The sequence below is a fragment of the Thunnus thynnus genome, chromosome 17, assembly GCF_963924715.1.
Source record: "Thunnus thynnus chromosome 17, fThuThy2.1, whole genome shotgun sequence".
NCBI classification, from domain to species: domain Eukaryota; kingdom Metazoa; phylum Chordata; class Actinopteri; order Scombriformes; family Scombridae; genus Thunnus; species Thunnus thynnus.
Genome location: NC_089533.1, coordinates 2936427 through 3008515, shown reverse-complemented (window position 1 = coordinate 3008515; position 72089 = coordinate 2936427). Strand labels below are relative to the sequence as shown.

General features: G+C 38.8%; 4 protein-coding genes and 1 long non-coding RNA gene across 6 annotated transcripts in view; 1 reads left to right on the top strand and 4 right to left on the bottom strand.

Annotated features, from left to right (window-relative positions):
• Positions 1 to 5205, bottom strand: part of LOC137201251 (serine protease 27-like) — a 9269-nt gene extending 4064 nt beyond the window's left edge. Inside the window, exon 1 of the mRNA XM_067616201.1 lies at positions 5073 to 5205. Coding sequence (XP_067472302.1) covers positions 5073 to 5127 — 55 coding nt within the window. The 5' untranslated portion in view covers positions 5128 to 5205. The remainder of the gene's footprint in view (positions 1 to 5072) is intronic.
• A 7010-nt stretch (positions 5206 to 12215) lies between these two features.
• Positions 12216 to 20247, bottom strand: LOC137201250 (serine protease 27-like). Its single transcript, XM_067616200.1, has 6 exons — positions 20140 to 20247; positions 15786 to 15806; positions 14645 to 14807; positions 13921 to 14189; positions 12670 to 12818; positions 12216 to 12577 (listed from the first exon to the last, which is right to left on the bottom strand). The coding sequence occupies exons 1-6, from the start codon at positions 20192 to 20194 to the stop codon at positions 12314 to 12316; spliced, it is 921 nt and encodes a 306-aa protein (XP_067472301.1). The 5' UTR covers positions 20195 to 20247; the 3' UTR covers positions 12216 to 12313.
• A 12332-nt stretch (positions 20248 to 32579) lies between these two features.
• LOC137201258 (uncharacterized) lies at positions 32580 to 44081 on the top strand. 2 transcript variants are annotated; one of them, XR_010932150.1, is made up of 4 exons: positions 32580 to 32818; positions 34110 to 34268; positions 35018 to 41472; positions 43543 to 44081. It is a non-coding gene; the product is annotated as an uncharacterized lncRNA (long non-coding RNA). The 2 variants fall into 2 exon arrangements; XR_010932151.1 differs by having other exon boundaries at positions 32587 to 32818; positions 41262 to 41472.
• LOC137201244 (transmembrane protease serine 9-like) lies at positions 42168 to 59596 on the bottom strand. The gene is made up of 13 exons (XM_067616193.1): positions 58798 to 59596; positions 57593 to 57752; positions 56272 to 56528; positions 53164 to 53306; positions 52870 to 53071; positions 51667 to 51829; positions 49927 to 50195; positions 48534 to 48679; positions 48210 to 48441; positions 47605 to 47773; positions 47247 to 47500; positions 47015 to 47112; positions 42168 to 45739 (listed from the first exon to the last, which is right to left on the bottom strand). Exons 1-13 carry the CDS (start codon positions 58988 to 58990, stop codon positions 45488 to 45490), a joined length of 2538 nt encoding a protein of 845 aa, XP_067472294.1. The 5' UTR covers positions 58991 to 59596; the 3' UTR covers positions 42168 to 45487.
• Positions 59597 to 63472: 3876 nt separating this feature from the next.
• Positions 63473 to 64820, bottom strand: LOC137201256 (brain-specific serine protease 4-like). Its single transcript, XM_067616209.1, has 2 exons — positions 64569 to 64820; positions 63473 to 63680 (listed from the first exon to the last, which is right to left on the bottom strand). Exons 1-2 carry the CDS (start codon positions 64750 to 64752, stop codon positions 63517 to 63519), a joined length of 348 nt encoding a protein of 115 aa, XP_067472310.1. The 5' UTR covers positions 64753 to 64820; the 3' UTR covers positions 63473 to 63516.
• Positions 64821 to 72089: the final 7269 nt, after the last annotated feature.

The window sequence follows — 72089 nt, the reverse complement described above, 5'->3', positions numbered from 1 at the left end:
TGAAGAACATGAGATACTTTGCCCTGTAAGATGCCCTTATGATGGGGTAAACTGGCCATTATAGTAGAAATGAGTGTATGCTGACCATCAGGAAAATAAAGAACCCTTAAAAACATGTTGTGGTTGTCATTCAGTTGGTTCTGGTACAGTTCTACTCACTAGTTTACATGGTTCTGTTGTCTTTGGGTCAGTGCAGTCGGAGCTGCCAGTGACGACTGCATCAGTTGGGCGATCATTCTCCAAACTAAAGGTGATCACGACCCAGCTTACAAACAGATGTGGAGAAGGAAGGCTCTCAGAACCTCTGCTGTTGTCCATTGAGAGGGAGGGAAGGTCCAAATGGACCATAACGAGGTCGTTAACATTTACAAACTCATGGCCAAAAGAATTCTCCTTTGATTTCACCAATTTTGCTTCTCGTTTCCCTGACAAGACGGCTCAAAACAGCTAATTCTCAAAATGTTAATAGTTCCTTGTTTTTGCCACAGATGTGTTTGAAAAATAAACATTTAAAACGTTAGCCATTCCCTGTGTTATATTTCAGAGTTTGCTAACTAAATGTTTTAAATACAGAGATGTTATTTTCCTTACTGTATATTCTGAGCCACTGTGTAAAATGTTCATCTTATTTGGAGATGTTTTACCAAACATGCATCATTGTTCTCTGCTGATGGGACCCATTGAATGTATCAGGTGTCTTTTATATTTTTCTCCCCTGCCCGTCAGTCAGCCACTGGGAAGGTTTATAAACTTTTATACCGTTTCCCAGAGCTATTTGTTGTTGGAAAAACATCTGGAATAAAGTTTGGTCTTTTGTCACTAATTAAATTAAATAAAGTAGTGCATCTTTCCAAGCAGTATGTAAATGTATGCAGTATGTATTCAGGCAGGACATTTAAGACCTTCATACTTATGATGTTTTTAACTAATTTTTGGGGGGGTTCGGCTGTGATCATACCAAGAACCAAAATAAATAAGAGGGAAGAGGGAGGACACCTTTTTGGTTAATGTCATCTTTGTTTTCAGCTCAATACTACAACCATGAAATTTCTGTTTTTTCTGTTTTCATGAATGACCTGCATCTCAGTCCAAGATCATACTGAACATTGTAAACTGTATTAAACTGTTAAAAATGTAATTAAGATGATAAAGCTATTAATATGAGGGAAGTCTTGGCACAATTTAGTCATTAATGGACACAGTTTGTTAGTTTAGGGGGAACAAATAAATGAAAAAAAAATAAAGAAAAGTCTTCTTTGAACAAAAAAGCTTTTAAAACTATCAGACTATTTTACAGATGTTTGTGTAATTGTGTTTCTTCTCTTTTCTCAAATTTCTCTGTTTATTTTTGCTCTGGTATTATTTATCTTTCTTAATTTTAATATTTATTTGTTTATTTTTTCATATCTTTAATATGTTTAATTATCTGTATATGTAGTTGTCTATCTTCCTCCTTGACATTATGTTCTACTGTTGTTACATAATAAAATTATAATTAAACTTCATTGGGAAAAAGAAAAATAATCAGAGAGAGAAAAGTGCCAGTGGAGCCACGTCCAAGGTTCAGTTGTTAGACTTACAGAACATATGAGGATTATTAATGAATATATAGGCTACAGGGGGTTTGAGGGTTTAATTGGAATTGAAAACGTGTTTCATTGAAGTAAGTATGCAGCTAAACAAACAAACAAAAATGGTTTAGGCCAAAATTCAGAGCAGAGTAACAGAACCTGCAGAGTCAGCACATTTTTGACAGTAAAAAATGAACAAAAAGTGTAATTACTGTCTTTAAAAAAAAGGAAAGAATAAATCCTACAGTGTAATTTGAGTAATGACAGCACTTAAGTTGCAGTTAGTTGTTTTAATTACTTAGGAACTTATACAGACAACCACTTTAATTTTATAGATAACACAGATTATGTTTTTAAAAAGCTATGCAGAGGTTATACCTACTCAGGAAACTTAATGACTTCAAGGTGAGCCAGAATATTCTTGACATGGTGTACAATAATCTGGTGGAAAGCATCTTGTCTTTTCACATGGTTGTGTGGTACGGACACTTGGATGTCAAATGTAAAGGGAAAAGTCTAATACCGCCAATAAAATCACAGGGAAACCACAGATGCAACTAAGCAGCAGGCATGTTCTGAATACCAAAAAGAAAGCCCTCGACATAACAAGAGATCCGTCCCATCCATTGTACCCACAATCTGAATCGCTTCCCTCAGGAAGGCGCTTTACGCTGCCACAAGCCACCAAAAATGTCAACAAGACATCAATTGTCCCGAGGGCTCAATCATACAGGGCCACTCCCTTACCTCAACCCTCACTGTACATTTACAATTTTGCACTTTGTACTTTTTGTAATAGGCCTATTGAACTGTATTTGAATTGCCCATAATTAAAGTCCAAGACATGTCGTCTGGTGTCCCATCAAACCTGTTTTAGTGCATCAGTAAACCAACATTGTCCAGAGCAGGTCGGAAAAAATGATGGAACATATTTCTGTTAAAGAGTGTAGTTTATTTAGTTTTTAACAACCATCATATGTCATGATATACACAAAGGGGAGACGGCTCCTCTGACTGGATGTTTGCTGAAAGACAAATCTACTCATGACTGATGAAACCAGTGGTTTCCAAAATTTTTGGCTTTTGACGTCTTACAAAAAGCAGTGTGTAGTCCGGGTCACATTTCAGATGTCTATGAGTTATTAACAGCTCCACCAAATAGTGATTTTTCTCACATGGTTTCCTCTTACTTTATTTTCTTTAGTTAAGGAACATTTACAGTATCTAAGAAAAGTTGGATGTTGACACCGGACTAGAGCTGCATCAATTAATTGATCAATTCATTGACAAACCAAATAATTTGACAGTATTTTGACGACTGAGTAATCGTTTTAGTCATTTGTAAGTATTTCAGTGCTTCTCATTCATTATAATAAATTGATTGTCTTTGGGTTTTGGACTGTTGGTCCAAGACAAAACAAGACATTTAAAAATTTCACTTTTGACTGTGGGAAATTATAACAGGCATTTTTCACTCTTGTTTGAAATTATGTAGACAAAACAATCAATCAGTGAATTGGCGGATTAATCAATAATGACAATAATTATTAGTTGTAGTCCTACACTGGAGACCAGGGTCTGTGTCCTGAGTCCTGTGTCTGTTTTAATTTTGACAAAAAAAGCAAATGTTAATGAAAAATGGTGGTTTTTTTGGTTAAATGATAATAAACACATTGTGTCTCGTGCTTCATGTCATTTCTGTTTTAAACCAAGACCATGATCTTTCTCTAACCTAAGTGCTGCCAGTGTCGAAACACAACCATAAAAAACTAATAAAACTATAGTCACTACAAGTTGATATTTTACTGCAAGGTCGGATATTTGGTGGCAGGGGAAAAAAAGAATCACTGAACATTTGACTTGTACTGTCAGTATCGACATTTTTGTGACTTGCCAAATGTGTTCATTAACAACATTTTCTCATTATATTGACAGAAATCATCATTCTGGCAGCATTGTTTCCTTCAAAGTGTATTTTCTGTTGCAGTTCAGTTGTCTATTAACAAAATTTCTAGGAGACAGACTTGTTTGATCCCTGGTGATGCCTGAACGTCAGAAAAACAGTTAAAGGAGCACTCCACTGTTTTTTACATAAGGTTGAGTTTACTCTTCATGATTGGTACTAATCAGCCTGTGAAAACAAATGCATTACATCTACTGTGGCTCTAGAGGGAGCCAGAGTTTGAAATAATATCTTGGCTTGAGCTCAACATATAATGTTTAAACTGAAAGCCTGTGTGTGGTGGATATTTAAGATGAATTCACAGAGAGCCAACAGAGAAACCAACCTTTTGCACACATTCCCGTAACAACACAAACTGTTGTCCCACCAGTGACCACAATAAATGCCCTTTATTGACCTTTTAATGTATCCAACCTCGCCTCATAGAGACAAAGGGACCTTTGTCTCTATGAGGCAAATAATTGACTTTTGAGCCACTAATGTGACTTAATTTGCAAGCTTACAGAAATAAAATAATTAATGTAAGGACAGACTGAGTAGAGAAGAAAGTTTGAGCTTACCTTTAGTGTATTAAGGATCAAATCCCACATAAAATATTAATTAAAAGTGACTTACTCCATGAAAACGTCACATTGATATAAATATAAAATGTTTAAAGGGGTTTAAGGCGTAAAATTAATGGATTCTGTTCCTTTCTGGATTGACTGAATGTTACTGATCACCTAATGTGAAAGTCCCTAAAATGAGTTATAAAATGAGAATACATGGATGTTACAATATTTTACTTTAAACAACTACTTACTTTCTAATGAAATAAAATAAAAACCTGCGCACAGTAGAAACTACCAAAGTACTGTACTTAAATACAATTTTGTGGTACCTGCACTATTTATTTTATGCTACTTTGTACTTTTTCTCCACTCCAATTCAGATGTAAAAATTGTACTTTTTACTGCACTACATTTAATTCACAGTTATAATTACTGGCTACTTTTCAGGTCAGTATTTTATACACTGTAATAAATTGCTGTAAAAATACAGCTGAATTCTAACAGTAAGTTACTGCTCTTTCTAAATACGGTAAAATACTGTAAATGTTGATGCTTTTTGGAGCCAAAACCGAGAACAGACATTAACAGTAGGTTACTGTAAGATTTGACGTTAAAATACAGTATTTTCATTTTCATTACCACAGTAATGGAGGGACAGAAGGCACATGCAACCATCAACATCATATAATCCACATTCATCCTCCTTTGTGGAATCAAACCAAAGGCCAGTAACATCTTGCTCAGAAAACAGAATCACATTTGTGCAACTGGTTACCCAATTAGTGACAACGTCTAATTTTTGCTAACATTTAATTGGTATAATCCTAGCAAGTGCCTGGCAGGCACAAGAGAGCATTTTCAGGTAGTGTCTTAAGCAGTTGGAAGTTTGAATTACATACAAACAGTCTACTAAATTAGAGGATTTTACTTCCTTCTCAGTATGAATGGCATTGGTTCAGGTGTGTGCAGATGAAGGCTGACACTTACCTTGTGTCAGTAGAGTCAGCAGAGTTACCACACAGATCACTTTGTCGAGAGCCATTACTGTACAATAAGTTCATATCATCTGATCTGCTCTGGCATAAATGACCTGCCCTCCCTCCCACAAACACAAACACACCTCTCTCTCTCTCAATTCAATTCAATTCAATGAGGCTTTATTGGCATGATCATATTGAAGAACAGTTTTGCCAAAGTACATTGTACAAAGTAGTACAAACAGGGAGAAGTACAGGTTTTAACATACAAACAGTAAAACAATGTGTTAACCTTATAGTTTGAAAACAACAACTATGAAGGAAGAAAGCTGAACTTAACTGATGTGTATCAGCAATTATGGAAATAATAACAATAATAATAATAGTTTTTATTTGCAAAAAAGTAAATATATATATATATATATATATATATATATATACACACATAGTGTACAACATCAACAGGACACTAAGAGCCTTCATCAAGAACTCAATGGGGCTGTGGAAAACAACTCTGGAGGCCAACTCAAAGCCAATTGCACAAGTTACCATCAAGTGCAGCATATACCAAGGTGATGCAGGATCTACAGCAATGACATCGGAATGTCATTCAGACTAGATAACTGTAGTCAGATGGTATTGAAGAGAGGGAAGATGATCAGAACTGAGGGGGTTGAACTACCAGAAGGCAGCATTGCAGATGTTCAGGACAGCTACAAATGCGTTGGGATCCTGCAGGCAAATAGGAACCTTGAGGAGGCCACAAGGAAGTCAGCCACAGCCAAATACCTACACAGAGTAAGGCAGGTCCTGAAAAGTGGACTGAATGGGAAGAACAAATACGAGCCATCAACACAAACGCCCTGCCAGTCATCAGATACCCCGCTGGTATAGTAAGCTGGCCAAAGAAGGAGACAGAGGCCACTGATATCAAGACAAGGAAGCTCCTCACAATGCATGGAGGGTTTCATCCCAAGCCCCAAAAGATGAACTGCTAAGTGAATACCTCAGGCAGCAGAAACCCGATGATGCAGAGGAGGAGGAGGTACCATCATGGAGGGACAAGCCCCTACAGGGCATGTACCACCGACAGATAGAAGAAGTGGCTGATAACAAGAAATCCTACCAGTGGCTGGAAAAGGCTGGACTGAAGGACAGCACAGAAGCACTGATCATGGCAGCACAAGAACAGGCACTCAGTACAAGATCAATAGAGGTGACTACCACACCAGGCAGGACCCCAGGTGCAGGCTGCGCAGTGTTCTAGTGGGATAAGAGGGTACTATGAGCTCTTCAAGATATGATGGTGCCTGACCATTAAGGGCTTTGAAGGTGAGGAGTCAGAGGAGCCGTTTCTCCATTGTGTATATCATGATATATGATGGTGGTTAAAAACTAAATAAAGTACACTCTTTAACAGAAATATGCTCTCTATGTGTTTTTTACCTGCTATGGACAATGTGGGTTTACTGATGCACTAATACAGGTTTGATGGGACACCAGACGGCATGTCCAGGTCTGTTAGAATAACATGACAGTGTGTGAGAGTTGGCTGTTAAAAGACATACAGTATGTGAAGTATCCACTCCCTGTGCTCATAAATAACAACATACCTATTGTCTGTTAAGGCTGAAAGGTTAGGTTAGGTAAGGTTATAAACTTTATTGTCTTTGATTTCACCACAATCAGCATGGATTACAAATAAGACAACAGTAAAAAAAAAACAGGGAGAGCTTGGAGATCAATCATAGGCAATTCAAATGCAGTTCAATAGGCCTATTACAAAAAGTACAAAGTGCCAAATTCTGTAAACATAAGACAAATGTAAATGTACAATGAAGGGTGAGTTAAGGTGGTAGATGGCATGTCCAGGTCTGTTAGAATAACATTACAGTGTGTTAGAGGCAGCTTTTAAAAGAGAGATACGGTATGTGGAGTATTTACTCCCTTCACTGATAATTAATAGCATGCCTATTGTCTGTTAAGGCTCAAAGGTTAGGTTAGGTAAGGTTATAAACTTTATTATCAACAATATGGAAAACTGTCTTTCGCTTCACCACAATCAGCATGGATTAAAGATAAGACAACAGTAAAAAACAGGGAGAGCTTGGAGACCAATCATAGGCAATTCAAATGTAGTTCCATAGGCCTTAGAGGTGTGTTCCAGGGAACACCATAGGCCTTCATGGAAGATCGCAGTTGGAGATACTGTAAAAAAGATGAAGCAGGTAAATTAAAGGTAGTACATAAGTCATTAAAAGAAAGTAACCCATTACTATCATAGATATCTCCAAGAACATGAATACCTTTATCCTTCCACAATAGGAAATGAAAATGGGACAGTTCTTGAGAGGAGGAAATTATTATGAAAAATTGGGCTGTTTAAGTGCCATTTCTGAGTTGTATTTGATTCTCTTTCTGCATTATGCCATACTGACAGGGGAAAAGTAATGCTATGTCCAAGACGAAGTTTGGCATGCTTTACTGGTAACGCAGAGTAAACTAAATCTACCAATCTGTAAGTGTGAGCTAAGTTTTCCTCTATAGGTTTCCAAGAAATAGCAGCATCTGGGTTAAACCAGGTTGAGAGAGGTCTTAATACAAATGACCGAAAATAATATTTAAAATTGAGGACAGAGAGACCACCTGATTTTTTGTCAGGTTTTAATAGCAGAAGGCAAGGGAAAAGCCATCGTGTTGTGGGTGGATGTGGAGCCATCGACTACTGTTTTGGGCTGTCTAACATCAGTGGGTTTCATTCCATTTCAAATTGCCGCCGTCTGCCACAATCCAAATCTAAACGCCACTATCTGTGTTAAGAAAAGTGGTTTTATAGCCAGTGATTCTAAAATGGGAAGTTGCTCATTTAATGTTATACTTCCAAGAATATGTGGCTGAAGATATTTAATATGCAATCATCTTTCTCACAATTCCTCAATAAATATTGAGTCACATCATCCAATAAAGCACTCCATCATGTGTTTGTGTATGCATTTTCCTATCTTTATTGAGACCGTTTCTGGTATAAACACTGACCTTATTGGGACCAATAGTCCTCATGGGGACCAAAGCCCGGTCCTAATGCAGCACAACAAACGTCATTTCTGAGGTTAACATTAGGGGTAAGATGTGAATTGAGGTTAGGTTAATGTTAGGGTTAGACTTGAATTGGTTATGGTGTGTGAATTGGGTGGTATGGGGGAACTCAATGAACCAACTTCACACAAAAATCTTAATCAGTTTGGAATAAATTCAGTATTTAAAAGTAAATAGCATTATAAATAGCTTTCCAGCATTCACAACAATAAAAAATTTTTGTGGTGTAAGGCAAAGTGGACTTTCTTCGTCTCCATGGTAACAGTCAATGATGCTCATGGATAATGACACTGCTTCCGCAATCTAAAACTGACATAAAAAAATAATTTATCAGAACTGAGGGAGAAATCATTAAAACTGATGACCTTAACATTAACCTATCATATTGTTGAGCTATCAAGGACAAGGTCAGCACACATCTAGTCAGAGGAGCCGCCTCTCCTTTGTGTATATCATGATATATGATGGTGGTTAAAAACTAAATAAAGTACACTCTTTGACAGAAACATGTGCTCTGTGTTTTTTTCATAACTGCTCTTGACAATGTGGGTTTACTGATGCACTAATACAGGTTTGATGGGACACCAGACGGCATGTCCAGGTCTGTTAGAATAACATGACAGTGTGTGAGAGTTTGCTGTGCTCATAAATAACAGCATGCCTATTTTCTGTTCAGGCTGAAAGATTAGGTTAGGTAAGGTTATAAACTTTATTGTCTTTGATTTCACCACAATCAGCATGGATTAAAAATAAGACAACAGTAAAAAACAGGGAGAGCTTGGAGATCAATCTTAGGCAATTCAAATGCAGTTTAATAGGCCTATTACAAAAAGTACAAAGTGCCAAATTCAGTAAACGTAAGACAAATGTAAATGTACAATGAGGAGTGAGTTAAGGGAGTGGCCCTGTACGATAACTATGTATTTAATAATATAACAGCACTTGGGACAAATTAGTAAAGTACAAATACCTCAAAATTGTACTGAAGTACAGCATTTGAGTCATTTCCACTACTGTGTTAATATACAGTAACTTGCCTAAAACTTGAAATTGATATTTCATTATGACATCAGAGCTCACCTGAGAGGCTGCAGCTCACGTATTTGCCTTTCTGTGCTGCTCAGGCTGCTGATGACAGGATTCTCCTGATAAAATGATGCCTGACATTAACAAACTGATCAGTCAGACAAGCTGTGGCTAATTATACCTTATAGATAAAGTCCATGTTATAAAGATCCATAATAATCCTGATCCATTCATGGAGAGGCGAGGGATGATGTAAAAAAAAAAAAATATATATATATATATGTATATATATATATATATATATATATATATATATATATATATATATATATATATACACACACAGTACTGTGTAAAAGTTTTAGGCACTAAAAGTAAAGTGAGAATGCTTACAAAAATATTGCTATAAGTTGTTTTAATTTATCAATTAACTTCTTACAAAGTTGAGTAAACAGCAGAAATGTAAATGAAATCAATATTTGCTGTGAGCAGCTTTGCCCTTAAAACAGCAGCAGTTCTCCTCGGTTCACTTTAACACAGTTTTTCATGGTAACTTGCAGGTAGGTTGTTGTAACCATCCTGGAGAAAGAATGTTCTTCTGTGGATTTATTATTTAAGCCATCAGGTGCTTCTTCATGAAATCCCAGATTGACTCCATGATGTTAAGATCAGGTCTCTGTGGGGGCCATACCATACCATCTGTTGCAGGACTCATCATTCTTCTTGTTGCTGAACATAGTTCTTTATGACTCTAGCTGTATGCTTGGGGTCATTGTCATGTCATGAATAAATTTGGGACCAATCAGACACCTCCCTGATGGTATTGCATAATGGATAAGAATCTAAACATCTAGGGTGCCTAAAACTTTTGCACAGTACTGTATATACATATATATAATTTGATATATTATGTATTGACTGGTATCTTGTTATATCATTTATTCTCTATTAAGTTTTTGCTGGGCAAGCACTTGTTCATGGTCTCTCTGTGGCCATCTAGTGGTTGTATTTACTCATGTACTCATCTTTCTAATGCTTTCTTCATAATGAAAGAACATCAGTGATGTGTTTCAATAGTTTTTGGACAACAACAAGATACAACAGAGGATTAGGGGAGATACATAGATTATACTGCAGAGACCATTGAATGCTGTGTGAAACTGACATGTAGAACAGTTGAGATTTCTTGATAAGAAAAATATAGAAAATCAACAGCCATATCCTTTAACTCACATTTTATGGCAAACTAGTTCAATTTAACCATGTGAGGTAGTGGGGAAACAAGAAGACAGTTATGTGTGAGTGGACAACATGATCAACCTTAGCAACAAAGGCTACAGACGGTCGTTGTCGCCCACTGCTTGAACTGAAAGATGAACACAAAACTACATAACCTACTTGTGTCACTGAATTTCCAGAGATGTACAATAACAAACTGGCCTTATATCGAGACTAAACAAAAAAGATGTTCTCTTTCACAAAATATCAGCCTGCAAATGCAGTTTGAGTCTGAATCATAGTGATCTACTGCTAGCAACATTAGCAGATAAATGGTGCGTTTTTTTTAATTTTTTTTTATTCCAAGACCTGTTATTCCAAAAAATGCTTTCTCTGTTACCCCGAGATAACAAACTGTTATCTGTACAAAATAAATAGTAGACACTAGTTGCCTGCTATTTATTTTGCCTACTAGATCCCATAGACACTCAACAATTGAGCTGTTTGACATAACTTCTTTTCTTTAACCAAATCACACACATTTAGGCTATTCTACATGATCTCCTTTTGATAACTAATGTAACATTTTTTCACCTCCATTCACTGAGTCTCCCCTGAAACTGTTTGGAGCCCACCTGGGGGGGGGGGCAACTCCCACTTTGAAAACCTCTGGTTTGGATTAACAGGGACACTGTTTCTGGAAAGGCAAGTTGCTTTTAAGCATTTCCAAATATGTTTTTAATGCTCCATGCAGCACAAATAAAATTATTTTCACTGCCATTGTATTTTGAAGGGCAGCAGATGTTTCAGAGGTGAATATCTCAAAATAAAAATACACACATCACACAGCACTTTCAGATTTAAGATGACCAATTTATTTTCCAGGTTTTGTTTGGTCATGTTTTGTCGCGTCCTTCTCGGGGGAAGTTTGTTTCACTACTCCAACGAAAACTTTGATGGTAGCGATAAACTCAGGATCGTTCAACAGACACCAGGATCGACTGATTGGTGGATCATTGATGTACCCTGCACGTAGGCCAACATGACTGCTGAAATACTGTTGTAATGTGGTCACAGGTGTATGTTTATGGAGTATTTTACAACAGCCTCAAACGCAGTTCAACCAATCATTATCAAGGACCGGAACTATCCATTTTATAATTTGAATTCTAGCAGAGATCCAAACATTGCCAAAGATACCAAACAGGTCAGGCTGACTTTTGGGAAAATTTGTACAAAGTGATGCACAAACATCTGGAATATTTCTTTTCTGTTGGAATAGTGCAGCTATAAAATGCATAGAGCCTTTGGTTTGAACATTTCCCTCAGTGTAAAGATCATTTATCCTAAATGAAGAGGTGGAACAAGCTGATACTAATTTACGGTTAAAAATCTGTCAGATCCGTTCACAAAGCCTGGACATGACAGTGTTGTGGAAGCTGAAAAATCAGTTCTTTTCTATTGCAGATGAGAGTTGGTTCAAACACCAAGTTGACACAATATTTCTTTTCCTCAGAAGATCTTTATTGCTTGCAAGCAGTCATTCATCAGCAGCACATAGATAATGACTGAAGGAGAGTCAGTTTCTCTTTCATGTCTTAAAGTATTTTAGACAATACATTTTTCAGCCTTCCTCACTTGGTCATGACATCTTCTTGGCTTAAGACACATCACAGCATCTCAACATCCGCCATGTGACACACATGAAACTCCTTAGACATTGTAAAGACATACATTAACCTATTCTCAGACTACATTTTGCACAGAAAGAGGTTTAATCCCCCCCCCCCCCCCCCCCCCCCCCCCCCCACCCGCCCCCCAGGCTAAACTTCTTCACAATAAGTTCCTTATATGGTTTACCAACACTTAAACATTGTAAATGTAAACATGGTGGATATAAGAATACATTAGTTAGTAAAACATGGTCATCATGACAGAAAAACACATGACTGTAGCTAACAGACATGAATTACCCTTAGAGAGGTCACTGGACATGGAGAAGACGAAGCCTGGCTGGTCACTGGTGACTTGGCTGTTGATCCAGGACTCATACGTGGACACTCTGGTGTAGACTCCTGGTAGATTAGGCAACAAACAACCAAAACCAAAGCTCATGACTCCAGCCTGGACCCAGACACTTCCTGTCTTTGTCACCATCGGACCACCTGAGTCCCCCTTTGAGGAGAGAAACATTCAGGAGTGGGTCAGGAGAAATGATCTTTGTAGGAGGGGAAATCTGAAGGAAGCACAGGTGGTAAAATGATCACCTGACAGAAGCCCTTCTCTCCTTCACGTAACCCAGCGCAGATCATGTTGTCTGTGATTGTGATATTGCTGCTATAGTTACTGTTACACTGTTTGTTCCCAACAACAGGCACCTCCACCTCCAGTAGTTTTTGTGGGAAAGGAAGGGGTACTGAAGAGACACAAAATCAGTTTAATAAATAACACTTATGGTGAAATAAGGACCAGCAGTTACGGAGCAACATTATCATTCATTTGGAGTCGTGTTTCTGTCCACCTGGTGAATATAAGTCCAATATTCACTCTCTTTTAGCTCTGTTTTTGCTCTCTACCAACTCCTGAGAGAAATATCTGGATCTTTAGCTGCTAAATGCTCCACGATGTTCACCAGCAAGTCTACAGCTAACTGTGTCTGTTTGCCGTTTGGTGTTGAGCAGGTAGTGTACAGTGACTTTTTACAGCTTTTTCTCTGAAAACAATTCTTTGCTGCAGCCCAAAACGATGCTATGAGAGCGCTGAGAGTGAACCAAAACAGTAAAGTTGCAGCCGGACAGATAATCAATGAGCTGAAACTCACTATAAAGCTCCATAAAGCCGAGGGGAACCAGTTGTAGTCCAGTATGCAACTTACAAAAGTGGTATGTGGAAACTTGATGCCTCCAGTGCACAAACAGTATGAATGTACCTTACAGTGAAGTAGGAGACATCTTGTGTCCAACAGGAAAACTTTTGAAAAGTGTTACAGTGAGGGAGAAGGAGGAGACGTCATTGTAAGAATTTCTAACAAGGTAAATTAACTTCTTCTTGGAAAAAACATGTTAGACACAAAGTATTCAAAGCTCATTATTTTTATCTTCTAAAACATGTCTGGAGGGGATCTTTCAGGTTACTAATATCAGTCAACCTGTCTGTCTCATCATAATGTTTCTGGTGACCTCTGACCTTTCTCTTGTGCCACGATCAGGGCAAAATTTTATTTCAAAATTTAGTAAAGTTTAGTCGGCAGTTTACAATGAAATTTACTGAGCACATTAATGCTTCTCTGATACATGAACCCTTAAGATTTGAATGATCTTTCATCTGACGTCATCATCAGAACTTTAATACTATAATACTTTTGTAATGTGGGGTGTGATAGTATTGTCATATGCAGATTGTGATAAAAATATTAATACAAACTGTAAGTTACAGGAAGGTTCATTGCTCACTGAGATGCATTTATGAATCTGAGAAAGCACAAGTAATAAATGTGCCCCACTTGCTGTATGACCTACCTCCAAATCCGATGTTGCCCCAGCCGGTGATCCAGGTGTCCACGCCGTCGTTGAAAGTGCTGTCTGAGGCTGCCAGGCACACTGGCAGAATGTAGTCATTGAAAGTAACCGGTAAGGAGAGCTTCAGGAGGGAGATGTCATTGTCACTAGTGCTAGCGTTGTAGCTGGGATGTTTGATGATCTGAGAGACTGTCCGATACGCCTCATTGGGGTTTGATCCCTTTTGACTCTGGCGTCCGAGGATCACAGCCAAACCAAATGTGTTGTTGCTGAAGATCAGAAGAGAAACAAAACAGTGCAAAGACATGAAGAGCAGGGCTGCAGTTGAGACCACTTCAGTCAAGCAGATACAAATCCATTTAAGACCATGTCACAACAAGGAGATATAATTCCCACAAGTTAGAAATTTATATCCTCAAATTAAAATCAATCTCAATTTACTGAATCCTACCCTCAGATTACATTAACTGGTCCCTAAAATGAATAATTTTTACATGTGGCCCATGTTCTTTGTACCAGTTGCCAGAAGACAAGCTGAATCTTTAGGAATTTTAGACTGGTGACCAAACTGAAGCATTGTCTGCCTGCAACCCTTAGTTCAACCAAAGATTTTTCTTCTAAACGTCTTGTATTGTTTTATTTGAATAACTGTTGGAGGTCTAAAGAAGTAAAACTTCCCAGAATTTCACAAGACAAAGCTAGACAACTTTTTCTAACTGCTTACCGTGGGAAGCAGTGAGCAGCCGTCAGCACCCATTCTTTGTTAATGAGGGATCCTCCACAGAAGTGAAGTCCAAATCTTTGCAGACTGACCTGCCAGGGCCAGCTGCCTTCAGGTGCCACCTCTCCTCCAACAATCCTGGTGTTGAGCGCAGGCCGACCGCACACTACAGAGAGACAGACGATAAAAACACAGAGTGAACAATGCTCGGCCCTCCCTGAATTACCACTGTGGTTTCTGTTTGCAGGATTATAACCTTCAACTGTGGGTTAAAGATTAAGATCCTGGGAGTCTGCTGGGAGGCTCTCAAGATAACAAGAGGTGAAACTATAATTTCATTTCAATATTAGTCTAAATGTTTCTTTACTTCTCTTACACAATGGGTTCACAATTTTTCAAGTGTGTCTTAAAACAACAGTCAGGAGCCCAAATGAACATTGAAACATGTTTTTCTTGCTGTAATCATTCCTCCTGTTCATACTGACCATTAGAAGATCCCTTCATAATGCACTTACAATGGAAGTGATGGAGGACAAAATCCACAGTCCTCCTTCTGTGCAAAAATGTGTTTAAAAGTTTATCTGAAGCTAATATGAAGCTTCAGCATCCAGATGAGTCAAATCAAGTAGATATCTTTCAACGTTACAGTCTTTTTAGTGCCAAAGTCCCTCTTTTTGTTACTATACTTCCACCTGCAGCTCAACAGGGAAACACTGTCCGAGGAAACACAAAGAGGGAATTTGATGCTAAAAAGACTGTAAATGTGTCAGATATCCACTTGATATGACTAACTCAGACTGATGAAGCCTCATATAAGCTTCACAGAGACTTTAAATGCATTTCTGCACTAAATGACTGTGTGGAGTCACTGTGGATTTTGGCCTCCATCACTTCCATTGAAAGCACATTTGAAGGATCTTTTAATATCCAGTATGAACAGGAGGAATGATTACAGCGAGGAAAACCTCTTTCACTGTTCATATGGACACTTGACTGTTTTTTTAAGATGCCCTTGAAGAATAGTGAACCAGTCCTTTAAGACTGGAATTCTGGCTTTGACAGCAAATACCAACAACAATCAAACTATCAACCTTTCTATCCGACAACATGTTTAAAATGTAAACAAGTGGAAACTTTGACTTACCATCTAGTTGTGAGTGAGACTCTGAAAAACAGAAAACAAACAGCTCTTGAAACAACAATTCAGCATTTATATTCACTGATACTTTGTGTGATATATTTACACATGATATTTCCACGGAAGGACATTTGTGATGATCACAATATTGACTACTAACCTCACTTAAACACATATTTTTAAAATATGAGTTAAACACGTTTTCCTGTCTCTTCTCTCAGATAACAGAGACAGAGAAATTTCACTTACAGTAAAGGAGTTGTTGTTTTTGACGGCATTGCTTGAGAAGTCATTATGATAATGAAATAACCAGAATTTATAATTTACTGGTTCCTTTTTACAACTTTTCACCCTCATCAAACAGGATACCCCCCATGCTGAGGGCAGGGGGGGGCAACCATCCCGCCTGATACCACAAAGGACAAAAAAATACTGTGAAAGTGTCCTCTAAGGTGCCCCCACAAAGAACAAAAACATGGTGAAGTGCCCTTCCAGTGAAGAACATGAGATACTTTGCCCTGTAAGATGCCCTTATGATGGTGTAAACTGGCCATTATAGTAGAAATGAGTGTATGCTGACCATCAGGAAAATAAAGAACCCTTAAAAACATGTTGTGGTTGTCATTCAGTTGTTTCTGGTACAGTCCTACTCACTAGTTTACATGGTTCTGTTGTCTTTGGGTCAGTGCAGTCGGAGCTGCCAGTGACGACTGCATCAGTTGAGGGATCATTCTCCAAACTGAAGCTGATCAAGACCCAGTTTACAAACAGATGTGGAGAAGGAAGGCTATCAGAACCTCTGCTGACGTCCATTGAGAGGGAGGGAAGGTCCAAATGGACCATAATGAGGTCGTTAACATTTACAAACTCATGGCCAAAAGAATTCTCCTTTTATTTCACCAATTTTGCTTCTCGTTTCCCTGACAAGACGGCTCAACAGCTAATTCTCAAAATGTTAATAGTTCCTTGTTTTTGCCACAGATGTGTTTGAAAAATAAACATTTAAAACGTTAGCCATTCCCTGTGTTATATTTCAGAGTTTGCTAACTAAATGTTTTAAATACAGAGATGTTGTTTTCCTTACTGTATATTCTGAGCCACTGTGTAAAATGTTCATCTTATTTGGAGATGTTTTACCAAACATGCATCATTGTTCTCTGCTGATGGGACCCACTGAATGTATCAGGTGTCCTTTATATTTTTCTCCCCTGCCCGTCAGTCAGTCACTGGGAAGGTTTATAAACTTTTATACCGTTTCCCAGAGCTATTTGTTGTTGGAAAAACATCTGGAACATCTTACAAAAAGCAGTGTGTAGTCGGGGTCACATTTCAGATGTCTATGAGTTGTTAACAGCTCCACCAAATAGTGATTTTTCTCACATGGTTTCATCTTACTAGAGCTGCAACAATTAATTGATCAATTCATTGACAAACCAAATAATCTGAAAGTATTTTGACGACTGAGTAATCGTTTTAGTCATTTGTAAGTATTTCAGTGCTTCTCATTCATTATAATAAATTGATTGTCTTTGGGTTTTGGACTGTTGGTCCAAGACAAAACAAGACATTTAAAAATTTCACTTTTGACTGTGGGAAATTATAACAGGCATTTTTCACTCTTGTTTGAAATTATGTAGACAAAACAATCAATCAGTGAATTGGCGGATTAATCAATAATGACAATAATTATTAGTTGTAGCCCTACACTGGAGACCAGGGTCTGTGTCCTGAGTCCTGTGTCTGTTTTAATTTTGACAAAAAAAGCAAATGTTAATGAAAAATGGTGGTTTTTTGGTTAAATGATAATAAACACATTGTGTCTCGCGCTTCATGTCATTTCTGTTTTAAACCAAGACCATGATCTTTCTCTAACCTAAGTGCTGCCAGTGTCGAAACACAACCATAAAAAACTAATAAAACTATAGTCACTACAAGTTGATATTTTACTGCAAGGTCGGATATTTGGTGGCAGGGGAAAAAAAGAATCACTGAACATTTGACTTGTACTGTCAGTATCAACATTTTTGTGACTTGCCAAATGTGTTCATTAACAACATTTTCTCATTATATTGACAGAAATCATCATTCTGGCAGCATTGTTTCCTTCAAAGTGTATTTTCTGTTGCAGTTCAGTTGTCTATTAACAAAATTTCTAGGAGACAGACTTGTTTAATCCCTGGTGATGCCTGAACGTCAGAAAAACAGTTAAAGGGGTACTCCACTGTTTTTTACATAAGGTTGAGTTTACTCTTCATGATTGGTACTAATCAGCCTGTGAAAACAAATGCATTACATCTACTGTGGCTCTAGAGGGAGCCAGAGTTTGAAATAATATCTTGGCTTGAGCTCAACATATAATGTTTAAACTGAAAGCCTGTGTGTGGTGGATATTTAAGATGAATTCACAGAGAGCAAGTTTTCTTTCAGAGATTTACCGCAATATCCAGAGTACACATTTACAAATACGGATCCCCCAGTTTGCTAGGCTGGAGGAGACTGTATGAAGTTAAAAATCATATTTGCACATGCAGTGTCGACACAGAACATCCCATATCTTTTTATTTAATGCACAATATTCCTTCTGTTCATTCATAACCTTATCTATGTTTCTTCCTTAGGGAGTTTTCCTCTCTGCCTGTTTACTGAGGAGTAGAAGTTGAGTGTCAAATTTCAAAGATCACTTTATTTAGCTGATCCATCAGTGAAACATATTCACATAAGAGGCAAAGGATACAACTATCTGTTCACTTAACTGCAAGACAGTACAACATAAAACAATATAACATAATCTAAAGACAATAAAGCATAAGAGTATAAGCTTCCATTTCACTGTGCTGCGAAGTGGACGTGCAGAGTTTGAAAGAAGTGGACATTTAGAAGCAGGAAGGGTCTAAAGGCAGTGGCTTGAGTTGCATTATGGGAAATGTAGTTTGACCCAAAGTAGGAACTAAAAGTCAGAATATTTCAGGTAAATATTCCTATTAATAGTAACAATAGCATGAATTTCCTGTTTCATCAATCTGTTTTCAGTTTGAGCTGGACATGATGTTGATAAAGATGTTTGTTAAAAGTTTGATCAGAGATTTGCTCCATTAGATCCAAAGTATTCAGTAAACAGATGTTCTCCTTTTTCTTCAGTAAACGTTTTGCAATTAGAATCGATTTTGCAATCTGGGACATAATGGGGTACGGCTGTGTCATTGGCTCCATTTCAACATGAAACCAACCCTCTGCGCACATTCCTGTAACAACACAAACTGTTGTCCCACCAGTGACCACAACAGCCCATAAATGCCGTTTATTGACCTTTTAATGTATCCAACCTCGCCTCACAGAGACAAAGGGACCTTTAAATAATTGACTTTTGAGCCACTAATGTGACTTTGCAAGCTTACAGAAATAAAATAATTAATGTAAGGACAGACTGAGTAGAGAAGAAAGTTTTCATTTATAAAATGAGAATACATGGATGTTACAATATTTTACTTTAAACAACTACTTACTTTCTAATGAAATAAAATAAAAACCTGTGCACAGTAGAAACTACCAAAATCTCAATACCAAAATTTCTAATTTTAAGGGATTATTAAGAGGTTGTTAAATGTTAATAAATTGAACACCTTTAACTTTTAACTTAATCTTACGTTAATTCATTTTAGTTTAATGGACTTTAATGGGTCTTTTTACATGAAGAAGAAGCTTGCCACTCATCAAACCAACTTAAAACTAATTAATGTTTAGTTCAACCTTTCCCAGATGTAAATATTGTACTTTTTACTGCACTACATTTAATTCACAGTTATAATTACTGGCTACTTTTCAGGTCATTTTATACACTGTAATACATTGCTGTAAAAATACAGCCAAATTCTCACAGTAAGTTACTGCTCTTTCTAAATACGGTAAAATTCTGTAAATGTTGATGCTTTTTGGAGCCAAAACCGAGAACAGACATTAACAGTAGGTTACTGTAAGATTTGACGTTAAAATACAGTATTTTCATTTTCATTACCACAGTAATGGAGGGACAGAAGGCACATGCAACCATCAACATCATATAATCCACATTCATCCTCCTTTGTGGAATCAAACCAAAGGTCAGTAACATCTTACTCAGAAAACAGAATCACATTTGTGCAACTGGTTACCCAATTAGTGACTATGTTTAATTTTTGCTAACATTTGATTGGTATAATCCTAGCAAGTGCCTGGCAGGCACAAGAGAGCATTTTCAGGTAGTGTCTTAAGCAGTTGGAAGTTTGAATTACATACAAACAGTCTACTAAATTAGAGGATTTTACTTCCTTCTCAGTATGAATGTCATTGGTTCAGGTGTGTGCAGATGAAGGCTGACACTTACCTTGTGTCAGTAGAGTCAGCAGAGTTACCACACAGATCACTTTGTCGAGAGCCATTACTGTACAATAAGTTCATATCATCTGATCTGCTCTGACATAAATTACCTGCCTTCCCTCCCACAAACACAAACACACCTCTCTCAATCTCAATTCAATTCAATTCAATCTTTATTGGCATGATCATATTGAAGAACAGTTTTGCCAAAGTACATTGTACAAAGTAGTACAAACAGGGAGAAGTACAGGTTTTAACATACAAACAGTAAAACAATGTGTTAACCTTATAGTTTGAAAACAACAACTATGAAGGAAGAAAGCTGAACGTGTATCAGCAATTATGGAAATAATAATAATAATAATAGTGTAATAAATCTGAGTTCAAACAGAAACCAGAACTTATGTGGGATAAATGACAGAGACCTCAGAATAACCGACACCAGACCATCAAAGTATCAGGCAAAAATAGAAATCTTTATTAAGTTAACACCAATAAAAAGAAGGGGCTTCGGAGTTTCACTAGGTAGGATAGTTATGCCACTTGAGGGGGAGTCAGGGCTGGCCACACTATAAAAATTCACACCACCATCCAGAGATGCAACACACAACAGGGATAAGAGCACATCACAACAACTTCAGGAAATGCCTGGGAGCACACCACACTGCACACAGTGGAGTCACACGTCTACTTTAAGAAAGAAGGTGGGGCCAATACAAAACCTCCCCCCGCCCGGGACCCAACTCAACCCCACCCAGCTTCTCTCCTGTCCCCACGACAATAAAATACAAAACAACAAATACGCAATACATACAAGTTAAAATATATACTAAACTTGCGTGGTTGACGAGACCCCCCCTGGGGTCTGAGCTTGTGGCCCCGTCCAACTCCCCGGGGAACCACGGCTCCGTTGGACAGGTGAACAGGCAGGGAACGGCGGCATGCCGGAGGCAGCAGCGAGGTTGAAGAGCAGCGGTGGCGGCTTGCGCTCCTAAAGCCCCAGCCCTAACTAACTAAAGGAGGCAGCAAACCTCCCCTCCTAACACAGGAACTCACTAACCCCCTATCGTACCTGTCTTCGTATATATACATATATATATATATATATATATATATATATATTGCTTGCTGACTGTGTTTCGGGGAAGCTTGTAGGGAAGCCATCACAGCACAACAACGGACCCACAAAACCTCCAGTTACTCAAGATAAAATTGAGCAGATCTGAGATCTTTGAGATCTAAATGGGTGTAGCAATGATATGTTTGGAAGGAACAATGGCAATGAGTTGTATGAAGTACTTTGGGATGCCATTACGGGAGAAATGCCAGACAAGTAGAGTACGTGGCGGAACCAGAAACGAGTAGCCACCTGTCCAGATTCAGAGATAAACTCTGAACAATGATAAACTCTGAAATTTCTGGCCTTACATGAAGTTTGCGATGATCCAAGAAGGATAAAGTGGAGACTGAACTTTGAAGCAAAAAGAAAGTGGGTATGGATGACCAGATTGATCATTTTAAGTTTGTTTTAAGTAGTTAAGTCAATTTTATTCATATAGCACCAAATCACAACTAAAGTTATCTCATGACACTTTTCATATAGGGCAGGTCTAGACCATACTCTTATATGGTCTAGACCTCTTAATATACAGAGACCTGACATTCCCCCATGAGCAAGCCCTTGGCAACAGCAGCAAGGAAAAACTCCCCTTTAACAGGCAGAAACCTCAAGCAGAACTAGACTCAAGGTGGTCGGCCATCTGCCTTGACTGTTTGAATTGAGAGAGAAAGAAGGAGAGGGAGAGGGGAGAGAGAGAGAGACAGAGAAGCATAATAACAACAATAATAATGACGATAATAATAATAGAAATATGAATAATAATAATAACACGTGTTACCTGTGAGACAAGAAACCACAGAAATTCCGGGGAAGAGGCCAAGTTAGTAATGTGCATTAATGATATGTGAATGCGCACAGATGGAGAAAGGGAGGTCCCCCAGCAGTCTAGGCCTATAGCAGTATAACTAAGGACTGGTCCAAGGTAAGCCTGGCTGGCCCTAACTTTAAGCCTACTCTTAAACATAGAGAGGGTGTCTGTTCCTGGACCCAAACTGGAGTATGGTTCTAAAGGAGAGGAGTATGAAAGCTGAAGGCTCTGCCTCCCATTCTATTTTTGGAGATTCTAGGAACCACAAGTAAGCCTGCATTCTGGGAGCGCATTGTTCTATTGGGATAAGAGGGTACTATGAGCTCTTCAAGATATGATGGTGCCTGACCATTAAGGGCTTTGAAGGTGAGGAGTCAGAGGAGCCGTTTCTCCACTGTGTATATCATGATATATGATGGTGGTTAAAAACTAAATAAAGTACACTCTTTAACAGAAATATGCTCTCTATGTGTTTTTTACCTGCTATGGACAATGTGGGTTTACTGATGCACTAATACAGGTTTGATGGGACACCAGACGGCATGTCCAGGTCTGTTAGAATAACATGACAGTGTGTGAGAGTTGGCTGTTAAAAGACATACAGTATGTGAAGTATCCACTTCCTGTGCTCATAAATAACAGCATACCTATTGTCTGTTAAGGCTGAAAGGTTAGGTTAGGTAAGGTTATCAACTTTATTGTCTTTGATTTCACCACAATCAGCATGGATTACAAATAAGACAACAGTAAAAAAAAACAGGGAGAGCTTGGAGATCAATCATAGGCAATTCAAATGCAGTTCAATAAGCCTATTACAAAAAGTACAAAGTGCCAAATTCTGTAAACATATGACAAATGTAAATGTACAATGAGGGATGAGTTAAGGTGGCAGATGGCATGTCCAGGTCTGTTAGAATAACATGACAGTGTGTTAGAGGCAGCTTTTAAAAGAGAGATACAGTATGTGGCATATTCACTCCCTTCACTGATAATTAATAGCATGCCTATTGTCTGTTAAGGCTCAAAGGTTAGGTTAGGTAAGGTTATAAACTTTATTATCAACAATATGGAAAACTGTCTTTCGCTTCACCACAATCAGCATGGATTAAAGATAAGACAACAGTAAAAAACAGGGAGAGCTTGGAGACCAATCATAGGCAATTCAATTGTAGTTCCATAGGCCTTAGAGGTGTGTTCCAGGGAACACCATAGGCCTTCATGGAAGATCACAGTTGGAGATACTGTAAAAAAGATGAAGCGGGTAAATTAAAGGTAGTACATAAGTCATTAAAAGAAAGTAACCCATTACTATCATAGATATCTCCAAGAACATGAATACCTTTATCCTTCCACAATAGGAAATGAAAATGAGACAGTTCTTGAGAGGAGGAAATTATTATGAAAAATTGGGCTGTTTAAGTGCCATTTCTGAGTTGTATTTGATTCTCTTTCTGCATTATGCCATACTGACAGGAGAAAAGTAATGGTATGCCCAAGACGAAGTTTGGCATGCTTTACTGGTAACGCAGAGTAAACTAAATCTACTAATCTGTAAGTGTGAGCTAAGTTTTCCTCTATAGGTTTCCAAGAAACAGCAGCATCCGGGTTAAACCAGGTTGAGAGAGGTCTTAATACAAATGACAGAAAATAATATTTAAAATTGAGGACAGAGAGACCACCTGATTTTTGTCAGGTTTTAATAGCAGAAGGCAAGGGAAAAGCCATCGTGTTGTGGGTGGATGTGGAGCCATCGACTACTGTTTTGGGCTGTCTAACATCAGTGGGTTTCATTCCATTTCAAATTGCCGCCGTCTGCCGCAATCCAAATCTAAACGCCACTATCTGTGTTAAGAAAAGTGGTTTTATAGCCGGTGATTCTAAAATGGGAAGTTGCTCATTTAATGTTATGCTTCCAAGAATATGTGGCTGAAGATATTTAATATGCAATCATTTTTCTCACAATTCCTCAATGAATATTGAGTCATGTCATCCAATAAAGTACTCCATTGTGTGTGTGTGTGAATGTGTTTTTCTATCCTTATTGAGACCGTTTCTGGTATAAACACTGACCTTATTGGGACCAATACTCCTCATGGGGACCAAAGCCCGGTCCTAATGCAGCAAAATGTAATTTTTGAGATCCTGGTTAAGGTTAGGGGTAAGATGTGAATTGAGGTTAGGTTAAGGTTAGGGTTAAGCATGAATTGGTCATGGTTATGGTTAGGGGTTAGGGTTAGGGTATTGTCCTAACAAGGAAAGCTGAGCAAACTTGTGTGTGTGTGTGTGAATTGGGTGGGGTAGGGGAACTCAATGAACCAACTTCACACAAAGATCTTAATCAGTGGAATAAATTCAGTATTTAAAAGTAAATAGCATTGTAAATAGCTTTTCAGCATTCACAGTATTTAGACAAGTGGACTTTCTTTGTCTCCATAGTAACAGTCAATGATGCTCATGGGTAATTCACTAACCGAGACCACACCAAGAATGATAGATTTCGATAGTTTAATTGAGATAATGAAAAAGAGCTGAGATGTTGATGGATGAGTTTGAGAATCTGATGAGGGGATTAGGGATGGAGGGATGAAGTGATGGGGGGAGGAAAGGGGTGAGGTGTGAGAGTTGAGGAACATAGAATGGAGGGATGAGGGTCGACGATGGATGTATGGTATCTGTCGATTAGACAACCACTGCTGATGGTGGGAAAGGGGGGGGGGGGTCGAGACTCTGAGTGGGGGAGCTGTCTCTCCAGTCCATCGGCTGGATAGAGCCCCCAAATTAACTTCATGTGTAGAGGTGTTCAAGGACTTTTCTCATGTTGTCCGGGTCATGGCGAGTGTAGATTAGGTAAGTGGGGAAAGACGGGCGATCTAGAATTTTCACTGGTGATCTGAGATTCCTTGTCTGGAAACGGTTGAAGCGGCTCCGCTGCGGAATGAGTGGCTGGAGTATGGTTCTAGAGAAGTCGCTGACTTGTGCAAAACTTTGCAGAGATTTGCATTCAGGAACATGTAGCAACTCTGCCTGATTTGGCGGTGAAGAGTGGGTCTTGTGGAGATGCGTGGTGGTCTAGCCTCTGGTTTATGTAGGTTTGAATGGTTCTGAAGGCTCAGATAAGAGTTTACGTGAAGAGAAATGTGGGGCAAGAGAAGCCAAGCTGGTTGGTTTGCTTTGCTTAAGGTTAAATATGAGGGTGTCTGGGAGTGGCGCCTTTGTCTCCAAAGAATGAATGGAAATATCAGACGTTGTTGCATGTCAAAATGGATTGGGATCGGGAGAAGAGGCAGTGAACTTTGGGCAGCGCAGAAGGCCGTAGAATGTCTGTGGATTTTATGTCTTTGTCAGTGTAGAGAGGCAGGTAGCCTGTACAGGAAATTCCGATGTAGTGATCCAGGATGATGATGATGATGAAGTCAGGGGCAAGCATTTTGGCTTTAAGACAGGGTTCAGCCTTACTGACCTTTAGATAACATGTCAAAGTGTGGAGCGAGGCTGGATATGGTGACCTTGAGCATTTCTTGTTTATAATGGTTGACAATGATGTAGTTGTGTGAACGAGGATGACTAAGACCTCTCATGCCCCCAAGGGGGAGGGGGGCGTTAACGAGGAAACATAATGACAGAAAGGTGAGTTAGTATTAACGATGAAAATTAAATGAGTACTTAAGAAATAAGCAGGGGAATTGGGATGGAGGGTTAATTCAGAAAATAAAGGTGTGTAATGGGGTGGCATTGTAGCCATGCTTGCAACCGGCAGCGTGGTGATGTCATCGGTGTGCGGTGTGCGTCGGGTTGGCATTAGACAGTGAACCCAGAAGAGCGGGATAATTTGAGCTGCTGGCCGGAGAGGTTCAGAAAGAGCTTCCGTAGAGTTGGAAAAGTTTGGTATCACTATTGTTTCACTGGAACAATATGTCCATCTCTCTGAGAGTACTCTGTAGGTCACGTCGGAATGGGCTATTGCGCGGGTGTGTATGGATCCCAGCTGATTAGCAGTGCGGCATCTGAGGGAGTAGCTTTGTTTCAAGGAGCAGCGATGCAAACGGCCTCGGCGTGGATGTGGTGGTGAAGGAGGAATCTCGTTGGTACTGCTGGATCGAGTCATGGACAGCATTGCTTGGGAAAGTGGTTCACGGAGCATGGGCGGGAGGTAAGCGTTTGCGATGCAAGTCTGTCGCGGGTCGCTTGCAACTGAGACAAGAGAGGAGAGGAACAGATAAGGTGTGCCTAAATACTCTGTTGTGCGGAAGTGGGATGTGTACAAGGCGTGGTCTCTGTTCCTGAACTTTGTTTATAAATCTATTAACTTCATTTAAGCCGCCTCCGCAATCGAAAACTGACAAAAAACTTAATTAAAACTGATGGCCTTAACATTAACCTATCATATTGTTGAGCTATCGAGGACACTTTGGGGGTTTTGTGTTGAGAAATGTTAAAGATATAATTAAAAGAAAACCTTGACATGTTGACAATGAGGAAAATACTTCCAGGCAGCAAGTCCTCCGGTCAGCCAGTCGCAAAGCTTCAAATTCTGCATTGCAAATTCAATTAATTTCTCCTCTCTAAACTCTAAGTTTTTTTTAATGAAACATAACATAATGAGTCACATAAAATAACACAAATAACAGCTCAGCTCAGATAACTACACAATGCAAAGACAATGATTCAAATAACATGCAACAACACAACCACCACAGCAACATTAGAAAACAACATTAGAGAAGCATTCTTACAATTTTCTGGCAAGACCTTAAACAACCTTTGTAATAACTTACAAACTAAACATCATATACATTCACTGAACAATGATTATGAAAATAAAATGCACATTTCTTGCTAGAAATGTCATCAAAGCAAATTTTTATGCAGAAGCTATCCTAAAATATTGCATTTTCCACTGAGAATAAAAGAAATGTCACCCATTTTGTTTGTTTTCACAGACAGAAACTTGACAGTCACATGATGTGGACGCAGGCCGATAGAAAAGAATAGGCCCCAAATAAACACCTCACAATTTTAGAGCCATTATTGTGAGACTAAAACATTTTGCACTGTGAACCAATGTAGCTATTATACATTTTGATGTGAGACCAGGTTGGTCAGCACACATCCAGTCAGAGGAGCCACCTCTCCTTTGTGTATATCATGATATATAATGGTGGTTAAAAACTAAATAAAGTACACTCTTAGACCGATATATGTTCTCTGTGTTTTTTCATAACGTTGTCACAATGTGGCTTTACCGATGCACTAAAACAGGTTTTATGGGACACCAGACGGCATGTCTGGGTGTGGTAGATAACAGTGTGTGAGGCTGTTAAAAGAGATACAGTATGTGTGTAAGTATCCAGTCCCTGCGCTCATAAATAACAGCATGCCTATTGTCTGTTAAGGCTGAAAGGTTAGGTTAGGTAAGGTTATCAACTTTATTCTCCACGGTGTGGAAAAATGTCTTTGACTTCACCACAATCAGCATGGATTACAGATAAAACAACAGTAAAAAACCCGGAGAGCTTGGATATCAATCATAGGCGATTCAATTGCAGTTCAATAGGCCTATTACAAAAAGTACAAAGTACCAAATTCTGTAAACGTAAGACAAATGTAAATGTACAATGAGGGGTGAGTTAAGGGAGTAGGCAGGTACGATAACTATGTGTTTAATAATTTAACAACGCTTGGGACAAATGATTTCTTGTAGACATTTTTGGCATCAAAGGGAAATACTCAAGTAAAGTACAAGTACATATTGTACTTAAGTACAGAATTTGAGTCATTTCCACTACTGTGCTAATATACAGTACTGTGCCTAAAACTTGAAATTGATATTTCATTATGACATCAGAGCTCACCTGAGAGGCTGCAGCTCACGTGTTTGTCTTTCTGTGCTGCTCAGGCTGCTGATGACAGGATTCTCCTGATAAAATGATGCCTGACATTAACAAACTGATCAGTCAGACAAGCTGTGGCTAATTTACCTTATAGATAAAGTCCATTTTATAAAGATCCATAATAATCCTGATCCATTCATGGAAAGGGAAGGGGGAGGGATGTTGTCAAATGTATTTCTCCTAATAATGTCAAAGATGATAAATGTTTGGGTTGATTACAGATCATTCCTTTCAGCAAAGCTGCTTACATTTGGTTCCTCTTTTATCTGACGTCTTAATTCACTTTTGGGGAACATTTTGACCTACAGTATAAAGTTGTTTGATTAAATGATGTCATGTCTGAATAATGATCACAAATTAGCATAACACCTTTCACCTGAAATTTAAATATAATATCAACTGACTGGTGTTAATTTGTCCAGTGAAGATGTTTTTAATTCTGTTATGTTTGAAAGGTTAAACTACAAATAACCACTTGAAATTGACCAGATTGTCTATTTTGTTTGTTTATTTGTTGGTGTGTTTGTTTGTTTATATATATATATATATATATATATATATATATATATATATATATATATATATATATATATATATATATATATATTATGTATTAACCAGTATCTTGTTATATTGTTTATTCTCTATTATATTTTTGCTGGGCAAGCATTTGTTCATGGTCTCTCTGTGGCCATCTAGTGGTTGTATTTACTCATGTACTCATCTTTGTAATGCTTTCTTCACAATGAAGGAACATCAATGATGTGTTTCAATAGTTTTTGGACAACAACGGAGGTCTACAGCACAGAGGAATAAGATATATCAGGCTTTGGATGAACACACAATACTTGTTAGTAGATCAGTTCATTGTTGGTTTTGATCCAAACATGATATTTGTTGACAATAAGAAAGTTACAGAAAATAACCAAACTCCTTTAACTTGATGGTTGGGGTTCCTGGAACATACAATAGTTGTATAGATAGTGAGATAGTGGGTAAACAAGAAGAAAGTTATGTGTGAGTGGACAACACAAAACAACATAACCTACTTGTGTCACTGAATTGTGTCAAACTGGCTTTATATGGAGACTAAACAAAAAAGATGTTCTCTTTTATATTATATTATATATTATATATTTTTTATACAAGACCTTTTATTCCAAAAAAATGCTATCTCTGTTACCTCGAGATATAGTTATCTGTACAAAATAAATAGTAGGCAACTAGTGCCTACTGTTTATTTTGTCTACTAGATCCCATAGACACTTAACAATTGAGCTGTTTGACATAACTTCAGGCTAAACCAAATACATACAAAACAAGTCTGTTCTAAGGCATTTATTAGTTTCTGACTGGGAAAGTGAAAAAATAAAAATATACACATCACACAGCAATTTAAGATTTGAGATGACCAATTTATTTTCCAGGTTTTGTTTGGTCATGTTTTGTCACGTCCTTCTCGTCGAAGTTTTTCACTTCTCCAATGAAAATGTTGTTGCTAGTGATGAACTCAGGATCCTTCAACAGACACCAGGATTGGCTGATTGGTGGATCATTGGTTAAGCCCTGCAAGCAGGCCAACATAACTGCTGAAACCATGGGCTTCACCTTTTCTGTTTTACACAGGGGCATAAAACTGATGGAGAGTCTGGTTTAGCTCCATTTTGGTGATTGATTTAAAATAAATAGCCAGATCTGAAAATGGAACAAACGGACCACATTGTCTGTTTAATGGTCCTGGCTTTATTTTTTGACTTTTCCATCTCTTCAGTGTCTTTCTCATTAATTTCAGCATGTCTCATTTCTTTTTTATCTTCCTCCTCCATCTCATTCCACCGCTCATCCATGCTTAGCCCACCCAGTATATCAAAATTAACAACACAATCTGACATATTAAAACAATTTGTTTGGTGCAGTAATACTGATGTAATGTCACAGGTGTGTGTTTATAGAGTATTTTATAACAGCTTCAAATGCGGCTCAACCAATCATAATCAAGGACTGGAACTATCTGTTTTAGATTTTTGTCTCACTATCTGAGAGTATTGTTGTGAGAAATGATTCAGTAAATAAATTCCATAAGTGTCTTGGTGGGGAGATAACCATGGAGAGAGTGAAGCCTCTGATCAGAAAAGTCATTCTTATACATTGTGCTAACTTCTAGTGAATAAAATATTTGTAAAATTGAACTACTCCTCATTTTTATGGGCACCCCCTGCAACTCCCTCAAGGACCGCTGGGGGTCCCTGGACCCCACTTTGAGAACCAATGTCTTAGACCAATCTAAATCACCCTTCAGGCCAGTCAGCTCATTTGTGTCTGTTTAATATTGAAGAGGGAAGTCCGACATTTAACTTGTGGGTCCAACAATTCCATCCTATAGGTGCAATCCACATCGATGAAGGAGGAGGCCATGTGATGTTTATAAGCTTTGTTTATTTATTTAATGAATAAACTACTAAACAGCCACTATGACTGAATCATACTGTCTTGTTCCACAGAGGGCAGAATGAGACCTACACACTGTTGGGGAGAAATTCAAACCTGATCAACTGTGCGTAGGTAGGGTGTTATATAATATGACTCAAGCTGTCAAAGCATATTGGAGCAGTGAGCTAAACTTAACTTTGTTGGCAGATGAAAGTGCTCAGAGAGAAAATGTGAAGAATGTGTTGTTCGTCTTACCTCATGAATACTTCTATGTGAAACACAGCGATGATTGTACAACGTGCAGTGGATTATGCTTCTTATGCTACTTTAAGTAGTGGATTTTCTCCTTCCTGTTTTTTACTTTTAGACCCTTTTTAGACCCTGTTTGCCATAATATACAATATAAGATTTTTGCTGATTGGAGTAGAGTCATTTCATCTGAATGAATCATTCTCTCTCTTGATAAAATCTGTAGGAAAAATACAGTGAGCACAACTCAAGGGTCCAAGCACACCTGAAGGTTCCATTGTTGGCCAAGTACCTAGTACCTGATCGGATGAGGCCATGAAAAGTTTCCAACTTTTCAGTATTGTGTCAGAGTTTTACCCATATTTTTGGAGAACATAATCAGACATTTATGCAATCTGATTAATTTCACTATATGCATCTCTTGTAGACAATATATTACATAATTAAAACAAAGTCTTTTTAATGACAAGTCATTTCCATATTGGTAATGCCAGCCAGGCAGTAAGCTGATGACTTAAAAGACCCCTATCATCAGTATCTAAGTAGATTTCATTACAAAGACATTTCTTTCATAAATAAAATGTTTCCACTCAGTTTGGCATTTACACATGCGCCACTCAGTGGTTTTGTCACAAGGTGTGTGGTTACCATGCATTCTCACAGTTTATTTTAGAGAAGATTAAGATATCCCAAATACAGTATCTATTTACTGCTCCAGAATTAATGGCACCCATGGCAAGAAATATATCAAGCAAGTATGCTTTATAATACCACTTTACCAATCATTTGAGCATTAACCATAGTCCATTACTTGATCCATCTTCCAAGCCTTTTCACTTCATCCCAAGCAAGAGTGTCTATGATTTTGAAAACACTGTAGGTAATTGGTGCTTCACAATCCTAACACCCCATGACTTAACACAGGGATGTTTTCAGTATACAAGAGTTCGTTTTTATCTGAAATGGCTGTCGCTCAACCTAATTCTCATGGTCAAATAATTTGTTATATGTAGATATTTGTCATTAGAAAACGGTTTGCATTCTTTCATTTGCAGCACATACCATCACTGGCGACTGGTCATTAGGGGCACAGCCCCACCTGCTGTCACCAGAAAGAACTTTGCAAACAAATGATGTTATTATAAATTTTCGAATGTATGTCTGCTATAATTTATTATCTATGAATATGGCATCTTCATAAATTGCATTATATAATTTGTGTTAGGATTCTAGTTCATGTTTATCGGTCCCTGTCTTGCTGCTTCAGACTACGTTTTCCCAATTCGTGTCCACAGTGGGCCTATGGTGGCTGGTGTGAATGTTGCGCTAGCCCCTCTCTCATAATGCAATGTGCATTGTATGTGGAAAAATATGAATATGCATGCTCAGAGTGTTAGTGTATTCAATGTAGATCACACAAAATTGATGACAAGTGGGGCAGACAGCCCATAGTCCCACTAAAGCGGCATTTCATATTTCAAATTATGCTGCAGTGGGGCTACAACACTAGCTTGGAATTTACAGTCGGCAAAAAAAGAGGGGAGACTGTCTTAGCTAACGCCAGCTAACTTGAAAAAATTAACAAAGTGGATTTCATACTCGAGCACAGGTTTGAAACCCTTTATTTGGAGGAGAAACTGGAATTAAAGCGCCTCAGAGCCCACCAGCCATGGAATATAGTTGTAGCCCAGTCTAAAAAAGTTTCATTTTAGACAAATAAATATGCAAATAAATAGAGATGAATAAATCACTTTAAAATGTTTAAAAAGTATTCTATTAAAACCAGTTAAGTGAAATTTAATACAGTTCATAGTGAAATTAAAATATGCTATAGGCAGATGAATAAATCTTTGTCATTGTGTTGGTGAAATTCATTGCAATTCAAGTAGTTTGTTTGCTGTACACATAAGAGTAGCGTGTTTATTGCACAACCTAGCCCCAGAGAGCCTAAAGCTGTCCATCTTGACATTTTGTTAATTGCGCTGGTTGTCACCAACTTGCCAGCCAATTGGAAAGATGAGGGGGCGGGATGTAGAGGAGACCCCGCAGAGTAAAGCCACGGGCTAGTCAGACGACAAACAGGAGCTGTGTGAAGATTGTACACGCTGTTGAAGACTGTTAATGTTCATCACTTCGGTGGATGTAGAGTTTTACCAAGGGTAACGGACATAATAGCAACCTGCAGAAGGTAAATAACCTCTGTGTATGTATTTTTGTATTGCTTCAAAATGATTGTATTGTGCAAAAGACTAATGCTAATCGCGATTAGCGCATTAGCACGCTAGTTATATTAGCACATATTTCACTGTAGTAGTAGCTGTTACTGTTTGTTGCTAGTATGTGTTAAAGCCTCTGGAAACGTGGTTTGAAATCATAAAAATGCATATATGATATCAAAGTTGAGTGTGTCATTAAGCATCCACAAAAATCTGAATGAAAATAAACATTCATAACTATTAGAAAACCTAGCTCAAAAACAGCTCATTTGGCTGCTCAAACCATTTCTCAGGACTGTGTAGGCGTGTCCAGATCATGTTTGACAGCTCACTTTCAGCTCAAGTACCACTTTATTTTCTATTCATTCACTAAAACGTTTCAAATCAAATCGTATCAAATGGACCCTACTTGGTTAGAAAGCTCGACTAATCAACTAACTAGCAAAACAGGTTAGACCCAAAACTGTGTTTTTATTTAACTATACCTCCCAGAGTATGATGCTAATCGTTTTAGCATTCTCCATTCACGTACATGAAACGGTTAGCATAGCTTGAACGTTTTGCTAGTAACTACTAAATCTATCAAATGGACCCTACTTGGTTGAAAGCTTGGATAATCCACTAACTAACAAACTAGGTTAGACCACCTGAAACTGTGTTTTAGCACCTTTCATTCACTTGCATGAAAGAGTTAGCATTAGCATTGCTATGCTACACTTTTGAGCTACATATCCACTCCGTGATTAAAACAGATTTGGATGGTGTACCCAAGTCTGCTAGTTAGCTTAACACAGTAACTTTCAAAACACATCAGGCTAATTTGAATTTTCATTCCAGCTAAAAGCAAAGAAAAGTGCAGTGCACTGTTTTCTCATGGGAGAGATGAGAGTAAGTGTTGTGAAGTCAGCTTGGCCAGATAGCCACGTCAATCAGTTTTCTCTTAAATATAGTTGGGCAGATATTTATTATGTAATAAATTCCCTAGCTTAGCCCCACCCAACTGCAACCCAGTAACAAGGGAAGGGAGAGAGACTTTCTAAAGAATTACATAAGCTATGTCAAAGGCTATGTTCTCATACTTTTTAGGTGTTTATTATATGCACATTAGATCCCAAATTACATAATTAATAGCCAATTATGGATTTGCCTTTCCAGGGGCTTTAATGTCAATTAGTTAAAAGCTCACTTGGCAGGAGAAGTAAAGGAGCTTTAGGACGAGTTAAGTGACTGAGAAAAACTGTCATGTAACGTTACGTCTAATAGAGGACCAGAAAACACTCCTTGGACTCTATGGAAGAGTTGATGTCTCCCACTCAGCTATCACTTCGTCTGGACTTTTGTTGCCTGCCAGCCTGTAACAGCCACCCCTCGTCAGGCATCGCCCCGTTCCCATCCTTCGCCCATGTTTCAACTCAGGGATTTGTGAGTAACAATTACCAGTGCATGCGCTATTTTATTTGGTAGCTTGCATTTGCGAGTGAAGCAGCCATTTGTTTCAGGTCACTACGCTCCCAAGCAACGACTCAGGCCTGCGACATTTTGTTTTAGTTTAAAGGTGAAAGTGAAGGTGACTATTTTATCGTCACCTTCCTATTGGTAAGTAATGAGGTTTACTATAATATAGGCTAGGCTATAAATACTGCATAGTTACTTAGTCTTTTTATTCAGTCTTTTTCGTCAGCATTATAGTGAGCAAAATAGCTAAGTCCACGAAGCTAGCATTTAGGAAAGAGTGGAAAGTGATTGGCTTTCTGTTAACTCTTTTCTGTCTTTTCAAACAATATTTCATCTACAGTTTTTGTCTCATTTTGTCCACATTACATGATCTAATTAAGAAAGATTTGAATACCGTATTGTAATCTAACAGCTAGAAATTATGTGTATAACTAAAAAATTACAAAGGATTCTCTTTACTTCTGTGTTTTTATTTAATGAAAATCTCACTTTAACATAATATTAGTAATCATAACATCATTTGACCGGTATTATAGTATGCCTGTTATGCAGTGTCTAAAGGCAGCTTGTGCACCGCTTGGGATGCATGCACACCACTTTGGGAATCCCTGATGTAGCTTAATACAAGTGACCACAAGGCAATGAATGTTTTTCAGATTGGTTACACATTTGTGACGGTTCACCTCAAAGGTTGAAATATTTTTCCTTTTTGGTAGGAGATGCACTCAACAATTCTGACACCCATGAGGCCCCATCCACTGAAAATGACAATGAGACCGTCTTTGAAGAGATGAAACAGCATACCAGGCCAAGACTCTGTTTCAGCAAAACTCTGTTTCAGATGGAGCAGACAATACTTTAAACATTAAGCATTACACACTGGCTGAACAATGACACCATCGCCCATGACGAACAAGCGGCAGCACTGCCGTCTAAATCTGGACCTAAGAGTGGCAAGCATGCAAAGCTTGAAACTGATGTCAAGGATATCCTTAAGGACTGGTTGAGGGACCTGCCCACTGTTGATTCACACTACTGCAGAAGCACAGAGACGTACAAAGACAAGAAGCTCCTTCACCCAGGCACAACCATCTCCCAACTACATCAGGAATATCGACAGGCAACTGCAACTGCTGGAGTGACGGCCGTTGGAATACAATATTTCACAGATGTGTTCCATGTAGAGAACTATTCCATATTCATTCCGCGAAAAGATCAGTGTGATGTTTGTGTTTCATTCAAGCATGGGAATATCAGTAAGGCCGAATATGATGCACATGACCCTAAGTAACGACCTAGCAATAGAGATGATTTCTAGTCCCTGCTGAGTTAGCCAGCCAACTTGAGCTAATGCTTTCTAGAGATAGTGGGATTTCCCAAACTGAGTAAATACCACACATGTAAACACAAAACTGCTTTGCTAGCTCAAGCTTGTTGTAACTAAGATATCCGCTGAAAAAAATTTTTTTTCCATGGACAAATTTAGCTACTACGTCTGCAAACTTCACCGACATTTTTAAGCTATTAGTGCCGTGTCACCAACTCAGCGGCACAGCTGATGGAGGATGCCGGATTAGGAGCTGAGATATGGTTAAGTTTTGCTGTTACGTTTGGCGTTACGATAAATAGTGGAGAAGTGTTCGGGTTTTGTGTGTGAGGGTGTGCGTGTGTAACTAGTCTCACAGTCTCAGAGTTCAATCCGGTAAAGGGTCCATTTTGTTTTCCCCACAACTCCTAATCAGTTCAGTTTAATCCAGTTTCACAAACGTAAAAGAAAGACAACTCAAAACTCTGCTCTGGGTTTTCACCGCAGATTCCCCCACAAAACAAAACAAACCAAAGACACTAGCAAAGCAACACAACACATAAAATAAAGCCATCAGAAATGTCAGGTCGGACCAATGTGTTAAATTATATAGCTTCAAATGTTGCAGTTATGGCTGAAAATGACAACAGAAAAAAACAAGTTTGCCAAGTTCTCCGCAATTCAAATCAACCACGTCTAACCAGAAATGACTGTTGTTGTGAGCGTGACGTCATGGTCTGTAGTTCTAATGAATGGCGGGGTAATATTTTTAGTGATGAGGCTTTTTTCATCCGACCACCGCTAGGTGTGCTGTCACGCTGATTTGAGCACGTTCTAAATATCTAGTTGACCAATCAGATTGCTTGGTCGGAACTACATGTTGTATAATTTAGGCTTGTGAAAGTGGTAATGTAACTTAGCACTGGGGTGACACCAAAGAGGTGATATAGGCTTAGTAAATGGGCCACTGCTGTGAGGAAGAACATAAGTCCATGAGATACATGGATGGTGGGTCTGGCATGTCACAAGGGCTCACTGGGCGTACTGGGACTTTGCTATTGCTGTGTTTTTTCCTCCCCTTGCTCATGGAGGTAAATGTCTATGGCCCAAATACAGACAGGGAGAGGGGAGTGTTGTTTGGGGCCTTGAAGCAGGAGCTAGCAGAGTGCGAGCAAGATGACTTTTTAGTGGTGGGGGAGGATTTTAACTGCACTATTGATCCTTCAATGGACAGGAGCGAGGGGGAGCCACATCAGGCTTCAGAAGGAGTGTTAAGGGACATTATAGCCAGGACCTAGTGGATGCTTGGATGATAAAACATCCAGACAAAAAACAGTTCACCTGGTTGAAAGTGGCAGAAGGCAGAGTCAGTGCAGCCTGTCTAGGTCGTCTGTATAACCATGGCTGTCACAATAACAGGCTAGTGAAGGCCAGCATACTACCAGTGAATTATTCAGACCACCACTTAGTTCAGGTGTATGTTTCCATCGCATCAGGTACACGGCAGTCACCGTATTGGAAGTTTAATGTCAGGCTATTGCAGGATGCCTCGTTTTGTTTAAGGTTTGAAGAGTTTTGGTTGGAGTGGAGAGAGATGAAGCAGGACTTTGATTCCCTGAGTTTATGGTGGGATGTTGGCAAAGCCCACATTAGGCATTTTTGTCAGCAATTTAGTGCTTTCTCTTCTAGGAAGGCTCAAAAAGTTATCCAGAGTCTGGAGTGTAGCATAAAGGCACTGGAGGACCAGCTTATGACACAAAACATGATGGGGCTGCAGCAGAGTTTATCAGATTTGCGTAGGGAATTTGGAGTTTGTCACCAGGAAAAGGCAAACGGTGCACTTGTAAGGTCCAGGTTTTCTATGTTGGGGAAAATGGATGCACCTACTTCCTTCTTTTTTGGGTAGGAGAGGAAACAGGGGAAAGATAAACAAATGCATAGTGTACGTTTAGCTGATGGGCAGATGACATCAGTGGTGTGTGAAATGCAGGAGGGGGCCGCAAATTTTTTTTCAAAGATTTGTATGCTGCAGGTGTGTGTGAGGGGTTAAAATGTTGTATACTGGGACCTCATGTTTGGTTAAAGTAGCAGGGGGTCTCAGCGTCCCAGTAGAAGTAGGGCGAGGGATCCGTCAGGGGTGCCCACTATCTGGGCTGCTGTATACTTTAGCTTTTGAGCCTCTGCTCGCTCTTGTGCGTAATAAATTACAGGGGGTGGGGGTAATAGAGCTGGGGGGGGGGGCTCCCCTGTAGTGGTCTCAGCTTATGCAGATGACATCTCAATTTTGGTGAGTGGTAGGCAAGACATCCAGGCCTTATAGAGGAGTCTAGAGATGTATGAAAGGGCATGCTCAGCAAAAGTTAACTGGGCGATGAGCGAGGCACTGTTGTATGGACCATGGGGAGAGGGTGGAATACCACAGTTACCAGGGGGACTACAGTGGAGTCAGGAGGGGATTAAGGTGCTAGGGGTTTATATGGGCTTGGAGGGCTGGGTCAAGAAGAACTGGGAGTAGGTTCTTCCTAAGGTGGTCTCCAAGCTGAAAAAATGGAGATGGCTTCTCCCCAAGGTCTCTTACAGAGAGAGGAAACTGATTATAAACAACCTGGGGGCATCAGCAGTATGGCACAGACATGCTGTACTAAACCCTCCTGCTGGTCTCCTACAAGAGCTCCAGAGGAAGTTGGTGGATTTTTTTCTGGTCTGGTCATCACTGGCTTAGAGCTGCAGTCCTATATCTGCCTGTACAGGAGCGGGGCAGGGACTGGTGGACCTTGAGAGCAGGCTGGCTGCCTTTAGACTCCAGGTGGCCCAAAGATTACTGTACCATGCTGATATCTGCTGGGGGGATACAGCACGGGCACTGCTGAGGAGGGCTGGCGGTTAGGGGCTGGACTGACAGCTTTTCCTGATGAGTCAGAAGGGCCTGAATCTAATAGGACTTACCACCTTCTACACCTCGGTTCTAAGAGCTTGGCGTCTGCTCTGGCCTACACGGGAAGGTTTGGAGGCAGGAGTGTGGGTGTGGGAGGAGCCCATTTTCAACAAACCGCTCATTCCGGTTGAGGCTGTCCAGCCTGAGAACCTAAGGAGCTGCACTATGAAGGCAGGCATCAGAACAGTGGACCATCTGAGAAGGTGGAAGGTGCAGGGTGGAAGACACCTCAGCAATTAGCCATGGAGGCCGGCATCACATCATTAAGACTCATGGCACGACTGAGGGGAGATGTCCTAAGGTCACTGCTGAGGGAAGTGCGGGGGTTTTCTCAAGGATGGCAGGAGGAAGGTGGGGGGGCTGATGTCCTTTGCTACTCTGAGCCTGGGGAGTTTGGAGGGTGTGAAGGGGAAGGCGTTGTACACAGCTGCAGTGAGGGTCAGGAATTTTAGAGCTTTGCAGGATGTCAGGGAGCATCAGTGGCAGGATGCTCTGAGAGGGCAGAATATGGCAAAGTTTAGGTGGAGGGTGCTTTACAAGCTCCTGATAACAAAAAGATCAGGGAATAGAAAAACAGATAAAAATGTGGGGAATGGCTGCTCCTTCTGTAATTCACCTGAGACTGTTGGACATGTGTTCACTGGTGGGATGTTGGTCTATTTTAGGCTTTTGACCATTGGGTAGGAGCTGTATGTGGTGTTGTAAGTGCTTCTGTTTTTATTAAAGGACATCAAAAGTGTCTCTCTCTCGCTCATTCACTCACTCACACACACTCTCTCACTCATTCACTCTCACTCACTTACTCACTCGCTCACTCACACACACACACTCTCTCTCTCACTTACTCACTCGCTCACTCACACACACTCTCTCTCTCTCACTTACTCGCTCACTCACTCACTCACACACTCTCTCTCTCTTCCTCTGTATATGTGTACGAGACCTGCTAGAAGCCACTTTGTTATTAAAAGTGTTTTGTGGAGCCATGTATGGACCCATGACGTGTTAAAAAAACACATCAGTAGCAAGAGCGAGTACTGTAGTTTTCCTGGTATGTAGCCTGTTGAAGTAGTTGGTGCCCCACCAATTTTTTACATATAAAAATGCCACTGCATACCATCACCAGTTTTTTGTTTTTGTTTTTCTTTTTTGGTTTTTTCTGTTTTCCAAGAAGACATGAATGCTTTTAGTCCAGTTTAGAACATGAGGTAGTGGTGCACTTCAGCCCCTTGTGGCCGAAATGAGTATTACAACAACAAACACAAACGTTATCCTAATTAATAAATGAATAAAGAAATACCTGCCGAAGCTTTTTTTTTTTACTTGTTTTCACAGATTAAAAAAAGTAACTTGATCGTGACAAAACTTTTTTTCCCACCTGTTTAACATGTTCTTAAGTCATAAACACTGAAGAGAAAACAATTTAGATCAGACTTAGAAAATAGATCACCAGATTTTTTTTTTCTCACTTGCATTGTGTTGAATGCTATATAAAAAAGCTGTTCCTTCTGCTCTTGCTCCTTCACCTCTATGGAGCTATTTCCCTATATTTATTCAAGAGTGTGGTATATCAATTTGAGAGCATAAGTTATTGATTTCACGTTCAAATTTTGTAATTTGTCTCTCAAAACCCTGCCCTCGCTCTCAAATAGCCTCTGCTTGTGCTTAGATTTGCTCTGTTTCTGCTCAAATTGTGTGCTTGCACTCAAATATAATGTTGCTTGCACAGATTTCTTGCGCTCCAGCTTCAGCTCTTCTCCTCGCACTCAGGCTGCTTCTGCGCACTCGTGAAACTTCTGCTCTCGGATTTCTCCTCTGCTCTTGGATTTTTTGTGCATCAGCTAGTTTTGTTCAATTTCTTCAAGAGGATCCCTGATTAACTTTCACACTGCTTCGTAGATATAGATTTAATTGGCTTGCAAGCTGCTTTGCGTATTTTCCTCACTAACATCGGCATTAGCAGCAGTCCGGATGGAGGAGCTGCTAACCAGCCAATTTTTCACATAAAAAACTGTTCAAGCGACTATCTCACCTTCTCGCACGGGCATAACCATAGAAACGTTTATGATGAAGGTGACATCGTTTTCTCCTCCAGCACACCAACAGGCGGGCACTGTGCCATGCGGCTACTATACTACTGTATGCAGCTACTGTAGTAAAAATCATGGGTGTTGGTGTATAAATGAACCGTCCTTTTATTCCAAAAGTCATAAATAATGCAAGGGAAGTACACTTTGTAAAGCCCTGGAGGGCGGGAGTGGATGAACCCAGTTAAAGAGTACCCGCTCATACGGGGCGCTCTAAGAAGAAAAGCGAACAAGCTCGCAAGGAGGCAGGGATCATTTCATTGGTCAACACTAAACCTGCCCTTCTATTGGTTGGGGGATTTTGACAGGGTTGTTGCACAAAAAATCCAAGAGCAGAGGAGAAATCTGAGAATTTCACGAACACCTCCTCATCTTTATGACCTGGACCAAATTAAGTTTACAAGCTGCTTTATGTCATAAAAAAGAAAAGCAGCCGCTGCAGCAGAATGAAAACCTAAGCAAATATGATGAGAATGTGATTCTGGTGTGTGTGCTTTCAGTTGTCAAATATATTTCTTCTTGATAGAGATGTCTTTGATTAAATATTTCCACTGTTAGGCAGCTCATCTGTCACTGTATATGAACAACATTATTATTTTTTCTTTTTTTGTGGGAAAAACATAACTGGGGAGGCCTGGAAAGTCCCTGGAATTCCCTGCTCACATTCTGAGTTTAAGTGGAAGTCATGAAACAATACAAGAAGAGCAACGAAAGTTAAAGAAGACACATGCACAGTTACAGCATTTCCTCCCAAAGCCTGAAGCTGTTTATACAGGCCCCTTCTAAGCAAACATTCATCTACAATCTGCCTGCACTCAGGGACCAACACAATATGGGAGAGAGGTATGTGAAACACACTTTTTTCACTAAAAAGTCTGAGTCTTTACAGAAATTTAAAAAATATATACAGTACTGTGCAAAAGTTTTAGGCACCCTAGATGTTTAGATTCTTATCCATTATGCAATACCATCAGGGAGGTGTCTGATTGTTCATCAGACACCTGCCTGATGGTTCATGATTTGTTCATGACATGACAATGACCCCAAGCATACAGCTAGAGTCATAAGGAACTATTTTCAGCAACAAGAAGAATGATGAGTCCTGCACAGATGGCATGGTTTGGACCCCACAGAGACCTGATCTCAACATCATGGAGTCAATCTGGGATTTCATGAAGGAGCACCTGAGATGGCCTAAATAATAAATCCACAGAAGAACTTTTTCTCCAGGATGGTTACAACAACCTACCTGCAAGTTACCATGAAAAACTGTTAAAGTGTACCGAGGAGAACTGCTGCCGTTTTAAAGGCAAAGCTGCTCACAGCAAATATTCATGTCATTTAGGTTTCTGCTGTTTACTCAACTTTGTAAGAAGTTAATTGTTAAATTAAAACAATGTATAGCAATATTTTTGTGAGCATTCTCACTTTACTTTTAGTGCCTAAAACCTTTACACAGTACTGTGTATACTGTGATAGACAGAGTGGTCTTAACCCCTCTTTTTATTAGTAGATCATGTTGAGAAGTTCTCTCTCTAGGTCTCTGCCACCTAAATGATTGCCATGTTGAATTGTGTTTAAGCTCAGCGAGGAGCTGCAGCAGAACAGGGATTTCCTCTGAACTTAAGCTATTAATTAAAGTGTGATTACACAGTTATATATACCAATGTAATGTAGCCACCATAACAAAAAACAAATTTGCTCAGTTTATCGATATAACAAGAAAACTTTAATGTTATAATGAGAAAAGTTATCTCAAATAACAAGAAAAACAAGTCATCATAACAGGATGCTCTTAAAAATAGGATGTGCATGAACATTTGAATGACTTGTTCAAGTCTTACTTATTCTGCTCTTACTAAGCAAACAGGATGTGGTTGTTATTGGTAGGCAGACACTCTGTGTCTCTATCAGAGACATTTCTCCCAATAAAAGCAACTAATATTATGAAAAGACTTCCATAAAAAACTTTCATTACAACGAGAAAAGTATTTCTTAATGTGAAGACATATTTTACTAAGGGTGGCAGTTCCATAATTATAAATTACATTTTAATTAAGGTCACGGGTGGAAAACTGTGAAGCAGTCCTTTTTACAATACAGAGTCATCATTCTATAAATACTGTAACCACAGGAGAATTAAGAATATTTTTTTATACTGACATGAGATACATGATTATAAAGTAAAAAAATTCCTGAACAGGTCACCAATCTTTTGGGCCCAGTAAACACAACACCTGAATTTTAATCTGTATCTTGAAATAACAAGACCAAGACTCTACAGACGTGCTATCAGCTCTGTGACACTACACTTAAATCTGGTGTTACATGATAACACTGTCATGCTAACATGCTCACCGTGACAATGTTAATAAGCTTATGTTTAGCTTTCATAAACCAAGGTATTGGGAAAATTAGAAATCTGACCTGATGGTGGTGTTAGAGGAAAAGTCAGGAGATCAGGCATCTTTATGATTCATCGTCTGGACACCATGAAATTTTGTAGCAATCCATTCATTACTTGTTGAGACATTTCACTAAAAACCAAAAATGTCAACCTCATGGTGATGCCAGAGGAAAAGCACTTTGTGTTTGGTGCTAATTAGCAAATACTACCATGCAAACACACTAAACTACCTGTTAAATATCAGCATGTTAGCATTGATATTGTGAGCATGTTAGTATGCTGACGTTATCTCTCTGAGAACTTTCCTCTGCTTGTTCCAGTTTTTGTGCTAAGCTAGGCTAAACAGATCGTCAAGAAGAATAGCACCTCAAATGAACCTTAAATATCAGTCTTTGAATCATGTCAATTGTCTTCTTTCATTCCTGTATTTTTATTTGCAGTGATGATAAGTTTCTTTGCATGGAATCCTTCTGAAGTCGTTACACTTATAAATCTCTTTCCTACAGTAATACTGAGACCAACATGGCCCAGTGGATTGATAACCTTACTGTGCCTGAGGAGGTAGGTCGACTGGGCCTCTCAGCACCAGTTGATGGTAGAAAGTATGAGAGCAGAGATTTGGAGAGAGCTAGTCACTATCCCATTGGTCACCCTGAGTCTGACAAAGTCGTCATTTAAGTGTCGGTCAACATGGGGAGAGTGATCACCATCAATTATCAGGGCCACCCACGTCAGAAGAACTGGCACAACCCCAGATACGGCGAGGTGTACGTCACTTCCTGTGTATCTCCAAGTTGTGGAATGGTGCCGAGTGGTTTGGAGGAGGATTGTGTCTGGGATCCCAAGTGAATCGAAATTATTGGTACCATCCACCTCCCACTGCCCTTTACCACCCAGTGAGCCCTACGAGCTGTTACCAAACCAATTTTTTTTTTTTTTTGTTCAAATATATGTATATGTATTTGTAAAACAAGGAAATTACATTTGCATTTTGTCACTCTGTCATTGTAACCTGGAAAATAAATTTGTCATCTTAAATCTTAAATGGCTGTGTGATGGATATATATATTTTTTTGAGATATTCACCTCTGAAACATCCTCTGCCATCCAAATACAATGTAGGTGAAAATATTTGTTTGTGGTGCATGGAGCATTAAAAACACATTTGGAAATACATAAAAGCAACGTGCCTTTACAGAAACAGTTACTCTAAATAATCCACCTCATTGTGAGTTTTCACAATTAGTGCCTACTATTAATCTTGAGGTAACACATAAAAAAAATATCTTGGAATAATATAAAAAAAGAGTACCATAAACGCTTGATTATCTAAAGATAAATTCATTTAAGTAACAGTATTTATCCCTGGTAGGGAAATTAAAATGACATAGCCATAAGAATTTAACAGCAGGGTCTTGTGTCACATTATGTGGCTATTATACCAAAAGGTCGACATAACATATCCACTACTGTTGCTGTAGGAAAGCTGAAGTTGGCTGGGCAAAGTCACCTCCTGGAGCAAAAAATTAAAAATAGTGGTGGAAATTTAAGATGAATTCAAACAGAGCAAGTTGTCTTTCAGAGATTTATTGCAATATCCAGAATACAGAAAGCAGAGATCATTAAGTCTTAAAATAAGCTTTTGACTATAAGGCAGTATAACATAAGACCAAACTATAACATAAAGGTATACGTATTCATTACAGTTATCAAGTGTTGTGCTAAACTATGTCTATGTCCCCGTTTTTTTTTGTTTTTTTTTACTATGTCTAAACTTATTGATAGATGGATTCAAATTGTCTATTCCATATTGCTGTAATTATTTCCTCTAATATGCTGTCTGGAGAATGCCACTTTTCTAGCCCCTAGAAGATTTTTAGGAAATTCTCCTTCACATTCCCTGGCAAATTATATAACTTTTAAAAATGTTTATATGTGAAAATAAAGAAATGAAAGGAAATGAAACAAACATGAATGTGGTATAAACATGAAAGTTACCAACAATGAACAGATAAAATTGCTATATATATGCACCATGTACCTTTTTTTTTACTATTTAACTAACAAGCATTAAATGTGTATCCAAAGCCTGATATATCTTATTCCCGTGCTGTAGATCTCCGTTGTTGTCCAAAAACTATTAAAAATATGTCAAAGTGCAACTTAAATAATTCTTCATTTTACACCCATATTATACCCTTCATTTAGACTGAAAGTAGTTAGCATCCAGAATCTCTTAAAAAAAAAGAAAAAAAAGGTGATAACCATAACCAAATTATAGAAGTGTGTCCAACCTGAACAACACAAGTCATGTTTTATTGTTGGAATAGAGTAGAGAAGTGAACTGGTAGTGTTGTTTTAATGCAGCTTTAAGCCTATATTGTCTCTCATGTTTACATTCATTTGTACCCTTCACATCATGTAAACCTATTTAGAGGTAAAGGTAGGTTCCTATAAGGTGAGGTGGAGGAACACAGAGAAGACAAGAAGATGGAAGAAGAGAGTAGGTGAGCCCCCGCTGGAGGCTGGAGATAAGAAATCTCCCACAGTCTGAGCCAGGAAGTTCTGATAGCGGCTCAGTTTGGTGAAGACCATCACCGGATCTGCTCGCATTTGACTGGCGGTGTTTTTCTTGACTGACAACACGGCTGCCTGGTACCAAGAGTTGTCTACTTGACACATCAACGGACCCCCAGAATCACCCTGAACAACCAGAAAAGACAAGACAAGTTCAAGTCCAACACGTAGCTTCAAAAATAACTGGAGTGGACATTCAGTCACAGCATTTCGTGAAACTGCAAAAAAATAATATTTGCCTCTGTTTTTCTTGCTGCAAATCTGTCTTGGTGAAATCAGCAAACATAAGATCAGTATCACAATATAATTTTTAAAGTTAATTTATGCTGTTGTTTACAGGACAGAGCTAGGCTAGCTGTTCCCCCTGTTTCCAGTGTTTGTGCTAAGCTAGGCTAACCGTATGCTGCATGTAGCTTCATATTTACTGTACAGACATGAGAGTAATGTTGATCTCATTAAAATCTCAGCAAGAAAGTGAGGCATTTTTCCAGAAATGTCAAACTGTTTCCTTCAAAATATTTTTTAGGTGTTAAGTTATTTCTGCACTGCTTGTGACAACAGTGATATGAATGATATGAATATTTTTCAAATATAAATGAAAAATTCATATATTAAAAAAAAGGAAATTCAGATAAGCCATTTCATTTCCATTTTGAACACTGCATAAGCTTCCCTCTAGTGCCACCTTTAGACCAAAATTTAAACTATTAAGAACTGAAACAATTAGTCAATTAATCAATCAGGTGATCAATGAATCTCTCTGAGTCATTTTTCAGAAAAAATGCCCAAAATTCCAGCTTCTTAAATGAAACTTGAAAAAGTTTGAGACTTAAGCTCTACTATTGAACTGTGTAACGTTACTGTGAACGAGGAGACATCATGTCTGTTTCGCTCCCCTCTGGTTATTTTCGTGGGAAATACAGAGTGAAACAGACACACTGACATAACATCAAACACTGTGTTGAGGCAGGTGACAGTGATGCGTTCACTGACCACTCCGTCGGCTTGGCCCTTCTGATATTGGTCCCCCCATGGGCCAATCTTCTGTTTATGGAAGGTTTGGCTGCAGAGGGAGCCGAATCTGAGTACCACTGTTTACTGGATGCTGCCCCTAAGCTGGCCGCCCGCCCGCCCTCTGACACATTTTTATAAGGAATAGCATCACAGCTGCGCATTAACGGAGTAGATGGATAAAAAAAACTGAGACTGGGTTCTTCACTCCAGTTCTGCTGTGTTTCTCGTCTGTTCTTAGGCATCACAGAGATGAATCTATCCTACTAAGAGGAGATAGATGCTCTTTCCTAGGAGATGCAGGACTCGATCTGATTCATCAAATACCTTCATGAAATAGAGAGACATACTGTACCAACAAATGGTATATATTGATCTGTCATTATTCACCTGCTCCAGTGTAAAAGATCCAGTACAAATGTTGTCACTGGTTGCTGCGGTCCCACAGTTTACCACGGAGGTCTGGAACTCCTGCAGAGCTTGTTCATCTAGAGTTGGGGAAAAATAAGAAAATTGGAAAATGATGACGCGAAACAACCAGATTTACCAGCGTGCAATGTCTGAAGTGTTTTACATGATAAAGAGAGCTAACATTGTGTCTGTCTATATGTGAAGGACTCACCCCCTCCACGCCCAGAGTTCCAGCCAGCAGCCCAGCATTTAGAGCCCACAGTGAAGGTCTTTCCATTGTCCAGACAGATGGGCTGGATGTACTTGGACAGGGTGGGCCGGGCTGCCAGATGCAGCACTGCCACATTAGACCCGGTCAGGGTGCTTAGGGTGATTTTTTCCACTTTCACTTTCACCTCAAAGGAGTTGACTCCATTCTGTTTCAAACGACCCAAGACCACAGTCCATTCAGATGCTGTAGGTGAACTGTGGGAGGTAAAATCAACTCAATTAGGACTGAGAAGAACTTAAAAACCAACGATGTGTTAGTCCGTCTGTCAATATTTTCTAACTTGATATATAAGGCTCACCTTGAGAAGCAGTTGGCGTTGCTCAGCACTGAGTCCGCAGCCACTAGAGTCCCACCACACACATGCTTTCCATTCTTCTGAAGGCTCGCCATCCACGGCCACATGCCAGCAGTCGCCACCGAGCTTCCTCCCGAAATACGTGAATTCATTGGGGCGCTACCGCAGACAGCTGGAGAGAAAAGCAAAAGGCAGACAATGAAAGATTTTTTTAAAACGATCACAGAAAATATATCCATCATTATAAAAATTAAACATCCTTCAAGCCCACAGACCTTTATTTTAAATTCTAGCATCTAAACATTTCCAAAGATACCAAACATGTTAGGATGACTACTGTGAAAATTTGTACAAAATGATGCACAAACATCTGGGATATTTCTGTTCTGTTAGAATAGTGCCACCATAAAAAGCATGGAGCCTTTGTTTTGAGTATTTCCCTCAGTGTAAAGATCATTTATCCTCAATGAAGAGGTGGAACAAGCTGATACAGAATAGATCTGAAACTGTCACGCAATGTGGAAAAATGTCTGATCTCAAAGCTTTCAAATTTAAGGTTAAAAATCTGTCAGATCCGTTCACAAAGCCTGGACGTGACAGTTACTCACGCTTGGTGGCAGAACAGGTGACACTGAGGTCACTGTCAGTCCCAGTGGACTTGAAGGTGACGAAGCCTGGCTGGCTGCCGGTAACTTGACTTTTGATCCAGGACTCATACTTGGACACTCTGCTGTAGACTCCTGGGAATTTAGGCAGTGCACAACCTTTTCCAAAGCTCACGACTCCAGCCTGGACCCAGACATTTCCTGTCTTTGACACCATTGGACCGCCAAAGTCCCCCTTTGAGGAGAAAAACATTCAGGAGTGGGTCAGGAGAAAGAGACATTGTAGGAGGGGAAATCTGAGGGAAGCACAGGTGGTAAAATGATCACCTGACAGAAGTCCTTCCCTCCGGCACGTAACCCGGCGCAGATCATGTTGTCTGTGATTTTGCCCGCTCCATAATCACAGTTACACTGTTTGTTCCCCACAACAGGCACCTCCACCTCCATTAGTTTTTGTGGGGAAGGAAGAGGTTCTAAAGAGACACAAAATCAGTTAAACAAACAGCACATATGGTGGAGTAAGGACTCATATCACATCTTTTATCCACTAGTTTTCAGCAGAAACAAGTAGTGAACTCATCACTGACATATCATCAGCTTTTAAGTTGATATGTTTGCTTATTTCCACATCCAGCAGTTATGGAGCAACGTTATCATTCATTTGGAGTTGTGTTTCTGTCCACCTGGTGAGGTAAGTCCAATGTTCACTCTCTTTTAACTCTGTTTCTAATCTCTACCAACTCCTGAGGGAAATATCTGGCTCCTAATTTACTAAGTGCTCCACTATGTTCACCAGCTAGTCTGCAGCTAACTGTGTCTGTTTGCCATTTGGTGCTGAGCAGGTAGTGTACAGTGGCTTTTTGGAGCTTTTTCTCTGAAAACAGCTGCCTACTGCAGCCGAAATGACGCTATGACAGCACTAAGAATGAACCAAAATAGTAAACTTGTAGCCAGATAGCTAAACAATGAGCTGAAATCAAAGCTCCATAAAGCTGAGAGGAGCCAGTCGTAGTCCAGTATGCAACTTACAAAAGTGTGATGTGGAAACTTGAAGCCTCCAGTGCACATACAGTAAGCATGTACCTTACAGTGAAGTAGGAGACATCTTGTGTCCAGCAGGAAAACTTTTGAAAAGAAAATAATTGCATATTCATAGATTCTATGTTTTACGGTGAGGGAGAAGATGTCATTTCAAGACTGTCTACCAAGGTAAATGATCGTTTCATGGAAAAACCATGTCAAATACATATTATTCAAAGCTGATTATTGTTATATCTTCTAAAACATGTCTGGAAGGGATCTTTAAAGTTACTGATATCAGTCAACCTGTCTGTCTGTCTCATCATAATCATAATGTTTTTGGTGACCTCTGTCCTTTCCTCTTGTGCCACAAATTTAAAATTTTATTTCAAAATCTAGTAAAGTCTAGTCGGCAGTGTACAATGAAATTTACTGAGCACATTAATGCTCCTCTGATACATGAACCCTTTTGATTTTAATGATCTTTCATCTGACGTCATCATCAGAACTTTAATATTATAATACTTTTGTAATGTGGGATTGTGATAAAAATATTACTACAAACTGCAAGTTACAGGAAGGTTTTGCCGCTCACAGAGATACATTTATGAATCTGAGAAAATGCCGCTCTTGCCATCATTGTAGTGGCGCTATCTGTGAAAATAAATGAATAAATAAATAAAGTTGCTATATGACCCACTTCCAGATCCGATCTCGCCCCAGCCAGTGATCCAGGTGTTAATGCCGTTGTTGAAAGTGCTGTCTGAGGCTGCCAGGCACACTGGCAGAATGTAGTCATTGAAAGTAACCGGTGAGGAGAGCTTCAGGAGGGCGATGTCGTTGTCCTTAGACTCAGAGTTGTACTTGGGATGTTTGATGATCTTAGTGACATCTCGAGACTCCTCATTGGAGTTGGTCCCCTCTTGATTCTGGCGACCGAGGACCACAGTCAAACCGTCTGTGCTGGTGCTGAAGATCAAATAAGAAATAAAACAGTGCAAAGACATGAGAAGCAGAACTGCAGTCGAGACCACTTCAGTCAAGCAGATGCAAATCCATTTAAGACCATGTCCCAACAAGGAGATAAAATTCCCACAAGTTAGAAATTTATATCCTCAAATTAAAATAAATCTCAATTGTCCTACCCTCGAATTACACAAAATGAATAATTTGTACATGTGGCCCATGTTCTTTGCACCAGTTGCCAGAAGACAAGCTGATTTTCCAAAAGACATCTGCAGTATCATCAAAGTTTTTTTTGTTTTTTTTTTTGTTTTTTTTACAGCAAAATAATCTTATCGCAGTACACTTTGTTATGGAGCCCCTAATGTCCCAAAAGGTGGTATTCTTTATCTTGTGCACACAAGAAAATAATTTTTTCCAACATGATATTAATCTTTGCACACAAGATGAAAAAATTCCACCTTTTGGGACTTTAGGGGCTCCGTTAAAAACATAGCAAATTGACTATTCAAATAAAGCAATGAACGCCGCCATGTTTCTAACATACTTGAGAAATCAACAAATTATTAAAAGCTATATATTCAACTTACCTCCATGGTCTTCAAAGCATAGGCATATTATGCCTTTACTGTACGGATATTAACCTGTTCCCACAAGATAATCAATTTGTACTCACAAGATAATATATTGTGTGCACAAGATAAAAAAATTATCACCTTTTGGGACTTTAGGGGTTCTGTAGTATGTCTACGACAAATAATAGAACATTGTGTTTAACAGCCAAAGCATGAGGTTTATCCCTGAATCTCAGTCCAAGATTGTACTAAAATTGTAAATGTAAATAAATGTAAATTGTATTAAACTGTTTTAACTCCACAGGTAGAGGGAACAAAGACAAATGGAATTAAGATGATATTGCTATTAATTTGAGGGCAGTATTTAATCATTAATGGACACAACTTGTTAGTTGTAGGGGACAAATAAACAAATAAGTTCAGGTGCATATTATTTAAAATACATAATTTAGCAGAAAAATGTGTCTATTTTCAGTTAAGTAAGGTATTGAACTCTGTATTTTAAATTAGTTTTTTTCCAAGAAACAAAAATTTAACCAAACCAAACCCTAAAATGCAGCTCAAACTCTTGGTAGAGTGCCCCTTTTGTCATTTAGAGCAGTCAATCCTATCCTTTTTGGCTGGTGACCCCTCAAAATGAAGCGTTGTCTGCTTGCAACCCTTAATTCAACCAAAGATGAAGAAAATGACGAAGTAAAACTCCTCAGAATTTCACAAGAAAAAGCTAGAAAAAAGGTATCTAAATTTGAGCAGCAGAACATAATTTTTCTTCTTTCCTGAACTGTTAATCAGGACGGGAAAGAGAGACCCTTCAAGACCCCTTAGATTCATCCAGCGACCCCTTGGAGGGGTCTCAACCATGGCATGTTGTTTTCCATCACAGCTCTAGTCTAACTGCTCACCTTGAGAAGCAGTTAGCAGCCGTCAGCACCCATTCTTTGTTAATGAGGGATCCTCCACAGATGTGTTTCTTAGTTTTTTGCACACTGGCCTGCCAGGGCCAGTTACCTGCAGGGGCCGCCTGTCCTCCAACAATCCTGGTGTTGAGCTTAGGCTGACCACACACTACAGAGACAGACAATAAAAACACAGAGTGAGCAATGCTCGGCCCTCCCTGAATTACCACTGTGGTTTCTGTTTGCTTTATTATAACCTTCAACTGTGGGTTAAAGATTATGATCCTGGGAGTCTGCTGGGAGGCTCTCAAGATAACAAGAGGTGAAACTACAATCTCATTTCAATATTAATCTCGGTGTTTCTTTACTTCTACTTGTTCTCCTAAAGGACAGGTTCACAAATTTTCAAGTGTGTCTTAAACCAACAGTCAGGAGCCCAAATGTGTGAAACCTGTTTTTCTTGCTGTAATTATTCCTCCTGTTCATACTGACAATTAGAAGATCCCTTCATAATGCTCTTACAATGGAAGTGATGGAGGACAAAATCCACAGTCCTCCTTCTGTGCAAAAATGTAATTAAAAGTTTATCTGAAGCTAATATGAAGCTTCAGCATCCAAATGAGTCAAATCAAGTAGATATCTTTCAACGTTACAGTCTTTTTAGTACCAAAGTCCCTCTTTTTGTTACTATACTTCCACCGCAGCACAACAGGGAAACACTGTCCGAGGAAACACAAAGAGGGAATTTAATGCTAAAAGGCAAAAGGCAGACAATGATAGATTATTTAAGAAAGACTGCAGAAGATGATCCATCATTTTAAACATTAAACATCCTTCAAATTCACAGAACTTTATTTTTAATTCTAGTAGAGATCCAAAAAAAGATACCAAACATGTCAAGCTGACTTGGGGAAAATTTGTACAAAATGATGCACAAACATCTGGAATATTTCTGTTCTGTTAGAATAGTGCAGCCATAAAAAGCATGGAGCCTTTGGTTTGAACATTTCTCTCAGTGTAAAGATCATTTATCCTCAATGAAGAGGTGGAACAAGCTGATACAGAATAGATCTGAAACTGTCACGCAGTGTGGAAAAATGTGTAATCTCAAAGCTTTCAAATTTCAGGTTAAAAATCTGTTAGATACTTCGCAAATCATGGTCATCATGACAGAAAAACACATGACTGTAGTTAACAGACATGAATTACCCTTAGAGAGGTCAGTGGACGTGAATTTGATGAAGCCTGGCTGGCTGCCGGTAACTTGAGTTTTGATCCAGGACTCATACTTGGACACTCTGGCAGAGACTCCTGGAAGTTTAGGATTTGGACAATCTTTTCCAAAGGTCATGACTCCAGCCTGGACCCAGTGACTTTCTGTCTTTAACACCATCGGACCCCCAATGTCCCCCTTTGAGGAGAGAAAAATTCAGGAGTGAGTCAGGAGAAAGAATCTTTGCAGGAGGGGAAATCTGATGGAAGCACAGGTGGTAAAATGATCACCTCACAGAAGCCCTTCTTTTCAGCACTTAACCCGGTGCAGATCATGTTGTCTGTGATGCCTGTGCCTGTAACTTCCTTTTTACACTGTTCGTTCCCCACAACAGGCACCTTCAGCTCCATTAGTGTTGTTTGGGTTTCAGGTTCTAAAGAGACACAAAATCAGTTTAATAAATAACACAAATGGTGAAATAAGGACCAGCAGTTATGGAGCAACATTATCATTCATTTGGAGTCGTGTTTCTGTCCACCTAGTGAATATAAGTCCAATATTCACTCTCTTTTAGCTCTGTTTTTGCTCTCTACCAACTCCTGAGAGAAATATCTGGCTCTTTAGCTGCTAAATGCTCCACTATGTTCACCAGCTAGTCTACAGCTAACTGGGTCTGTTTTACTGTTTGGTGCTGAGCAGGTAGTGTACAGTGGCTTTTTACAGCTTTTTCTCTGAAAACAGCTGCCTGCTGCAGCCCAAAACGATGCTATGAGAGCGCTGAGAGTGAACCAAAACAGTAAAGTTGCAGCCGGACAGATAATCAATGAGCTGAAACTCACTATAAAGCTCCATAAAGCCGAGAGGAGCCAGTTGTTGTCCAGTTGCAACTTACACAAGTGTGATGTGGAAACTTGAAGCCTCCAGTGCACAAACAGTATGAATGTACCTTACAGTGAAGTAGGAGACATCTTGTGTCCAGGAGAAAAACTTTTGAAAAGAAAAGTATTTGCATAGTGATAGATTCTGTATTTTACAGTGAGGGAGGAGGAGATGTCATTTCAAGACGTTCTCACAAGGTAAATATACTTTTTGTGGGAAAACCATGTTAAACACAAATTATACAAAGCTGATTATTGTTATATCTTCTAAAACATGTCTGGAAGGGATCTTTACGGTTACTGATGTCAGTCAACCTGTCTGTCTGTCTCATCATAATGTTTCTGGTGACCTTCGACCTTTCCTCTTGTGCCACAATCACGCCAAAATTTCAAATTTTATTTCAGAACCTAGTAAAGTTTAGCCAGCTGTTTACAATGAAATTTACTGAGCACATCAGTGGAGGCTGGTCCATAGAGGCAGAGGAGGTTGCTCCTCCTCTATTTTTTGAGAGGCAAGAGGGAGATCAAAATATAAAAAAGAATATTTGGTTGAAATAAACCATTAACAAATCTCAGTATTATTCATAAAATATTTTTTCTCTCTTCTTTGGAAAAAATCCATTATTGAAATTCTGATTAAAATGCTTCAACAGTGAAACCTGCAGGGCAGGAGGAGAAAGAGCAGTGTGTGTGAAGTGGTGGTGGGGAGCAGAGGAGGACGGGCTCCTGCTATCCTCTGCAGGGCGGGATCTCCTACATCAATTTAATGTACTTCACTTTTTTTCATGCTAATCTATGATTGGCCAAGACACATAAAATGACGCTCCAAGGCAGGACGTCCTCCCTAACCAATCAACAACCAGGATGCAATATTGACATCATGATGGTCCAATGATAGTTTCCAGATTTCATCTTCACTTCTCTACCACTGTAACCAGTGCCGCCTCTGACTGTAATGTACGTGAATGTGACGAACTGGTAAGAGAAGGAGACGGGTAAGATATAGATAAATTACACTTCACTTCTTAATGAAGCAGTAGATAGCTGCTTCCGTTAGCTGCCAGGGAGGCTGGAGAGAGAAGCAACCAGAGAAACAACAGGGAGTTAGCTTGTTTTTCATTGTTGCTAATGATATCAGACTGGTTAACCAGCAACTACAAAGTTCTGTTAACTAACAAACAAGATGACAAACAGCTACAAATGGATGTTATGGCATGAATACTTCATCTCCATGAAAGAAAGAAGAAGACGTCAGATAATGTGAGTCAGATACAGCTTCTTTCTCTCTGTCTCTTTGGTTGCTAATTTCATCTCTGATGGTTAAATGTCTCTCTGTGTAGCTGTTGTGTGAATTTATCTCCTTAAGAAGAATGCAGCAGAGATATATATATAATGTGCAGTAGGTAGTTTGCTTGTTGAAGTTACAGTGAGCTGTCTGGACTCACTCATTCATGTGGAATTGATCCCGGTTTTAATTGAGTGGTTGTTCAGTCACCTGTTGATGTTGTGTGATTAGTGAATGAGTGTGCAGGAGGTCTGGCTGCTTGTTGTGACAGTTTCTTCAATTGGTTTTTAAGCTGAGTCTATATTGAGTAATAAGGTTAAAGTAACTAGAATAATAAGTGTTAACATGTCAGCTTTGTAGACTATATTTTGTATGTGGTGCACATAGATGAAAGTGTGTAAGTCATGTATTTGATACATGCATTAATACTTTCTGACGCGAACCTACAAATTTAGATCTGTGAATGTTTTTAGTGTTCAGTCTTTCTTGTATTCAGCACTGATCTGTTCCTGTATCACATTATAAACTTTGTGGTACTTTATATATTTCTGTGTACTAAGAAAATACATAGGAAACATGTAAATCATGTGATATCTTGTCTGTTTTTGATGAAAACATCAATCTGTTGTCACAATAGAACAATACTATAAATTTGAATTTCACTTTGTTGGTAAAATCACACATCTGAACCAGTCCACGGCTAAAATGAGCTCTTCTTTGTTTAGAAACAATATGTATATGCTAAATGTATTTAAATAAGCAGCCTTTACACCACTCTGGGGTTTTTGTCTTTAAAAGCAAGTTGTTTTACTGGCATATAAAATTGCCCCCCACCCCTCCGATTTCATTGTTGGGACAATGATATAGTTTGATGCGGTTTGTTGTAAGATTCCATGTTGGTTTTCCTCCTGTCCTCCCCAATTTTTTGAGTCACCAGCTGCCACTGAAGCACATTAATGCTCCTCTGATACATGAACCCTTTTGATTTTAATGATCTTTCATCTGACGTCATCATCAGAACTTTAATACTATAATACTTTTGTAAAGTGGGGTGTGATAGTATTGTCATATGCAGATTGTGATAAAAATATTAATACAAACTGCAAGTTACAGGTAGTTTTTCTCGCTCATTGAGAAGCTTTATGAATCTGAGAAAATGCCGCTCTTGCCACCATTGTAGTGGTGCTATCTGTGAAAATAAATCAATAAATAAATAAAGTTGCTATATGACTTACTATTGCTCCAGCCAGTGATCCAGGTGTTCACGCCGTTGCTGAAAGTGCTGTCTGAGGCTGCCAGGCACACTGGCTGAATGTACTCATTGAGAGTAACTATTGATTTGAGCTCCAGGAGGGCGATGTCGTTGTCCTTAGACGCAGAGTTGTACTTGGGATGTTTGATGATATTAGAGACCTCTCTAGACACCTTATTGGTGTCAGTACTCCCTTGAGTCTGGAGACCGAGGACCACAGTCAAACCCGTTGTGCTGGTGCTGAGGATCAAAAGAGAAATAAAAAAGTGCAAAGACATGAGAAGCAGAACTGCAGTTGAGACCACTTCAGTCAAGCAGATGCAAATCCATGTAAGACCATGTCGCAACAAGGAGATATAATTCCCACAAGTTAGAAATTTATATTCTCAAATTAAAATCAATCTCAATTTACTGAGTCCTACCCTCAAATTACACAAAATGAATAATTTGTACATGTGGCCCATGTTCTTTGCACCAGTTGCCAGAAGACAAGCTGATTTTCCAAAAGACATCTGCAGTATCATCAAAGTTTTTGTTTTGTTTTGGGTTTTTTTACAGCAAAATAATCTTTTATCGCAGTATATACTGTATGTCTGAGAGAAATAACACAACATTGTGTTTAACAGCCAAAACATGAGGTTTATCCCTGAATCTCAGTCCAAGATTGTACTAAAAATTGTAAATTTTATTAAACTGTTTTAACTCCACAGGTAGAGGGAATATAGACAAATGGAATTAAGATGATATTGCTATTAATTTGAGGGCAGTATTTAATCATTAATGGACACAACTTGTTAGTTGTAGGGGACAAATAAACAAATAAGTTAAGGTGCATATTATTTAAAATACATGATTTAGCAGAAAAATGTGTCTATTTTCAGTTAAGTAAGGTATTGAACTCTGTATTATAAATTAGTTTTTTTCCAAGAAACACAAATTTAACCAAACCAAACCTTAAAATGCAGCTCAAACTCTTGGTAGAGTGCCCCTTTTGTCATTTAGAGCAGTCAGTCCTATCCTTTTTGGCTGGTGACCCCTCAAAATGAAGCATTGTCTGCTTGCAACCCTTAATTCAACCAAAGATGAAGAAACTTATGAAGTAAAACTCCTCAGAATTTCACAAGAAAAAGCTAGAAAAAAGGTATCTAAATTTGAGCAGCAGAACATAATTTTTCTTCTTTCCTGAACTGTTAATCAGGACGGGAAAGAGAGACCCTTCAAGACCCCTTAGATTCATCCTGCGACCCCTTGGAGGGGTCTCAACCATGGCATGTTTCCATCACAGCTCTAGTCTAACTGCTCACCCAGCACATTTAGCAGACGTCAGCACCCATTTCTTGTTAATGAGGGATCCTCCGCAGGTGTGGACGTTATTCTTTTGCACACTGGCCTGCCAGGGCCAGTTACCTGCAGGGGCCGCCTGTCCTCCAACAATCCTGGTGTTGCGCTCAGCCTTACCGCACTCTACAGAGAGACGGAAGATAAAAACACAGAGTGAGCAATGCTCGGCCCTCCCTGAATTACCACTGTGGTTTCTGTTTGCTTTATTATAACCTTCAACTGTGGGTTAAAGATTATGATCCTGGGAGTCTGCTGGGAGGCTCTCAAGATAACAAGAGGTGAAACTACAATCTCATTTCAATATTAATCTCGGTGTTTCTTTACTTCTACTTATTCTCCTAAAGGACAGGTTCACAAATTTTCAAGTGAGTCTTAAACCAACAGTCAGGAGCCCAAATGAACAGTGAAACCTGTTTTTCTTGCTGTAATTATTCCTCCTGTTCATACTGACAATTAGAAGATCCCTTCATAATGCTCTTACAATGGAAGTGATGGAGGACAAAATCCACAGTCCTCCTTCTGTGCAAAAATGTATTTAAAAGTTTATCTGAAGCTAATATGAAGCTTCAGCGTCCAAATGAGTCAAATCAAGTAGATATCTTTCAACGTTACAGTCTTTTTAGTGCCAAAGTCCCTCTTTTTGTTACTATACTTCCACCGCAGCACAACAGGGAAACACAGTCCGAGGAAACACAAAGAGGGAATTTAATGCTAAAAGGCAAAAGGCAGACAATGATAGATTATTTAAGAAAGACTGCAGAAGATGATCCATCATTTTAAACATTAAACATCCTTCAAATCCACAGAACTTTATTTTTAATTCTAGCAGAGATCCAAAAAAAGATACCAAACATGTCAAGCTGACTTGGGGAAAATTTGTACAAAATGATGCACAAACATCTGGAATATTTCTGTTCTATTAGAATAGTGCAGCCATAAAAAGCATGGAGCCTTTGGTTTGAATATTTCTCTCAGTGTAAAGATCATTTATCCTCAATGAAGAGGCGGAACAAGCTGATACAGAATAGATCTGAAACTGTCACGCAGTGTGGAAAAATGTGTAATCTCAAAGCTTTCAAATTTCAGGTTAAAAATCTGTTAGATACTTCGCAAAGCATGGTCATCATGACAGAAAAACACATGACTGTAGTTAACAGACATGAATTACCCTTAGAGAGGTCAGTGGACGTGAATTTGATGAAGCCTGGCTGGCTGCCGGTAATGTGACTTTTGATCCAGGACTCATACTTGGACACTCTGGCAGAGACTCCTGGAAGTTTAGAAGTTGAACAATCTTTTCTAAAGGTCATGACTCCAGCCTGGACCCAGTGACTTTCTGGACTTCCTGTCTTTAACACCATCGGACCCCCAAAGTCCCCCTTTGAAGAGAGAAAAATTCAGGAGTGGGTCAGGAGAAAGAATCTTTGCAGGAGGGGAAATCTGATGGAAGCACAGGTGGTAAAATGATCACCTCACAGAAGCCCTTCTTTTCAGCATTTAACCCGGCGCAGATCATGTTGTCTGTGATGTCTGTGGGTGTAACTTCCTTTTTACACTGTTCGTTCCCCACAACAGGCACCTTCAGCTCCATTAGTGTCTTTTGGGTTTCAGGTTCTAAAGAGACACAAAATCAGTTTAATAAATAACACAAATGGTGAAATAAGGACCAGCAGTTATGGAGCAACATTATCATTCATTTGGAGTCGTGTTTCTGTCCACCTAGTGAATATAAGTCCAATATTCACTCTCTTTTAGCTCTGTTTTTGCTCTCTACCAACTCCTGAGAGAAATATCTGGCTCTTTAGCTGCTAAATGCTCCACTATGTTCACCAGCTAGTCTACAGCTAACTGGGTCTGTTTTACTGTTTGGTGCTGAGCAGGTAGTGTACAGTGGCTTTTTACAGCTTTTTCTCTGAAAACAGCTGCCTGCTGCAGCCCAAAACGATGCTATGAGAGCGCTGAGAGTGAACCAAAACAGTAAAGTTGCAGCCGGACAGATAATCAATGAGCTGAAACTCACTATAAAGCTCCATAAAGCTGAGGGGAGCCAGTTGTTGTCCAGTTGCAACTTACACATGTGTGATGTGGAAACTTGAAGCCTCCAGTGCACAAACAGTATGAATGTACCTTACAGTGAAGTAGGAGACATCTTGTGTCCAGGAGAAAAACTTTTGAAAAGAAAAGTATTTGCATAGTGATAGATTCTGTATTTTACAGTGAGGGAGGAGGAGATGTCATCTCAAGACGTTCTCACAAGGTAAATATACTTTTTGTGGGAAAACCATGTTAAACACATATTATTCAAAGCTGATTATTGTTATATCTTCTAAAACATGTCTGGAAGGGATCTTTAAGGTTACTGATGTCAGTCAACCTGTCTGTCTGTCTCATCATAATGTTTCTGGTGACCTTCGACCTTTCCTCTTGTGCCACAATCACGCCAAAATTTCAAATTTTATTTCAGAACCTAGTAAAGTTTAGCCAGCTGTTTACAATGAAATTTACTGAGCACATCAGTGGAGGCTGGTCCATAGAGGCAGAGGAGGTTGCTCCTCCTCTATTTTTTGAGAGGCAAGAGGGAGATCAAAATATAAAAAAGAATATTTGGTTGAAATAAACCATTAACAAATCTCAGTATTATTCATAAAATATTTTTTCTCTCTTCTTTGGAAAAAATCCATTATTGAAATTCTGATTAAAATGCTTCAACAGTGAAACCTGCAGGGCAGGAGGAGAAAGAGCAGTGTGTGTGAAGTGGTGGTGGGGAGCAGAGGAGGACGGCCTCCTGCTATCCTCTGCAGGGCGGGATCTCCTACATCAATTTAATGTACTTCACTTTTTTTCATGCTAATCTATGATTGGCCAAGACACATAAAATGACGCTCCAAGGCAGGACGTCCTCCCTAACCAATCAACAACCAGGATGCAATATGGACATCATGATGGCCCAATGATAGTTTCCAGATTTCATCTTCACTTCTCTACCACTGTAACCAGTGCCGCCTCTGACTGTAATGTACGTGAATGTGACGAACTGGTAAGAGAAGGAGACGGGTAAGATATAGATAAATTACACTTCACTTCTTAATGAAGCAGTAGATAGCTGCTTCCGTTAGCTGCCAGGGAGGCTGGAGAGAGAAGCAACCAGAGAAACAACAGGGAGTTAGCTTGTTTTTCATTGTTGCTAATGATATCAGACTGGTTAACCAGCAACTACAAAGTTCTGTTAACTAACAAACAAGATGACAAACAGCTACAAATGGATGTTATGGCATGAATACTTCATCTCCATGAAAGAAAGAAGAAGACGTCAGATAATGTGAGTCAGATACAGCTTCTCTCTCTCTGTCTCTTTGGTTGCTAATTTCATCTCTGATGGTTAAATGTCTCTCTGTGTAGCTGTTGTGTGAATTTATCTCCTTAAGAAGAATGCAGCAGAGATATATATATAATGTGCAGTAGGTAGTTTGCTTGTTGAAGTTACAGTGAGCTGTCTGGACTCACTCATTCATGTGGAATTGATCCCGGTTTTAATTGAGTGGTTGTTCAGTCACCTGTTGATGTTGTGTGATTAGTGAATGAGTGTGCAGGAGGTCTGGCTGCTTGTTGTGACAGTTTCTTCAATTGGTTTTTAAGCTGAGTCTATATTGAGTAATAAGGTTAAAGTAACTAGAATAATAAGTGTTAACATGTCAGCTTTGTAGACTATATTTTGTATGTGGTGCACATAGATGAAAGTGTGTAAGTCATGTATTTGATACATGCATTAATACTTTCTGACGCGAACCTACAAATTTAGATCTGTGAATGTTTTTAGTGTTCAGTCTTTCTTGTATTCAGCACTGATCTGTTCCTGTATCACATTATAAACTTTGTGGTACTTTATATATTTCTGTGTACTAAGAAAATACATAGGAAACATGTAAATCATGTGATATCTTGTCTGTTTTTGATGAAAACATAAATCTGTTGTCACAATAGAACAATACTATAAATTTGAATTTCACTTTGTTGGTAAAATCACACATCTGAACCAGTCCACGGCTAAAATGAGCTCTTCTTTGTTTAGAAACAATATGTATATGCTAAATGTATTTAAATAAGCAGCCTTTACACCACTCTGGGGTTTTTGTTTTTAAAAGCAAGTTGTTTTATTGGCATATAAAATTGCCCCCCACCCCTCCGATTTCATTGTTGGGACAATGATATAGTTTGATGCGGTTTGTTGTAAGATTCCATGTTGGTTTTCCTCCTGTCCTCCCCAATTTTTTGAGTCACCAGCTGCCACTGAAGCACATTAATGCTCCTCTGATACATGAACCCTTTTGATTTTAATGATCTTTCATCTGATGTCATCATCAGAACTTTAATACTATAATACTTTTGTAAAGTGGGGTGTGATAGTATTGTCATATACAGATTGTGATAAAAATATTAACACAAACAAGTTACAGGTAGTTTTTCTCGCTCATTGAGAAGCTTTATGAATCTGAGAAAATGCCGCTCTTGCCACCATTGTAGTGGTGCTATCTGTGAAAATAAATCAATAAATAAATAAAGTTGCTATATGACTTACTCTTGCTCCAGCCAGTGATCCAGGTGTTCACGCCGTTGCTGAAAGTGCTGTCTGAGGCTGCCAGGCACACTGGCTGAATGTAGTTATTGAAAGTAACTATTGATTTGAGCTCCAGGAGGGCGATGTCGTTCTCATTAGAAGCAGAGTTGTACTCGGAATGTTTGATGATATTAGAGACCTCTCTAGACACCTTATTGGTGTCAGTACTCCCTTGAGTCTGGAGACCGAGGACCACAGTCAAACCCGTTGTGCTGAGGATCAAAAGAGAAATAAAAAAGTGCAAAGACATGAGAAGCAGAACTGCAGTCGAGACCACTTCAGTCAAGCAGATGCAAATCCATGTAAGACCATGTCCCAACAAGGAGATATAATTCCCACAAGTTAGAAATTTATATTCTCAAATTAAAATCAATCTCAATTTACTGAGTCCTACCCTCAAATTACACAAAATGAATAATTTGTACATGTGGCCCATGTTCTTTGCACCAGTTGCCAGAAGACAAGCTGATTTTCCAAAAGACATCTGCAGTATCATCAAAGTTTTTGTTTTGTTTTGGGTTTTTTTACAGCAAAATAATCTTTTATCGCAGTATATACTGTATGCCTGAGAGAAATAACACAACATTGTGTTTAACAGCCAAAACATGAGGTTTATCCCTGAATCTCAGTCCAAGATTGTACTAAAAATTGTAAATTTTATTAAACTGTTTTAACTCCACAGGTAGAGGGAATATAGACAAATGGAATTAAGATGATATTGCTATTAATTTGAGGGCAGTATTTAATCATTAATGGACACAACTTGTTAGTTGTAGGGGACAAATAAACAAATAAGTTAAGGTGCATATTATTTAAAATACATGATTTAGCAGAAAAATGTGTCTATTTTCAGTTAAGTAAGGTATTGAACTCTGTATTATAAATTAGTTTTTTTCCAAGAAACACAAATTTAACCAAACCAAACCCTAAAATGCAGCTCAGATTCTTGGTAGAGTGCCCCTTTTGTCATTTAGAGCAGTCAGTCCTATCCTTTTTGGCTGGTGACCCCTCAAAATGAAGCATTGTCTGCTTGCAACCCTTAATTCAACCAAAGATGAAGAAACTTATGAAGTAAAACTCCTCAGAATTTCACAAGAAAAAGCTAGAAAAAAGGTATCTAAATTTGAGCAGCAGAACATAATTTTTCTTCTTTCCTGAACTGTTAATCAGAACGGGAAAGAGAGACCCTTCAAGACCCCTTAGATTCATCCTGCGACCCCTTGGAGGGGTCTCAACCATGGCATGTTTCCATCACAGCTCTAGTCTAACTGCTCACCCAGCACATTTAGCAGACGTCAGCACCCATTTCTTGTTAATGAGGGATCCTCCGCAGGTGTGGACGTTATTCTTTTGCACACTGGCCTGCCAGGGCCAGTTACCTGCAGGGGCCGTCTGTCCTCCAACAATCCTGGTGTTGAGCGCAGGCTTACCACACTCTACAGAGACAGACGATAAAAACACAGAGTGAGCAATGCTCGGCCCTCCCTGAATTACCACTGTGGTTTCTGTTTGCTATATTATAACCTTCAACTGTGGGTTAAAGATTATGATCCTGGGAGTCTGCTTGGAGGCTCTCAAGATAACAAGAGGTGAAACTATAATCTCATTTCAATATTAATCTCGGTGTTTCTTTACTTCTACTTGTTCTCCTAAAGGACAGGTTCACAAATTTTCAAGTGTTTTTCAAATTTTCAAAAGTTTATCTGAAGCTAATATGAAGCTTCAGCGTCCAAATGAGTCAAATCAAGTAGATATCTTTCAACGTTACAGTCTTTTTAGTGCCAAAGTCCCTCTTTTTGTTACTATACTTCCACCGCAGCTCAACAGGGAAACACTGTACGAGGAAACACAAAGAGGGAATTTGATGCTAAAAGGCAAAAGGCAGACAATGATAGATTATTTAAGAAAGACTGCAGAAGATGATCCATCATTTTAAACATTAAACATCCTTCAAATCCACAGAACTTTATTTTTAATTGTAGCAGAGATCCAAAAAAAGATACCAAACATGTCAAGCTGACTTGGGGAAAATTTGTACAAAATGATGCACAAACATCTGGAATATTTCTGTTCTATTAGAATAGTGCGGCCATAAAAAGCATGGAGCCTTTGGTTTGAATATTTCTCTCAGTGTAAAGATCATTTATCCTCAATGAAGAGGCGGAACAAGCTGATACAGAATAGATCTGAAACTGTCACGCAGTGTGGAAAAATGTCTAATTTCAAAGCTTTCAAATTTCAGGTTAAAAATCAGTTAGATACTTAGCAAAGCATGGTCATCATGACAGAAAAACACATGACTGTAGTTAACAGACATGAATTACCCTTAGAGAGGTCCATGTACGGGTAGGTGACAAAGCCTGGCTGGTCACTGGTGATTTTAGTTTTGATCCAGGACTCATACTTGGACACTCTGGCAGAGACTCCTGGATTGTTAGCATTCGGACAATCTTTTCTAAAGGTCATGACTCCAGCCTGGACCCAGACACCTCCTGTCTTTAACACCATCGGACCCCCAAAGTCCCCCTGTGAGGAGAGAAAAATTCAGGAGTGGGTCAGGAGAAAGAATCTTTGCAGGAGGGGAAATCTGATGGAAGCACAGGTGGTAAAATAATCACCTTACAGAAGCTCTTCTGATCAGCATTTAACCCGGCGCAGATCACGTTGTCTGTGTTGACTGTGTCTGTAACTTCCTTTTTACACTGGCTGTCCCCCACAACAGGCACCTTCAGCTGCTTTAGTTTTTGTGAGGTAAGAGATTCTAAAGAGACACAAAATCAGTTTAATAAACAACACAAATGGTGAAATAAGGACCAGCAGTTACAGAGCAACATCATTTGGAGTCGTGTTTCTGTCCACCTAGTGAATATAAATCCAATATTCACTCTCTTTTAGCTCTGTTTTTGCTCTCTACCAACTCCTGAGAGAAATATCTGGCTCTTTAGCTGCTAAATGCTCCACTATGTTCACCAGCTAGTCTACGGCTAACTGTGTCTGTTTGCTGTTTGGTGCTGAGCAGGTAGTGTACAGTGGCTTTTTACAGCTTTTTCTCTGAAAACAGCTGCCTGCTGCAGCCCAAAACGATGCTATGAGAGCGCTGAGAGTGAACCAAAACAGTAAAGTTGCAGCCGGACAGATAATCAATGAGCTGAAACTCACTATAAAGCTCCATAAAGCTGAGGGGAGCCAGTTGTTGTCCAGTTGCAACTTACACAAGTGTGATGTGGAAACTTGAAGCCTCCAGTGCACAAACAGTATGAATGTACCTTACAGTGAAGTAGGAGACATCTTGTGTCCAGGAGAAAAACTTTTGAAAAGAAAAGTATTTGCATAGTGATAGATTCTGTATTTTACAGTGAGGGAGGAGGAGATGTCATCTCAAGACGTTCTCACAAGGTAAATATACTTTTTGTGGGAAAACCATGTTAAACACATATCATTCAAAGCTGATTATTGTTATATCTTCTAAAACATGTCTGGAAGGGATCTTTAAGGTTACTGATGTCAGTCAACCTGTCTGTCTGTCTCATCATAATGTTTCTGGTGACCTTCGACCTTTCCTCTTGTGCCACAATCACGCCAAAATTTCAAATTTTATTTCAGAACCTAGTAAAGTTTAGCCAGCTGTTTACAATGAAATTTACTGAGCACATCAGTGGAGGCTGGTCCATAGAGGCAGAGGAGGTTGCTCCTCCTCTATTTTTTGAGAGGCAAGAGGGAGATCAAAATATAAAAAAGAATATTTGGTTGAAATAAACCATTAACAAATCTCAGTATTATTCATAAAATATTTTTTCTCTCTTCTTTGGAAAAAATCCATTATTGAAATTCTGATTAAAATGCTTCAACAGTGACACCTGCAGGGCAGGAGGAGAAAGAGCAGTGTGTGTGAAGTGGTGGTGGGGAGCAGAGGAGGACGGGCTCCTGCTATCCTCTGCAGGGCGGGATCTCCTACATCAATTTAATGTACTTCACTTTTTTTCATGCTAATCTATGATTGGCCAAGACACATAAAATGACGCTCCAAGGCAGGACGTCCTCCCTAACCAATCAACAACCAGGATGCAATATTGACATCATGATGGTCCAATGATAGTTTCCAGATTTCATCTTCACTTCTCTACCACTGTAACCAGTGCCGCCTCTGACTGTAATGTACGTGAATGTGACGAACTGGTAAGAGAAGGAGACGGGTAAGATATCAATAAAATAAAACTAAAATAAAAACACTTCTTTATGGAGCAGTTGATAGCTGCTTCCGTTAGCAAACACAACAGTTAGCTTGTTGTAGCAGCGTGTGGGACTCTTTATACATCCATGGAAGGACTGTTAAGGACTGTTGTTAAGGGAGAATGGATCTGGACTGGGCAGCGCAGCAGCAGGACGCTGCCAGGGACTGCCTGTTTTTGATGAAAACATAAATCTGTTGTCACAATAGAACAATACTATAAATTTGAATTTCACTTTGTTGGTAAAATCACACATCTGAACCAGTCCACAGCTAAAATGAGCTCTTCTTTGTTTAGAAACAATATGTATATGTTAAATGTATTTAAATAAGCAGCCTTTACACCACTCTGGGGTTTTTGTTTTTGAAAGCAAGTTGTTTTATTGGCATATAAAATTGCCCCCCACCCCTCCGATTTCATTGTTGGGACAATGATATAGTTTGATGCAGTTTGTTGTAAGATTCCATGTTGGTTTTCCTCCTGTCCTCCCCAATTTTTTGAGTCACCAGCCGCCACTGAAGCACATTAATGCTCCTCTGATACATGAACCCTTTTGATTTTAATGATCTTTCATCTGACGTCATCATCAGAACTTTAATACTATAATACTTTTGTAAAGTGGGGTGTGATAGTATTGTCATATGCAGATTGTGATAAAAATATTAATACAAACTGCAAGTTACAGGAAGGTTTTGCCGCTCACTGAGATACATTTATGAGTATCTTCTAGTATGAGAAAATGCCGCTCTTGCCATCATTGTAGTGGCGCTATCTATGAAAATAAATGAATAAATAAAGTTGCTATTCGACCCACCTTCATTTTTGCTCCAGCCAGTGATCCAGGTCTCCACGCCGACCTTGAAAATGCTGTCTGAGGCTGCCAGGCACACTGGCTGAATGTACTCATTGAGAGTAACTATTGATTTGAGCTCCAGGAGGGCGATGTCGTTGATCTTAGGAGTAGAGCTGGACTTGATGATATTAGAGACCTTTTTAGACGCCTTCTCGGTGCCAGTCCCCGCTTGGTGACCGAGGACCACAGTCAAAGTGTTTGCCTCGTGGCTGATGATCAAAAGAGAAATAAAACAGTGCAAAGACATGAGAAGCAGAACTGCAGTCGAGACCACTTCAGTCAAGCAGATGCAAATCCATGTAAGACCATGTCGCAACAAGGAGATAAAATTCCCACAAGTTAGAAATTTATATTCTCAAATTAAAATCAATCTCAATTTACTGAGTCCTACCCTCAAATTACACAAAATGAATAATTTGTACATGTGGCCCATGTTCTTTTCACCAGTTGCCAGAAGACAAGCTGATTTTCCAAAAGACATCTGCAGTATCATCAAAGTTTTTGTTTTGTTTTGTTTTTTTTACAGCAAAATAATCTTTTATCGCCGTATATACTGTATGTCTGAGAGAAATAACACAACATTGTGTTTAACAGCCAAAACATGAGGTTTATCCCTGAATCTCAGTCCAAGATTGTACTAAAAATTGTAAATTTTATTAAACTGTTTTAACTCCACAGGTAGAGGGAATATAGACAAATGGAATTAAGATGATATTGCTATTAATTTGAGGGCAGTATTTAATCATTAATGGACACAACTTGTTAGTTGTAGGGGACAAATAAACAAATAAGTTAAGGTGCATATTATTTAAAATACATGATTTAGCAGAAAAATATTAGTTTTTTTTCAAGAAACAAAAATGTAACCAAACCAAACCCTAAAATGCAGCTCAAACTCTTGGTAGAGTGCCCCTTTTGTCATTTAGAGCAGTCAGTCCTATCCTTTTTGGCTGGTGACCCCTCAAAATGAAGCATTGTCTGCTTGCAACCCTTAATTCAACCAAAGATGAAGAAACTTATGAAGTAAAACTCCTCAGAATTTCACAGGAAAAAGCTAGAAAAAAGGTATCTAAATTTGAGCAGCAGAACATAATTTTTCTTCTTTCCTGAACTGTTAATCAGGACGGGAAAGAGAGACCCCTCAAGACCCCTTAGATTCATCCGGCGACCCCTTGGAGGGGTCTCAACCATGGCATGTTTCCATCACAGCTCTACTCTAACTGCTCACCCTTCAAGACATTTAGCAGACGTCAGCACCCATTTCCTGTTAATGAGGGATCCTCCGCAGATGTGTTTGTTATCACTACTTGTTTGCACACTGGCCTGCCAGGGCCAGTTACCTGCAGGGGCATCCTTGCCTCCAGCAATCCTGGTGTTGAGCGGAGCCTTACCGCACACTACAGAGAGATGGATGAGAAAACGCCATGAAATGACGGCTTTGACAGCAAATACTAACAACAATGAAACTATCGACATTTCTATACAACAACATGTTTAAAATGTCACAGCTGACAGGAGGAAGGGAAGTAAACAAGTGGAAACTGACTTACCACTTAGTTGTGAACGTGACTCTGGAAAAACAGAAAGCAAACAGCTTTTGAAACAACAATTCAGTATTTATATTCACTAGTACTTTGTCATATATTGACACATGATATGTCAAAAGGAGGACACTTGTAATGATCACAATATTGACTACTAAACTAACTTGAACACAAATTTTTAAAATATGAGTGACACATATTTTCATCAAAATGTTCATCTTAATTGGAGATGTTTTACCAAACATGCATCATTGTTCTCTGCTGATGGGACTCATCGAATGTATCAGGTGTCCTTTATATTTTTCTCCCCCAGTAATTAAAAGGATTCAAGCAAGTTTCAAGACCTTCATGCTGATGATGTATTTTATTCATTTTTGGGGGTTTTCAGCTGTGATTATAACAAAAACCAAAATAAATGAGGTCACACTGGAAGAGGGAGGACAGTTCTGTGTGATTGATCTCATTTTTGTTTTCAGTTAAATACTACAACCATAAAATTTCAGTTTTTCTGTTTTTATAAATGATATGAAAAACAGGATGTATCACTGCATCTCAGTCCAAGATCGTACTGAATATTGTAAACTGTATTAAACTGTTAAACATGTAATTAAGGTAAAGCTAAAGTAAAGCTGATTAATATGAGGGCAGTATTGACATGATTTAGTCATTAATGGACACAGTTTCTTAGTTTGAGGGAACAAATAAAAATAAAAAATAAAGAAAAGTGTTCTTTGAACAAAAAAGCTTTTAAAACTGTCAGACTATTTTACAGATGTTTGTATAATTGTGTTTCTTCTCTTTTCTTAAATTTCTCTGTTTATTTTTGCTCTGGCATTATCAATCTTTCTTAATTTGAATATTTATTTTCTTATTTTTTTTTATATCTTTTCTCTCTCTGATTATTTTTCTTTTGCCCAATGAAGGTTAATTATGATTTTATTATGTAACAACAGTAGAACATAATGTGAGGGAGGAAGATAGACAGCGACATATACAGATAATTAAAGATATTAAAGTGCCAGTGGAGCCACGTCCAAGGTTCAGTTGTTAGACTTACAGAACATATGAGGATTATTAATGAACATATAGGCTGCAGGGGGTTTGAGGGTTAAAATTGGAATTGAAAACGTGTTTCATTAAAGTAAATATGCAGCTAAACAAACAAACAAAAATGGTTTAGGCCGAAATTCAGAGCAGAGTAACAAAACCTGCAGAGTCAGCACATTTTTGACAGTAAAAAATGAACAAAAAGTGTAATTACTGGGTTTAAAAAAGGAAAGAATAAATCCTACATATAATTTGAGTAATGACAGCACTTAAGTTGCAGTTAGTTGTTTTAATTACTTAGGAACTTATATAGACAGCCACTTTAATTTTATAGATAACACAGATTATGTTTTTAAAAAGCCATGCAGAGGTTATACCTACTCAGGAAACTTAATGACTTCAAGGTGAGCCAGAATATTCTTGACATGGTGTACAATAATCTGGTGGAAAGCATCTTGTCTTTTAACATGGTTGTGTGGTACGGACACTTGGATGTCAAATGTACTTTTTGTAATAGGCCTATTGAACTGTAATTGAATTGTCTTGATTGAACTCCAAGCTCTACCTGCTTTTTATTGTTGTCTTCTTTGTAATCTGTGGTGATTGTGGTGACACCAAAGACAATTATCCACATTGTGGACAATAAAGTTTCTAACCTTACCTAACCTGACCTTTCAGCCTTAACAGACAATAGGAATGTTGTAATTTATCAGTGCAGTGAGGGGATGTTGACATAATTCACATATCTCTCTTTTAGCAGCCACCTCTCACATTCTGTCATGTTATTTTAGGGAACCCAGACGTGCCATCTAGTGTCCCATCAAACCTGTTTTATTGCATCAGTAAACCCACATTGTCCAGAACAGGTAGGAAAAAAACACAGACAACATATTTCTATTAAGCTGTGTTCTTTATTTATTTGTGCCATTATATACACAAAGGTGTGTGTGTAATGTGTGTATAAGTATAAGGCGGCTCCTCTGACTGGATGTGTGCGTGATGTGACTAATCCCTTAATCATCACCAACTGAATTTCAGCCAGTGGTGGAAAGTAACTAAGTACATTTACTCTGTACTGTACTTAAGTACAATTTTGAGGTACTTGTGCTTTATTTGAGTATTTCCATGTGATGTTACTTTATACCTCCACTCCACTACATTTCAGAGGGAAATATTGTACTTTCTACTCCACAATATTTATATTTATTTAGCTTTAGTTACTTTTCAGATGAAGATTTGACACAATGGATAATGTAACAAGCTTTTAACACATTGTTAAAGATGAAACCAGTGGTTTCCAACCTTTTTGTCTTTTGACATCTTACAAAAAGCAGTGTGTAGTCGGGTCACATTTCAGGTGTCTACGAGTTGTTAACAGCTCCACTAAATAATGATTTTTCCTTCTAAACTTCTCAAATGTTTTCATTTTTCTCCATTTTCTTTGGTTTAGGAACATTTATAGTATCTAAAAAAAAGTTGGATGTCGACACTGGACTAGAGCTGCAACAATTAATCAATTAACTGACAGACCAAATAATCTGAAAGTATTATCATGACTGAGTAATCATTTTAGCCATTTGTAAGTATTTCAATGCCTTCTTTCATTATAATAAATTGATTGTCTTTGGTTGGTTGGACAAAACAAGACATTTAAAACCTTCACTTCTGATTGTGGGAAATTATAACTAACTATTATAACTAACATTTTTCACTAATTTCTGACATCATATAGACAAAACAATTAAGCAATGAATCAGCGGATGAATTGATAATGAAAATAATCGTTATTTGTAGCCCTACACTGGAGACCAGGGTCTGTGTCCTGAGTCCTGTGTGTGTTTTCATTTAGACAACAAAAGCAAATGTTAGTGAAAAATGGTGGCTTTTTGAGCTTATTAAGGATCAAATCGCACATAAAATACTCATTAAAGTGATTTACTCAAGGCAAATATCACACTGATGTTAATATGACATGTTTGAAGGGGTTTAAGGCATAAAATTAATAGATTCTGTTCTATAAAACAGAAAGTCCTTAAAATAACTTAAAATTTGTTACAATGAGATATAAATGGAGAATACATCAATGTTATAATATTTTACTTCAAAGAACTGCTTACTTTCTGATAAAATAAAATAAAATAAAATAAAAACGTGCACAGTCGAAACTACCAA

What these genes read in the sequence shown, in the direction of transcription:
- LOC137201250 (XM_067616200.1), bottom strand. Translation starts at nt 20,194, where the DNA reads ATGGCTCTCGACAAAGTGATCTGTGTGGTAACTCTGCTGACTCTACTG. An exon ending in GTCTCACTCACAACTAGATG is followed by an intron (nt 14,808 to 15,785) that starts GTAAGTCAAAGT and finishes GTCTCTCTGTAG; the next exon opens with TGTGCGGTCGGCCTGCGCTC. An exon ending in GAGAGAAGGGCTTCTGTCAG is followed by an intron (nt 12,578 to 12,669) that starts GTGATCATTTTA and finishes CTCTCCTCAAAG; the next exon opens with GGGGACTCAGGTGGTCCGAT.
- LOC137201244 (XM_067616193.1), bottom strand. Translation starts at nt 58,990, where the DNA reads ATGGTGTTAAAGACAGGAAGTCCAGAAAGTCACTGGGTCCAGGCTGGA. An exon ending in CACCTGTTCTGCCACCAAGC is followed by an intron (nt 47,774 to 48,209) that starts GTGAGTAACTGT and finishes TTTTCTCTCCAG; the next exon opens with CTGTCTGCGGTAGCGCCCCA. An exon ending in AACGCCAACTGCTTCTCAAG is followed by an intron (nt 47,501 to 47,604) that starts GTGAGCCTTATA and finishes TACCTCCCACAG; the next exon opens with TTCACCTACAGCATCTGAAT.
- LOC137201256 (XM_067616209.1), bottom strand. Translation starts at nt 64,752, where the DNA reads ATGGTGTTAAAGACAGGAGGTGTCTGGGTCCAGGCTGGAGTCATGACC. An exon ending in GTACATGGACCTCTCTAAGG is followed by an intron (nt 63,681 to 64,568) that starts GTAATTCATGTC and finishes CTGTCTCTGTAG; the next exon opens with AGTGTGGTAAGCCTGCGCTC.